The sequence below is a fragment of the Lissotriton vulgaris genome, chromosome 1_2, assembly GCF_964263255.1.
Source record: "Lissotriton vulgaris chromosome 1_2, aLisVul1.2, whole genome shotgun sequence".
Classification (NCBI taxonomy): domain Eukaryota; kingdom Metazoa; phylum Chordata; class Amphibia; order Caudata; family Salamandridae; genus Lissotriton; species Lissotriton vulgaris.
This window is the reverse complement of record NC_141686.1, coordinates 210,794,602-210,866,690: the sequence shown is the minus strand read 5'-3', so window position 1 is coordinate 210,866,690 and position 72,089 is coordinate 210,794,602. Positions and strand designations below refer to the sequence as shown.

Below are 72,089 nucleotides of genomic sequence, written 5' to 3'. Positions count from 1 at the left end.
TCCAGCCAAGTAAAGAGCAGCTGCGTGTCATCAGCATACCCTATAATCTTGGCCCTGTACTGTTCTGCTAGATAAACCAGGGGGGTGATGTAGATATTGAACAGTAGGGGACTAAGGGTAGATCCCTGTGGGACCCCGGTAAGAAGTGGTTTAGGCTCAGAGGCATAGGGTGGCATCCAGACCTGTTGTGTCCTGTCTGAAAGAAATGAGGACAGCCAGGCCAGGACATTGCCACCGATGCCAATTGCGGATAGTCTGGCAAGGAGGAGCTCGTAGGGGACAATATCGAACGTGGCAGAGAGGTCCAGCAAAATCAGGACCGCTCTGTCGCCCCCGTCCAGACACTCCCGAATCGACTCCGCCATCTCTACCAGAGCCGTCTCCGTGCTGTAAGCCGCCCTAAAGCCTGACTGGGCTGGACGTAGAGCATTGGAGGTCTCCACAAAGCTCTCCAATTGGCAAAAGGCCACTTTTATTGCATATTTTGGCCAATGCTGGCAAAAGGGAAATGGGACGATAGTTTCCGGGAACAGTAGCATCTAGCCCTGGTTTCTTCAGAAGCGGAAGAAGCTTAGCCTGCTTCCACTTTACGGGGACTTGTGCTAAGGATAGAGAAATATTCACTATCTGGGTGACATCACTGCAGACAATACTAGCCACTTCCGAAAGTACCCGGGCAGGGCAGGGGTCGGAGGGGGAACCCGATTTCAGGGACTGAAGAAGAGGCAGGACATCATCCTCTGTAACCAGCGAAAATTTTGTGAACTGCTGAGTTTCACAATGGCATGGCAAGATAGGGAGGCCATCCCCTGAGCTATCCGTCGGTAGCGCGGAAAGCAAATCCTGCTGAATTTTTACTATTTTATTTATGAAGAAGTTGGACAGATCCTCGCACCATTGCACGGAGGACGGGAGTATGGTAGTTTCAGCAACCGGGAAAACGAAACTTTTGACAATAGAGAAGATTTCTCTACTGGTATTTTCCGCTTTAGCAATTCTCCCTGCATAGTAGTTCCCTTTGGCTATTTTAATTGCGGCATAGTAGTTTTTTTGGGCTGAGCGCAAGGCGGCCTTTGCGTCTGAATTGTACCCACGCCTCCAAGTTCGCTCCAGCTTTTTACAGCCCAGTTTCAACTCCCTCAGCTCAGGAGAGAACCAGCGATGAGAAGGGATGTGCCGGGACCGAGATACAGTGACATGTCTAGTAGACGCATTAGCTGCCTGCAGCACCCACCCGTTAAAATCATTAAACGTCTCGTCCATCTCAGGGGTAAGCTTCGAGCTAGTTTTAGATAGCTCCTGGCCGAATGCAACCAAGTTGATCTTCTGGGGGTGGCTAACGGGTGGTACAAGAGCAGATCTACCTACATTTTCCACCTCCCATGAAAATCTAACAAGATCGTGATCCGACCATGTTATCTTTTCTAAGCTTAATGCCTTGATGGGAAAGTTAGTGCACACTAGATCTAAGAGATGACCTTTTACGTGAGTTGGAGAAATCACCCATTGTTTGAGCTGTGCCAAATCAAAAACTTCTCCCAGTCGGCGCGCTTCAGAAGAGTCAGTAGCATCTACATAAATGTTGAAGTGACCAACCAAAAGAAATTTAGGAAAGCTCAGGGCCCGAGGCACTATGCACTCCTCCAAAATATCAATAAAGTGGCTGGCGTAGCCCGGAGGTCTGTAGATCAGTGACCCCCCCAAAGTGAAGTGGGGACTAATAGTGAGGGAAAAATGGAGAGCTTCACCATCCACCCCTGCAACAGATTGCTCAGAGGCGAAGCGCCACCCTTCCTTAAAGATTACAGCTAATCCCCCCCCCCTCTACCTAAGGGCCTGTCAGCTCTAGCGATCTTAAAACCTCTGGGGACAGCAAGTTCAACAATCGGGGCACACAAGTCAGTGAGCCACGTCTCCGTGATAAAAAGGAGCTCAAGCTGGCCGTCCGCCAGTATATCAAAAATATCAGCTACATGTTTCACCACGGATCTGGCATTAATTAACCCGGCCCTGATTGTTGTGTGGCCTGTATTACCAGCAGGGCGTGGGGGTAGGGAGGGCTGAGGGAGGAAACCACAACTTGGACACTCCACCATAACGCAATCCCGTCCTGCCCGCAAGCAGATGCCTTCTCCAGGGGGCAAAGTCAACCCCAAAAGATCATCACAAGAGTATATGATCCTGTTGGGCCAAGATCGACCATGGGGAAGCCGGGCAGTATGGCTGGCCCTGGGCCCGTCTGAGGCATGGACGGGCACAGACAGGCCCTCCTTTGGCGCTCCTTCGGCGCGCAGATGGCGCGCCCGCTGCGCGAGACCGCTGCGCGTTCTATGTGGCATCGCTATTTGAGGCCCAAGCCCCTCCCCGAGCTGGACCTCTAACTCGAGTCCAGTAGGGGTCCGGGACTCACCAAAGATGGCGCCCGACCTGACCCTCCCCAGCAATCGGCACAGGCAAGCCGCAGTGGAACGGGGCACAGGGAGACCGGGAAGCAGCACTCAGGTAATTTAAAAAGCCTTACAGTTAATAAACAGCAACAATGCAATTATTAAATCAATTGGGTGTTTAAAAAGAGATTTTTTAAAAGGGCTAAACACCAATACTTCGCAGAGTAGGTGAGCAGAAGAGAATCACTCGCAGTCTGCTCGCCTTTCCCAAGCGATATCGCAAGGCGCTGCCACCACCTTGATCAAACGCACTGGGCCGCAGATTCCGATTCTATTTGAGGCCCAAGCCCCTCCCCGACGTGGACCGCTAACTCGAGTCCAGTAGGGGTCCGGGACTCACCAAAGATGGCGCCCGACCTGACCCTCCACAGCAATCGGCACAGGCAAGCCGCGGTGGAATGGGGCACAGGGAGACCGGGAAGCAGCACACATGTAATTTAAAAAGCCTTACAGTTAATAAACAGCAACAACGCAATTATTAAATCAATTGTGTGTTTAAAAAGAGATTTTTTAAAAGGGCTAACAAAACAATACTGCGCAGAGTAGGTGAGCAGAAGAGAATCACTCGCAGTCTGCTCGCCTTTCCCAAGCGATATCGCAAGGCGCTGCCACCACCTTGATCAAACGTTCACCCCAGTACAGAGATCCGGGCCTAAATCCATTGTGTTTTTGCTCACCATGTCATTCCAGTTTGAACCCAGCCATATGCAAATCAGTCTTGACCCTGTGCATCATGGGAACAATGTATAACATTGTTCTGCATTCTGTCCATCAATGGTTCTTTTTGCATTCATCATCCTGGCCGAATCCGGGCACTCCAGATCTTCTCCTGCTGCAACATTGGACTGCTATCAACCTAAAACAAGAAGGTGAACTTTGTGAAAGCATTGCCTGATTTTATATGCATTTTCTACTTTTCGCCATTGACATCAATGGTTCCAAATCATGCACAAAAAGGATATATGTTGCAAACTATGAAAAAGTGTAACTTTAAATGTACTTACTGTAAATCGATGTTTTTGGTGTTAACAATGACATAACAATCAATACTATTTTTATGAACTGGTCTCGGATCCATTTTTGAATGTGTATCTCATTTATTGCTTCTGCTAGTACAACATATGCTTACCACTGCCTTCACTACCAACAATAGATTGTAAGTATTATCTACTTTTGCCTCTGTGTACCAATAATGGACTCACTGGAATCTCTGCATAGTGTACTTCATTTTAGTATATTATATTGAAAGTCAGCTTCCTACAACCAGCTATTGATGAAACAGCAATTCCTGGCCTTTGCCATCAAAAAATACCTAAACCAAGGAGGGCACAACAAAAATTCAGACTTCTTTGGAAAATCAAGCCTCCTATTCTGACTGATGATTTCAAGACTATTGTACAATCACTAGTCCTTCTAAGTTTGACCATGACAAATCGCTTGCGACTGTCATACCTAATACACACATAAGCCTTCAAAGAACAGAACTCTATTTTGACTTCCGTTTGGTATCTGGCTCCAATAGATAGAACCTCATCTCCCCAATACTGATCACCCCACCACGACCCCAATAGAAACCAATAGAAGCCAAACACCAGTTCAAATTAGTGTGTGTTATCCACAAGGTTCAACAAAGAGGTGCAACAAACTATCTGGTCCATAGATTGATTATTTCAAGTGGAGCCTGCTGTTGGAAATTAGTACGTTAGTAGTAGCCAGAACTGGCACTTTCCGGTTGGTTGAAGCAGGCCTTAGCCAGGCAGAACCTACCACTACAGCCAGGGGTGGGTGATTACACTCACTGTAAAACCTGCACTCACACTTGGGTAGCTTGGAACGGAACAGTCAGTCTATGACAGAGGCAATGTGCCAAGCATTGGCACATCACTCTCACAAAATAAATAAACTGAGCATTTCACATGTGATGTATGGAGATAAAGTTTGTATTCAACACACACACTCTGACCCAATGGCCACCACCCACAGTGACCCCCTGCTCACCTGGACTAACAGCAACAACGACACCATCAAAATAATGAGCACCATCCACTCCAGCTCCCCGTCAGACCCGTGACCTCACCACATCTTCAACAAAGCCAGCGCCACCATCGCTCCCCAACTCGGCAAGGCCATCAACATCTACCTTCCAGGAAAGCTGGAAGCAGGCCGACATCAAGACCTTGCTCAAGAAACCCAAGGCAGACCTGCGGGACCTCAAGAACTTCCGGCCCGTCTCCCTACTTTTGTTCCCTGGGAAGGTTCATTGAGAAAACCGTCAACAAACAGTTGACCCTATACCTCGAGGAGAACAACATCCTGGACCCGTCCCAGTCCGGGTTCCGCAGCAACTACAGCACTGAAACAGCCCTCATCGCCGCCACCGATGACATCAGGGCCCTGCTGGGCAACGGCAAGACCGTGGCCCTCATCCTCCTTGACCTATCAGCCGCTTTTGACATTGTCTGCCACCGCACCCTAGGCACTAGCCTCCACGACGCAGGAATCCGAGGCAAAGCACTGGACTGGACCACCTCCTTCCTCTCTGGCAGAATTGTTTAACATATACATGGCCCCGCTCACCCACGTCGCCAGACTGCCCGACCTCAACACCATCTCCTACGCCGACGATGCACAGCTGATCCTCTCCCTCACCAAGGACCCTCACACTGCCAAAACCAACCTCCATGAAGGAATGACAGCCGTCGCAGAATGAATTAAGAACAGCGGTCTCAAGCTGAACTCGGACAAGATGGAGGTCCTCATCCTCGGCTCCACCCCCTAGCCTGGGACGACTCCTGGTGGCCGACCGCTTTGGGATCTGCACCAACACCCACCAACCATGCACGCAACCTGGGATTCATTTTCGATTCAACACTCTCCATGACCAAGTAAGTCAACGCCATCTCATCCTCCTGCTTCAACACCCTCTGCATGCTTCACAAGATCTACTGGTGGATCCTCACCGACACAAGAAAGGCGGTCACCCAGGCCCTCGTCTGCAGCAGGCTGGACTACGGAAACACCCTCTACGTGGGAGCCCCAGCCAAACTGCTGAAATGACTGCAACCCATACAGAACGCCTCTGCAAGCCTGATCCTCGACATCCCTCACCACAGACACATCACCCCCCACCTGAGAGGCCTGCACTGGCTCCCTGTCAACAAGAGGATCACCTTCAAGCCCCTCACCCACACTCACAAGGTACTCCACAACACCTGACCAGCATACCTTAAGAGACGACCTACCTTCTACACCTCGAACCGCCAGCTCTGCTCCTCCGATCATGCCCAGGCAACCGTCCATCGCATCCAAAGAGCTACCTCTGGTGGCAGCTCATTCTCCTACCTCGCAGCCAAGACCTGAAACACCCTCCCCATACTCCTACAGCAGACCGAATACCTACTAACCTTCAGGAGGCTACTCAAGACCTGGCTATTTGAGCAGTACCAACACCCCCTCCCCCCAGCGCCTTGAGACCCTTACAGGTGAGTAGCATACTCTACAAATGTCTTCATTGTTTGATTGATTGAATTGCCACAACAGGAACATCATGAATTTATGGGCATACATCAGACTTGGAAATATTATTAGCAGTACCAGACCCAACCGTGTTAAAATGACATTAGTAAAATGCACATGTGGGAAAGATCATACATTACTCCCAGCACCCTTATGTTATACGAAACAATATCAAAACTAGGCCAACCCTGGCAATTATTATAATTCAAAACCACAATGTTATAGATTACACCGCAGATCACAATGATCAGAGATGCATATACACAGATGATTGCAACACTTTTAAGGAGCACTGTGGGCCAAGGACACACCGGTAAAACCAATGTCAAACATAGTATTCATTTGGCAAGGAATCAATGTGTAAAGCAAGACTGCTGGTTAATGTGATCATTAACAGGTGTTCCTCATGCAGTCAGTACCACGCACTGACACATACTCATACTCAGCACCGACAAGTAGTGCCACAGATATCAGGCAGGTCCGTATGGAGTGCACTTGCACAAACACACACACACACACACCACTCTAATTTGGTGCAACTGATACCTGGCAGTGGCTTGTTTTTCGCTGCTCTCCTTACTGTTTTTTGTAACATTGATAATTATTATTCTTTCTTTTTTCAAATCACTTTACACTTGATACACCTCTATGAGCACTTTTCAAGCACCATATGGAGCGACCGGAATAGTATTTATTGAATCAATGCATCATTGATAGAAAAATATATAAAGTGAATTGATTTTGCAATTCTTTGTGTATTGGATTAGTTTTCTTTCTCTCATTAATCAATTTGTGTTTATTCAAAAAAAGGATTGGATGTCATATATTTGTCCATTTTCTGATTGCGAATAAGACCATTTGTTGCTTGTATTACTTTCAAGAGGTGGCATTCCTCAGCTAATAATGAAAAATCCACCTTTACCGCAAGAGAGGGTTTGTCACTGTGAATCTAATAATTGAAAATATTATGAGACTCTTCCACTGCAGCCACTACTGTAACCATCGCCCATTGTTAACCCATTGGAAGAGCAAACCTCATATTTAATGAAAACACATATGGCTATTCTTCCCTACCTGGGCAGAGAACACATGTGTACCGGCCCTGCCTTTCACCTACCACTTGCTTCACCCCTCAGGACTTATTCTAGGGGTGCTCTAGTGGTAGTCGATGGTCCCTTTGGGTTTGGCTAGGGCTTGGAAAGGCCACCCTGAGCATAACTGCAATTGTACAAACAGAGGCGTGCCATGGCAGGTTTAGGTGCCAATGTGCACACACAGGCCTGCAATGGCAGGCTTAACATGTTAAAAAAGCTATTGGTGCAAGGGCACACATAGCCGCCTGCAACAACAATGTTACACATGTAAAAAGATCAGGTAAGCACCACTTCATAACATGTGGAGGAATGACAAGCACACATTCACTCTGCATTTACAGTGAGAAAGTGCCCAGAGTACTAAGGCCACAAAAAGAGAATTAGCTACATCCCAGTGGTATCCCATGGGAAGAGTCAACCTTCTAGGCAGGGAAAAACCACATGGGGTTTCTTCACTACTTGGGCATGAAACACCTATGTGTACCTGTCCTGATTTTTGCTCGCCACCTGCTCTGCCCCTTAGGGCTTACCAAGGGGTGCTCTAGTGGTAGTGAAATGCCAGCTCATGGTTGGCTAATGAGTGACAAATGCCAACCTAAGCATACATGCTACTATGCACCCACAGGCCTGCAATGGCAGGCCTGCTACATGTTTGACAGGCTTTTCTGGTGGGTGGTGTAAAGAGGCATAAATCCAAGGTGAGTTTTGAGTACGTTATTGGTAGTCAGCAGGACAATGCCAACACTGACACAACCCTCACAAACTCCCTCCAATGGTTCATATTCCCCGATATCGAACCTCTTGCTTCCCAACCTTCCATGCATTTCTTGGCGCACGAAACCTCCGGACGCCAATAGAATGTACGGAAGACCCAACACATCTTTCCCCTTTACATTACAAAACAACAGCATCACACTGTGCAACGTAAGGAACAAAAGTGACCACAGTATATTTGAATAGGAAAAAGGAATCGCACAAAAATTATATGATAACAAAACACATCATACAAGCAGAGTCTTGGAACTTGGAAGGAAATTTGATAGGTATGGGTAACAGGGTACGATCCATGATGTTGGTCTCCTGACAATCTTCCACCCAAATCTAGTTCTTAGAATGGACGCCTATACCCATCTTAGACACATCAATCTTCATTTTGTTCCACCACTTGCCATCATCTAATTTAAGTGCAGTTTTATTGACACTCAAAACCGTTTTCAGGGCAGAAAACTTGGATTCCCCTTTGCGTAAGATCCTGGAACACTTCACTCTCACCATATCATCCACATTGACCTTCTACTGCTTGGAAACTTGTTCAACATGCATTTGATCGTATCTATTCTTTGCCTCAATTCGCCTTTTGCCAACCTCATCAGTTTTCCTCCTAGACAAAATGAACCCGCTATCCCCCATCCATCTTTTCAACAACTTGGAAGTAGGCACACACCCTCTTGGCAGAATGAAAGTGGACACCCCAGTGTCTTTAAAGGCAGTCATGACAACAGCCCACCGTAGTTTTCTAATTTCTACCTTACAATTCGGACCACTCGCTCTTGCATATTATGTTTTGTGACCCTGTAAAAGCTTTCAACAATGCCATTGCTTCTTGGTTTATTTAAAGATTTTTTGACATGCTTAATACCCTAAGAATGTAGAAATATTTCAGATTGGATAGAAATTAATTGAGGGCCGCTGCTGGTAAGCAGTTCCTCAGGCATGCAATCCCTCGCAAATATTGACTCATGGAATTTAATCACAGAGGTGGAATCAGATGCTTTACCCATTTGATTCCTGGCCAGCGATTATAATATTCCATGAGGACTATGCCACACTCAGGTGCACTGCCGGACAAGATCATAGGACCAATTATGTCAATAGCTAACTTAACCCATGGTTTGTTGTGGACTTCTAGGGCCTCCATAGGGCAGAAAGTAGTTACTTCTGACTTGTCACTAACCGCACATTCCAACATTCCATACAGTCCCTTACAAAATGTTCCACCTCGCGCCAGGATACTCTGTAGTAGCAGAGCGCGTAATAAAATATTTTATACATACATACATACATACATACACCTGCCTTACTAAAGCTGGCCACCAAAAAATCTCTCCTACCCTGCTGTTCATGGCATGCATGCCTATGAGGCCCTGGTGTGCTAGGGTAAGTACTTTGTTTGTCATAGTATCAGGCACCACTACCAGAGATGACCTAAACAACAATCCGTTCACAACTGATAACACTGCTCATTAATCTCATTTGACCATCCCTTGCTTATTGTTTTTAACACTTGCTTAAATTCATGATTACTCTCAGAAGCTTCTATCCACTCGCATACAGATATGGCATCTTCAGATTTACCTATTACACTGCATAACAGTTCAAAGTCATCCTACTCATCCTTCGCCTCCACAACGTCACTGCAACGAGGAGTTAAGCGGGATATAGAGATTTCTTTAGCCTGGCACATACTCAACCCTGAAATTATGTTCCAAGGTCTAAACTACCATATTGCGATTCTGGGGATCGCTTTTCCCCTACCCCTTGTGGTAATTAACTCTACCAAAGGTTTGTGGTCATGCAGATAGTGTTTAAAATGAGTGATACCCCACCGACATGCAAGAACTTTGCGCTCAATCATAGAATACGAGGACTAAGTGCCATGCAAACTCCTAGTGAAATCAATTACCTTGTCATCTCTATGCTGCATGAGCACAGCACCTAAACCCTTTTTTACTGGCATCAGTCATTATTATGGTTTGATCTTCCGTACTTAGGGCCCGATGAAGGTAAATTAGATTTACTGATTCATAAATACAGAATTTTACCGATTCGGTATTCATGAATCGGTAAATCTAATGTAGGTAATTTTTCGGTAAAAAATACCGAATCGGTAGGATTCGGTATTTACCGATTCTGTAATTACAGAATCGGTATTTGTCATTGATTCCTATGGGCGTTGAAGCCCATAGGATTCAATGGCAAATACCGATTCGGTAATTACAGAATCGGTAAAATTACCGAATTACCAAGGGGGACAGGGTGTCACTTTGACACCCTGTTGCACCCCTGTTGTCACATACATGCCCTAAGGGCATGTATGTGTGTCACAAGGCACAGGTGTTCATGCACATATGTGCATGTACACAGGTATTCGTTATTTACCATGCAATAGTGTTACATGGTAAATAACGAATCGGTAAGGGCCGGTGGCACTGTTTTCAGTGCCACCTACATATTGATTTACGGATTCGGTAAATTTACAGAATCGGTATTTTACCGAATCGGTAACTTTACCGATTCGGTAAATATACAGATTCTGTAAATTTTAAGGCCCCTACATCTCCATTTGCAAATATCGGTCGGTAACGGCCGAAATCGGACGTTACCGACCGGTATTTGCTGGCCTACATCTAGCCCTTAATGCTTTAAGGGGAATGGCATGTGCTACTTCCTTTTTGATCAATTCAAATTCTTTAGTGCATGCATCATTCCAACAAAACCGAACATTTTTCCTGAGAAGACATCTGATATTTTAAGTCCTGCTCGCACAATTGGGTGTAAACTGTGCATAAAACTCAATGAGCTCCAAGAACGATCCTTGTCACCAGGAGTGCTTCAATGACCTTAACTAGACTGTGTTTGGGCTGCACCCCTTCAGAAAGCAACATATACCCCAGATAGTCTTCACTGGTTACATTCAGTCTACACAGTCTACACTTGTCTATACTGTCTTAACAAGGACAACTCATGACACAATATGTTGTTGCGTTTATCCTGATCCTCACCAAAACATCATCCTGTAAGGCTATTATCCCAGGCATACCTTTGAACATGCTCTCTACCACTCTCTGAAAAACAGAAGAGGCAGAGGCGAGGCCAAAGGGCATGCACTCAAACTGGAAAAGACCGTCTGGGGTAATGGATGCAGTAAGATGCCTTGACTCTGTGTGCAATTCGTTTTGATGATATGCAGATGTCATCTGAGTATTGTTGGGTAGTCGATGCTGGTCTATTCATATGTTCTTGTTAAGGTTGCGCAAGTCTATGCACATGCGCAGCCGCTTCCGCTGCTTTCTTGGTTGTACGATGCTGTCTGGGGGTGCTGGTTTGGACTTAAGGTGTGCTTGGTGGCCGACACTTGCAGGAGGAACTGTGGAGAGTGACCTACATTGATAGGCACCAGTTGGGAGGTGACGAGGACCTGGCACTAAGCATGGGCGAATTTTGCGAATCTGGCGTTCACAAATTTTGCGAATTTGCGAACTCGCAATCCGCAAAATCTGCAAATTCGTGAGAATTTTTTGTGTTCGCAAGGGTTTCTGCCAGTTTGCGAGGGTTTGGTACCAGTTCGCAATCGCGAACTTACTAGTCGGCTCGCAACGGTCGCGACTAGGTTGTTTCTACGTCTGGTTCATCATCACAGGTTCCCAGCACCCTCTGTTTCACCACTGCCACCCTCTGTTTCACCCATGCCACCCTCTGTTACATCAATGCCACCCTCTGGTACATCATCACTGTAGATTATGGGGGGGAAAAGCAAGAACACCTGCCCTGCTTCAACTGACATGAATTAATTTGGGGTTGGTTTATTAATGTGTCACTGTTTTAAAATTCCAGGTCTGGCACCTGCTTCCTTATCAGTAATTTGCTTTCTGTTGCAGTGCAATTTTTTTTCCAGGACCTTTGTGGCCTACTTGTAGCTATTTTATGAGCCTGCAGTAAGGGTCAGAGGAGGGTCATACAATTGTTGCAACTAGCAACTGAACTCTGGAGGGGCCCCAGTCAGGAAGCACTACAGGGAATGGTTACTAATGATGAGGTTGAACTCTTGCACCTGCTGAGTGCTTTCAGTTTTGCAAAACTCGTTTTTCTGCAATTTCGCGGGATTGGCTCGAACTTGCGCGAGATCGGATTCGGAAGCCGCGAATTCGTGCGAATATGCGATTTGTGTTTTTTGCGGCGTGTTAGTTCGCAAGGTTTTGTGCGTTTTAGCGAGCAGCTTGTAGCGCAAGGCGCGAAGTTACCCTCGCGGTCGTTCAAGGGCGCGGCCTTCTTGTTTGCATGACGTATTTCCATTTCCGCCCGCGAAGTGTAATCTCGCAAAGTGTGCGGCTCACTTGTACAATTTCGGGTGTGTTCGCGAGGAAAATCTCGCGCGAACCTACCCGCGCGGTCGTGAACGGGCGCGGCCATCTTGTTTCTCATTCATTGCTATGGTTCTGGGCATGCTTTTTGTATCCTCTCTAAATCTTTTTTGATCTATTTTACTTATTATCTATCCCTCTATTTTTCTAGCCCTATATTTTTGTGTTTACTGCTACTTTTGGTTAATTTTAAACTACTTTTTTAAACTCTTTACTTTTCTTTTCTTCTCTTCCCTATTCTATTTTCTTTAATATTTAGCTTCCTTTCCGCCCAGACCATGGTGAAGGGAGCCGGGAAGCATCCCGAGAAGGGGAAGGGTCCCGCACACCGTGCCCGGCTCCCGTGCGGGTGTTTGAGGGGGGAGACAGTCGCACCCCGGGAGATCTTCAGCCCGGAGGAGGTGGCCGCACTCATTTTTTATGTTCAGCGCCGCCTCCCCAGGACCATCATGGCAGGCGGCAGGATCGCTACCGGGTACGGGATCCGGGAGCGGCGGAAGCGGTGGGAGAAGGTGTGCCGGGCCATGTACCATCACTCTCGGGTCCGGCGCACCTACAACCAGGCCACCCACCGCTGGACGGATGTCCTGGACCGTGAACGCGATCTGCTCGACCTGCTTGGCCTTGAGATCCCCGGGCTTGGTGAGTAGTAGTAGCTATTTCTTTACTACTCTGTTTTCTCCTGCTCCGTGTGTTATTATCTTGAAAATTTTTGTTTTTTACCAAGAGCAATAATGCTGCTGATTACATTGTAGGTAAATTATATTTCAAAATCTTCTGTGCATTTCAGGTGCACTGCTCTCCTTCTCAGTAGTGTTGCTACTATGCTTATTTGTTTTCGATTTTGTGTTCATTTCATTGGCGTGTGAAATTATGTATGAGTGAAGTTTAAAGAACTGCGTAATGCTAGACACTAAGGGGCAGATTTATGAGGCCGTTGCGCCTCTTTGTGCCGCAATTGCATCACTTTATTTGACACAACTGCGGTGCAAACAATGCGCCCTATTTACAACGTGACGCATCTAGGAGATGCGTCACGTTGTAAAGCACTGCGCCATAAGGAGGCATTCCTGCGCAGAGGGGGGGGCGTTCCTGCGCAGGAACGCCTCCTGAAAGTGGCTGAGTGAAATCTATGAGATTTCACTCAGTCACATTCAGGGCAATGCTGCGTGAAAACCCTGCGCCTGCTTGAAGCAGGCGTACGTCTTGATGCAGCCTTGTGTAGATGGGGTACCCCCGAACCTTGCTGGACCTGCGTCGCTCTTGCGACGCAACTCGAGCAATGCACCACATTTCCGGCACAGATGCGCCCCGCATCTGTGCCGTTTTTGCACCATGGGTGGCAGAGCTGTGGCGCACTGTGGCGCACGTTAACTGGCGCATCCCTGGGGATGTGCCAGTTAACATAAATCTGCCCCTAAAAATCAGATTTTTAATTACCGGCGCCTCCCTGCAAAGTAGCAGGGTTGCGCCAGTAATTGTGCGCCACGCCACCACCACCCATGGTGCGCTGTATTTACAATGCGGTGCACCATGGGCCCAAAACGTCACCAAAGCGTTACGCATCTGTGTCGTAAAGGCGGCGCAATGCTGGAGTTGCGTCGCAATGATGGAGCAGCTCCATCAATGCTCTGGGGTGCCCTATCTCCCCAATGCTGCGTCAAGCCGTACGTCTGCTTCAAGCAGGCACAGGGTTTGAGTCACGCATCATTGTCGTTAAAGTGAGTGATTGAAATCTTGTAGATTTCCCTCAGCCACATTTAGGATGCGTTCCTGCGCAGGAACACCCTCCCTTGCGCCGGAACGCCCCCTGATGGCGCAGGGCTTTACAACGTGATGCATCTCCCACATGCGTCACGTTGTTAATATACGCCGCACCATTGCGCCTCTTTTGTTCTGCCGCTGCGTCACAAAAGTCACGCAACAATGGAGCAAAAGAGCCGCAAGGGGCTTCTAAATCAGCCCATACAGACTCAAGTCCAGTCCTTCCTTTGTACACATGGCGATAAGAAGAAATAGTGGTGGTGGATTGATAGTTTGAGTATTTTAATGACTGGTTAATGTAGTAGGAAACTTTAGTGTTGTCGCTGATCTGCAATCACGATGGACTTTGTCTGTCACTTTGCGTGCTGCGGACTGCTGCCTGCCAATCCTAGGCAAACCTTTTTAGTACTTTGTTTAGTGAGTTACATAAGAATTTTCCAATTCAACGGTCCGCAAATCAAGCAATACTAATAACGTAGTAGACCACATGAGATCGGTCAATAATATATCCCGTGGAATAGTTGTCTATTTGCTATTTCGCCAAAATATTTTGTTATTGTTCTTTTGAAATGTTTGATTTGGTTGACAAATATCATCCATGTTTTCTGGTCTTTCTTTCTTTCATGTTGTACATCAGCTCCCCCCAGGGGCAAGAGGACACAGGAGGAGGAGGAGGAGGGTGCTGTTCAGGATGCAGGCCAGGATCGGGCAGGCGAGGGCTCCTTTGCTGGCCCCAGTAAGTTTTAATTTTAATATAGAGTACTTATTTTTTCCTAGCGTTCCTCATTCGATTTTTTCTAAATCGTCTTTGATCTTCTTGTAGACTGGATCTAAATTCTTATCCTGCCTCGACTATGACTCCCTGTGGTATTACTAGATTATTCTTATTAGTCTGTCTGTGTAGCTAACTAAGATTGCACATTTGGCAATTCCATTGGACTCCCATTCTAGTCAGCAATAGCTCTATGCACTGAGTGCAGTCCTCTGGGATTGTCCATAATGTCTTTTCAAGTCTCCTAAATGTTTATGCTTTGACAATTGCCAACAATAAAAAGGTGAATGACCACCAAGAAAGAATAAGATACTACTTTACTTTTGGTTTGGATAGTAGGACAATCCATTCTACTACTGTTGCAGGGACAAATCTGCACAAACAGAACTATGGACACTAAATAATGCATTGCTTAGCTTATCAATTATAATAGGTGCTGTTAGACTTTCCACATACCTCAGTGATAACAGACTTTGTAGATGAACCCCCAATCTCCTTACTGACTAGATAGTGTGGCAGAGTCATTTAGCTCTCAAAGTCACCGATGATTGATCCCCAATGATGTCAGAGGCACAGACTCATGCTTGCAAAAATTCCAAGTCTATTTAAATTTAGAAGCTTTATTAAAAGTAAACACATTTATTAAAATCAAGTTTGTCATAAAAGTAAACGTTTAACTGAAAATGGAAAAGTGCTTAGTACTGACGATAAATTTGGACACATTTCTTGTGGTCGAGCCGAGCTCTCACCTGGTTTGAACTTAATCCTGCTCGTGTTCCTAGAAGTCAAGCTTCTGTCTGTTAGGAGAAAAAGTGGTGCGTGTTAAAAACAAAAAGCAAGCATTCATCAGTTGTGCCAAAAAGTGCAGCAAGACAACAGCCTTCCCTGGAAAAAGGGACATTTTTACTTTAGAGTAGACAGTCACAAATTATTAAATTGTATTCTGTTTTTTTTTACATTTCTTTCTTCCTCCTAGACCAAATATTATATAGTGGTGAGTGGTGTATTCTAACATTATTAAATGTACTTTGTAGGTGGAACATCTGGAGGCGGGGCCAGCGCGGAGGTGGTGGCATTGGACGAGGGAACAACTCTGGGGAGGAGGTGGTGGAAGTGCCGGACAATCCTGTGAGGGATAACACGGTGGTGGCGGGCAGAGGTAAGCTATATATTACTTACTTATTGAGATTGAAGACTGCAGAGTGTGCTTTCTGCACGGGTGTATTATAATTCAACCAGGTAGTAGCCTCCTCTAAATGTACTTTGACTTAGCTGTGAAGTTTTTGGCGAGAAGAATCCCAATCAGATCTGAGATGAACTTGATGGATGGGATGAACGAAAAGCGAAAGAAGGGTGTAAGTAAGTGGGGAAGGACGAGAATTGTAATGATGACTGGCAAAGAAGAATGATATGTGTTTGCTTGGTCCCCGAGGTGGCTGAGAAGGAAAGAATATGGTATGGTGCATGGCTGGGTGAATGATGAAGCAAGGATGGGTGGAAGGAGAACAGCCTGGGTGGGTGAAACAGAAACTGTATGTGTGCATATACTTTGAATGGATGGATGCCTGGATCATGGTACTATCTGACTCTTAGATAGCATATGTGTATCTAGAGAGAGTAGACGGTCACTGGATGAACTAAGTGTTAGTTTGAAGAGCATGTAACACCGCACCCGCACGTCCGTTCCAGTGTAGGAAAGGCAAGGAAAAGAAGTTGTAATTTTGTCCAAATACTACCATGAATAGTAGCAGTAGTTTGTATTGCAACTGCAAGCACAGCTTATATCCGGTTATTACGGTGGACACTCCCTACCTCTCTTAATAACTTTAGTTTAGTAGTAGTACGTCATTCATGTGTGGGTGTATCACTGTTTACTCAATAATAAGCAAAGCACCTAAAGTCATCCCATATGTCATCAAATACATCCCATGTGAAGTGATAGATAATCAGATTATTTAGCTTCTTCATTTTTCTTTTCTAATACTCATTTGCACTATAGGGTGAAAGCTAAATTAATTAAGCAGTAGCCTTTTTAACAGAGTATTCTCAGTGCCACCCGTAATAGAAAAGTAAGAGCTTCACCACCTGCATGTACTGGACCGGTACACTAACGCAAGTCTGTCTCACTCATCATGGTGTGCGTCTGTTTTTCTCGGGTGCAAGTTCACTGCGCTGGCATTATGCCGGCTTGCATAAGATAACGTACCAATTTTCCTAAACAAGAGAGAAGAAGAAGAATAAGACTGGTGTACTGTCATAGTCGACTGTAATGGAAGTCCATAGTGCTCGTAGAATTTGTTCCTTAAACTCCCACTAATGTTAGAGCAAGGACGAAGAATTCGGAGGTTACATAGATACTGTCCTCAATAGTTATGTACTGTGCTTTCAATTTGCTACTTGTACTGTGACACAACTTTCTGCTCAATCATTTTGTGTTAATCTTAAGGAGCATTGGTTACAGACTATGTCTTTCTTTCTTCATATAGTTGCTCCTTCCAAATCCAACAGACCATCAAGGAGGAGGGAGCTGGCTCGAATGGCCCGGCAACGGAGGCTGGATGCCACTGTCGCTGAATATCGGCGGCTGGTGGCCCTGGAGGAGGAGGAGACGCAGTTTACCGGTACTACAACAACATCCACTGGGACAGCTACATCCTCCTCCGTGCCCAACAGCAGCTGCCCCCCACAGGATTTGCAAGGCACGACAGCGCCACTTATGCCTCAGAGTGTCCTACCTGGAGCAGGAGGTCCTAAGCTATAAGAACTTGGTGGAGGGCCTCCGCTTCGACCATGCCACCCTCCGCAAGGAGCATGATGCCCTGGCCGCTAAAGTCAACAGCACCCTGCCGTAGAGTCCCTTTCCCCTTTTTTAGAGACTTTTCGGGGGTGGGAATTGGAAGTTGGGTTTTTTTGGGACTTTTGAAGGACAATCGTTGGGGTTAGGGAGGGTCTTGCGGGAGATTATTTTGTTAGGGCTATAAAAATATACTTTTTGAACCTTTATCTGACCATACCTGTTTTTTACTGCCTTTGAGTCTGGTGGGTGGGGGTTTAACAGTAAGTTTGTTTTCCTGAATAGTCCTAGGACTTTAGTAGTACTACCGTCAATCTCTCGTCTCTCCTAATACTCCATTATACTACCTCCAACCAAACGCTTATCTTACCTGTAATTTAGGCCCAGGGCTGGCTCCACGGGAAATGGCGATTAAGGTTGGCAATCCAGGGCGGATGAAATTTCCTCTGCATTGCGGTGGTACTAGTGGTGGGACACAGTGGCAGTTGCATGCCTATGGAAAAAAAGAAAATGAAACCTGGTTTGTCCTTACTGTAGCATTACAACGGTACGATAGAGAATATAGCAGGTGACAGTACAATAGAACAGTGCCACAATGTAGCCTAACAAATGGTAAAGTATTGATAGTATAACTTATACTTGTGATGGATTTTTGACATTGGCTACTACTACAAGAAATAGTACTGAAGCTGAGTAAGTCTAGAATATATCCTCGGATTCCTTCACCAGCCTGTTGCTATGACCTTATCCTCCCCAGCAAGTGTGTGGAATTATTGATGTCATTTAGTCACACATCAAGCAAAACCACACAGCCCGGGGGAAGAGGGTTAGGGTTTGTAAAATGGATGGGAATGGGGGTTTCTTTTTGGGTAGGTTTTGTTGAGAGAAAAAAAAAGCACAGCATGGACAAACAATAATTGAACATAAAGAAATTTTTGGGTACAAAGCTAACCATAAATCTTTTACGTGACATAAAGGAAGTGCATGCACTACTGAATGCATTGTTACTGAAAAGTAAGTAGTACTTTCGACAACCGTGAATGACAGAATGCGACAGTACAGGGCTACATTAAATTAGGTTTAAAAAATAGCCGAAGTAAAACTTATAGAATGGCTGTAGGGATCAATTTAGAAGCAGAAAGAGATCTAAGAAATGCAGTCACACACACTCATAGAAGTAAACAATGGATACTGTATCTGTATTGTTGTAGTTGTCCTGTTGAATTTGGTAAGTAAGTTGCATGCAGCAAACAATTCCTCTTATTAGCGGCACTCCTCCATTCCAGCTGACGCTTCGTCCATCAATGTTGGTGACCAGAAGACACCCTGTCCACTGCCTGCCTGGCGGATGCAGAATTGCGGCTCGCTAATGTGAAGCCTGACTCCATCCTTTTTTCCCCATTGCACAGACTGAAACCCGGCCTGTAATTATTGAACGAAAAACAGGAAGTGATATAATATTACAACACCACTGATAAATAAATATAAGGTATGTACGCTGTGTAGTGCAAAAAGTCACACTTTGATTTTCATAATAGACAGTACAATATTTTTTAAAGTGCCTACTCTGTCTGAGTCACCTTTTGAAGGATAAATAAGTATGGGCAAATTAATTTCGCGGATCTTTCCCCTCAAGCTAGGTGTACTGTAAACTGTGTTTTAGAACAAAATTAGACCTTCCCAGCAGTGCTCCCACCCAGACCCTTACTAAAGCCAGTCGCAAAAATGTAGAAGACCCCCAATCAGATCTCAAAAAACGAGGCCTAGCAGAAAACTGGTGACAAAACGTACTTTGAAAGTAAAAGTAGGCCCAAATACCCCCTTACCCACCGTGGATTTTATTCAAACCACTTGCAAGCAAGCAAAAGTATCCATAGCCAGCATCGCTCCAAGACTCGAACCCCCCTCCACCCAAACACATGCAATAGAAATACTGCTAACCCTAACGAGCCCTAAGTTAAGAATAGTGGCAAAAGTACAGTTTGGCATAGTTAGTTCCCAGAGAGACTCTCGTGAGACGTGAGACGCGAGCTGTGTGGAGCTGTGTGGAGCGAACGAGCGAACGAGCGAGCTGCGGACAGGCAGACAGAGACTGCGGAGTTGCCGGAGCTGCCGGTTTGGGGAGTTTGTGGTCTGTGGAGTTGGTGGGCGAGTCCTGGTGCCAGCACTGGTGTCTCCAGCCCCACAACCGCCGTAACCGCAGTGGTGGAGATTTACCGGGTACCCGAATTTCCACATTTCCGCGAGCATCGCGAACACCTCCACTGTTCCAGCAGGTGGCGCTGCTGAGCCGTTCCTGACAGCCGCTCGAGGAGTAGTCGAGCAGTCGTGTGGTGGCCGCGGCCCTCACCAGTGGAGCAAAACGGCGAGGCTACCGGAGCTGTGACCCGAGTTTTAAGAGCAGGAGTGAGAGCAGAGGAGAACCGGGTGGAGAGCAGCTGGAGGCCCAGGTGGTTCCAACCCCCCGTGTTCACGACTGAAGCACGCCTGAAGCAGAGGTAGATCTTGTGATTGGCATGGGGTGTGGGGCTGGAGCTGGAGCTGTCAGGGAGCACTTTCATGATGAGATATTAATCACTAGTGGAAACATTTGCAGATATTTGAGCGGGAGAGCCCTTTGTGTGCCGTTCTTCCTTCTAAGGCTGCTTTCTTTACCTTCAGACCTTGCGGAACCCGCTTCGCGGGTCCCGCTTCGCCCGTGTGCCTGGGCACCTCGCTGTGCAAAGGACTTTCACCTCGGATCCTGTGGGCTGGAATTGGAAAGAGCAGGGCTGCGAGCGCCAGGTGAGGGACAGGGACTCCATTGCCCAGGAGTCCCTGCGCTGCCATCATCACCTGCACCTGGACGCTCTCCTTGTTTGCCCCGCCCCTTGAGCACCGACTGAAAGGTGCCTGCTAGCTCTTGGATCAGTGGGAGACATTTGCAGATATTTGAGCGGGAGAGCCCTTTGTGTGCCGTTCTTCCTTTTAAGGCTGCTTTCTTTACCTTCAGACCTCGCGGAACCCGCTTCACGGGTCCCGCTTCGCCCGAGTGCCTGGGCGCCTCGCTGTGCAAAGGACTTTCACCTCGGACCCTGTGGGCTGGAATTGGAAAGAGCAGGGCTGCGAGCGCCAGGTGAGGGACAGGGAATCCATTGCCCAGGAGTCCCTGCGCTGCCATCATCACCTGCACCTGGACGCTCTCCCTGTTTGCCCCGCCCCTTGAACACCTCCTTCTCTTATTAGGAGTAGTCTTTTCCGCTGCACGGGAGCGCGCCGGGAGAAGCCCGGGACAAGGGCGGGCCCTCTGAGGCACGAGAAGGCCAGGCTAGGCCAGTCCCCTAACTTCCCTACAAATTATATCCATTTCGTATTGCAATACTTTTGGTAATTATAAACTATATGCTCACAGCCTTCCTACTCCTCTCCTTTCCCAGTATCCAGACGGGGGTCAGTTGGCAGTGATATAAGTGCTGCCACTGAATGGCCCAGGTACCTGGGGAGGGAGTAGTGACTTTGAGAGGGTTTTCTTACCATTGCATCATCTAACGAAGCTTTGTGGGGAGGAATTAAGGTCGTTTTTGACTTTGGTTTCTATTGTCGTTGGGCATTGAGCTAAGAATAAGGGGGTTTTGAGATCCCACTAAGTGCTTGTTTTTCTTTTTTCTGATTTTTTTTTAATCTAAGGGGTAGTATTGTGTTTTGTGTACGTTAAACAGTACGTGTTCGTCATTATTGTTTTCAACTGTTTCCATTAAGTAAGATGAGGACAAAAAAATTAAGGTCTGGGAGAATTTTACTAGGAAGAACATGCTCTAAAACAAAATCGAACCCCCTTCGAAATAAGACTAGCCAAGCAATCCATTTGAAAGGCACTTGCCAGCTTTTTAACCTTTGGGAAAGGGGTAAGAATAAAGCCATAAAGGCGGATACCATATCTGAGGATACCAAGGCTCTTAAAGCAAATCATTCAGATATACTATCTAACTCCCTGGGAGTGGGGTCGGTAAACAGAAAGGTAAATGTGGATAATTGTTTTGGAGCTGCACGAGTAGAGCCTACACCATCTGAACATAGCTTTTCGTCTCCTCTGTTCTCCACAATGAAAAACAACATTGATTTAGTACCAGAAATAATTATAAAATCAAAGAATGAGATAGCACAAGATATCTTACAAAACGAGAAAATTCTCTATGATGAAAACGTCCCCTCATCGACTGTCTCACCATTAAGAGTTACTTTTAATAATGGCCTGTCTCCTATGGATCTAGATAAAGAATTATGTCAAAGATATATGGATACAGAGGTAGACAAAGCTCCGATCGATCTAAAAACACCGGTAACATCAACACAAGCAGGCCTCCATCTTTACAGTAGTACCCCCTCCAAGACCTCACATTCTAATTTTTCAATGAGTCCCAACCTAAATCTAACTGGGATAAATGCATTTCAATTGCAAGGGATGGACAAACCTATTTCGGCCTCTCTTTCAGCATTAGAACATTTATTGTCGTCTATTTTACAACTACTAGAAAAATTTGTGGGTGGTTCTGATTGTGTATTAGACACAGTGACCCAAATTTTGAAAGTTTTGTTGGGCAATCGCCATGAGAAGGACATTGTCCAGGATATAGTCCAAAAGGAGCAGACCTCTACTGCACGAGATGAGGTTGTTATAAAGGATCAGTTCCCTATATCCAAAGATGACTTAAAAATGGTAAAAGAGGAAGTTAATTCAAGTCCTATCCTTCCAATCCCCATCTTAAATAGCTCAATAGATATTGAATCAGAAATAAAGGTCTTGGGAAAGTCTCCACCAAAAACAGAGAATGATCTCTTTCCGATCTTCACAAGGCAACAAGGAGAGGGCGACAGGGAGGCAGTTGTTCTAGAAGAGAATAGTAATAAAGGGAAGCTAGTGAAAACTAAAAAGAATGGCAAGAACAAGAGGAAATTAATAAGACGGATAGAGAAAAATAGGCGAGGAAAATCCTTTTTTGAAAACATCTTAACTCCTCTATGAACAAAGTAGTATGCCATACACCCGAAGTGGTAGTTGAAAATGATGACAATTCTGAAAATATGGATATAATGGAAAATATCTCTTCTCCGCCCTCAGCTGTTCCTTTAACAGTTATTCCTTTTTCTTTCCCTCCCTTAACAACCGACATAAAAAGTCTTCTCCAACCAGTTATTGCTAATAGTGATTCAATTGGACTTACAAGTTCGATTCCTCAGGGACAGGAGCATAACCCCTCCGGACATGCAATGCCAATTCTCAATCCCTTAGTAACCTCTTTTGCTGGAGCAATCTCACGAGACATTATGTTAAAAGATATTAAGGAAAAATGCATTGACACCATGTGGTTAGAATTCTCCCCTCTTTTTGATGCTGGATGCATTTTGAATAGATCTCTTTTACTTAGATATTTTCAAGATTCGGCCAATCTGACATTGATACAATCTGCCGATCTAGACAGGGTACTAATATTAAAGTCTGAGATAGGGATGATAACTAGGGTGAAGTTCCAGTCTAAGTTAGTTGCAAACCTAATCTTGCAACGCTCTGAAGACCTTCAGAGCAGAGGGATAGATGTAATCCCTTTGATAGGATATACCAGACAAAATAAAGTCTCTAAACCTTTAATCCCTTCAAGGTCCCCTTTCTCTTTGTTGCAAGCAGCAACAGGTAGTACAAAACAGGCAGTTGATCTTGCGGATTTAAAAATATGTAAGTCTAAGGACCTTCGTTTAGTGTCCTATGTGAATCCGCCTCTGCTATCTTGCCAACCTGGTACCGGGGATGAAAGAGACCAATGAAATTGGTTACCGGGAATTCTAGCAGGAAAACCCCTAAACAATCAAACGTCCAATCCGCATTTTTAATGACACGTTATCTTTAATATCATGGAATGCAGCTGGTCTAAAAAACACCCCGGAAAAAATGCAATTTCTCTTGTCTCTTGAGGCAAATATAATATGCCTCCAGGAAACATGGTGCCCAGATAAAATTCAGGCAGGGAAAGATTATTTCGTGTTGGAAGGCAACGCCACCACCAACATGCCAGTGGGGGGATAGCTTGTCTTCTATCGAATCGCCTAAATTGGAATTATGCCCACTATATGGACCCTTGTAACCTCTTTCAAGTCATAACTCTATTTAGGTCTAGCAGCAATGAAGCTGTTAAACCCTTAGTTTTGATCAATGCCTACATTCCCCCGGAAGCAGGCTTTAATGTAACTTTGAAAAAGGTTTTTTCTTACGTTCAGAACATCAGGGAGAAAGATCCATTGACTGCCATAGTTATAGTTGGGGACTTAAATTGCAAAATCTCCAATCTAAGCATGAATTTATTCCGCGATAAATTTAAAGAAGAAACTCTCCATATACCTTCGGCATTATTCCCTGAAAATATTAAAACAAATAAACGTGGAAAGTTACTTCTAAATGAGTTGGCAGATATGGACGGGATCATTGAAAATGGGAGACTCCCCTCGGATTCCCCTGCCAACTTCATGCATAGATCCTATCAAGGCGAATCGATATTGGACTATGTAATAGTGGGGACTCACACATTTGAGCTATTGAAGGATCTTAGTATTATTGATACGCCGTTTAGTGATCACAAAATACTGTCTATTTCGGTGAACGTAAAGCCTCCTAAATGTGATAAGTGGTCTCTAAATAGCGAATGGGTAAATTTTGGCGTTAAATCAGGAAGGTGTCATTGGAATGCAAGAGCCCAACGAAATTTGGAGGGAATGCTCGATGCGGCAATAAATGATCTTCCTTCCTGGCATGGCTTGAAAATTGAAAATTTCTCTTTGTTTATGAAGGCAGTAATAGCGGTGGCTAAAAACTCTAATGAGAAAAAGTCTGCTAGAATATTTCCAAGCCCCCTGAGACTGCTTAATATAGAAATCAACAAATTAGTAAGAGCCCAATATTTAGCTAGATCTGTTGATACAGCACAAAAAATATCATAATTAAAAAGGAAAAGGAAAAGGCTATCATGCACAATACGTAAAGAAAAAGAGGATGTTATCTGGATAAAAATAGGAGAAGCCTCTATCACCGGGGAAATGAGGCAGTTCTGGTTCCTTATAGGCGAGGGATGTGGATTGAGAACAAGACCTTTACCCATTCCAATTGAGGAACAAATATGGATTGAATTTGTTTCCAATCTCTATGCAAGTAACAGCACCGTGGCCCCCCAAGTATGGCCAAGGGAGTCCAGTCTGCCCCTGGTACCATTCTCAGAAAAAGACATAGTCCTAGCCATCAGAGAAATGCGGCGTTCAGGGGCAATGGGCCCCGATGAATTGCCCATCTCTATACTAAAGCAAAGTGAGGCCAAATGGAGTAAATTACTCTGTCCTGTATTCAATATTTGCATATGGAAAGGCAAGGTTCTACCTTCCTGGAAGGGAAGTATCCTAGTTCCATTGTTTAAAAAGGGTGATCGTTTGTCCCCTCAAAACTACCGCCAAATTGCATTGTTGGATGCAATCGGCAAGGTCTTTACAAGATGTTTGCTGAAGCGTATAAATGATTGGGTGATTCATGCAAACATACTTCCACTTGAGCAGACCGGTTTTAGGAAGAACCATGGTACTATGGATAATTTAACAGCCCTCCAGGTAATAACTGATAAATACATAAGAGCCAGAAAAGGGACAGTCTATGTGGCATTCATAGATTTTTCCACAGCCTTTGATAAGGTCGATCGTCAATTGCTGTGGAAAAAACTATCTGCTCTCGGAATGCCACCTGGGCTTCTATACTTGATACAGGACTTACATGACAATACATGGTGTAGAGTACTATTGGGGGGAGAGAGGGGTTTATCCCAGCCCATCCCCTCTGCTAATGGTCTTAAACAGGGCTGCCTACTAGCTCCCCTTTTGTTTTCCCTTTATGTAAGCGACCTCCCCCGCACTATATCCCTCAGTGAAGGTATTGCTCCGCATTTAGGAGACACTTACATCTCTTGTTTAATGTATGCGGATGACATACTAGTTTTAGACCTTACCCCGAAAGGCCTTAATAACCGTCTGCATGCCTTACACTTATTCTCCGAAGCTCATTATCTGAAAATAAACATTTCTAAGAGCAAGGTAATGTGTTTGGAGGGGAAGAAAAAACTGAAATTAGGTCACTTTAGTTGGGAGCTGGGAGGTCAAGAATTAGAAAGGGTAAAAACATATGTATTCTTAGGAAAAATAGTTAGTAGCAACTTGAGTAATAAACCCCACATAGATAATAGTTCCCGCAAAGCAAAGTCACATGGAAATGGGCTAAGAGCCTTATATAAATCTACCGGTAAAAGACACTTTGTGCATCTTTTAGAGGCATTCCGGGCAAAAATCCCTGCGACTTTGCTTTACGGTATAGAACTTATTGAGTTAGGTGAATGGGGCTTTTTGGACACCATTGAGGGTTCCCTCTTGAGAGGCCTAACTTCTGTTAATAACAGTTGCACTGCAGCATCCCTCCGATTGGAATTTGGATTAAGAAGTAGCTGGGCACAGGGTTTGGCAGGAGTTATTCGCTGGGTCGCCTGTTTGTTTAAAGGAAATCCAGCCACATTAAGATCTCTTATTATAAAAGAGCTAATGGGCCCCCTAAAAGAGTATTCGTTACTCATAAAGAACTTTAGGAAGGCTATTATACTCTTGGATCTGGAGGAGGCAACCCTTTTCGACCTGTCGATGCATCAGCTAAAATCTACATTAAAACAGGCAACATGGAAGTTCAGTTTCGAAAGGGACTGCAACTCAACTATACTTAAGAAGGGGGTCACCCAAGTTGTCAATTCTTACCTGTTTAGACAATTACAACCATATGCCTCCTGGAATATGTCTCATGGTTTGCGCCGTTTTTGGCTACTTTTAAGGCAGGATCTCCTTCCGTTGAATAAACTGTTGGCCAAATGGTACGGCATATCCAGCATATGCAGTTTCTGTAATGCTTCAGTCCAAGACACTGTACATGTTCTGATAGTTTGTCCTGCCCTAATGGCCTATCGTCGCTTGTGGGTGAGACCAGTATGTATGCAATTGGGCATTTTATCGGCAAGCTCTCTTATTGATGCAATTTTTTCTCCTCCCAATGAAATTTTCTGCAATAGAATTTTTTACTTTTTTAAATGTTTTTTTAGAATTGTATTAAATAATTTTGCATGAAAATTTGTAAAACTATGTTAATACCAACTGTTCTATTAAGTTATTTCTTTCTCTATACTGCTCTTGTGTTATTTTATTATATGTGGATCTCTAAGGAGTTCCAAATCATATACTCAATAAAATTGAATTGAATTGAAAAATTGGCAAAGGCTTTCTTTAACTATGCCAAATCCCCCCTTTCCCACCATGGATTTTCTTCAAAGGACTTGCAACCAAAATTACACATTCTCACTAGTGCTCTAAGACCCCAGAACTCAGTTGCAAAAATCTAGAACACCCCGAAACACATGCAATCCTGCTGCTAGGGCTAACCCTAATGAACCCTAAGTTACAAAAAGTGCCAAAAGGCTTTTCCTTATGGATTTTGTCCCAACCACTTCTACCCGGTATTAGACCTTTCCAGGAATGCCCCAAGACCCGCCAACCCACCCGCCAAAAAGCACAACACCCCCAAACAGCCAAAAAGGAAAATCTCATACTTACAATATTTCTCGGCCTTCGGTCCAAACGCGCTGTGCAGCTAGGCCATAACTCCCGTTTTCCACCATGGATTTCTTGAAAAGCAAATGCAATCAAGATTAGACTGTCCCAGTAGTTCTCCCAGACCCCAAAACTCACCCACAAACACCCGGAACCCCCCCAAAGAGCACCTCAAAGGCAAGCAAGTCAGCAAAAACACAAAAAAAATTCCACCTCCGATTTGGTCCAAACCACATTAATCCGGTATTGGAGCTTCCCAGCAATGGCCCCAGAGCCGTCAACCCAGGAGAAAACTAGTAGAAGACCCCCAAACAGCCAAAAAGCAAAAGTGCAAAAATGGGGACTTAGTCATTTTTTTGCCAATTTCCCAAATCACTCCCCGCGCGCTCTGCAGCTAGGCCCTAACTCCCCTCTGCCACCATGGATTTGCTTCAAAACTCTTGCAAACTAAAGTATCCATAGCCAGCAGTGCCCCCGGACCCCGAAACCCACCCACAAACACCAGGAAGCCCCCCAAACAGGCCCCCGAAAACGCTACATTGAGCAAAATGTCAGAAATAGCAAAAAAAAATTCAGCGTGGATTTTGTCCCAACCACTTCTATCCGGTATTAGACCTTCCCAGGAATGCCCCAAGACCCGCCAACCCACCCGTCAAAAAGCACAACACCCCCAAACAGCCAAAAAGGAAAATCTCATACTTACAATATTTCTCGGCCTTCGGTCCAAACGCGCTGTGCAGCTACGCCATAACTCCCGTTTTCCACCACGGATTTCCTGAAAAGCAAATGCAATCAAGATTAGACTGTCCCAGCAGTGCTCCCAGACCCCAAAACTCACCCACAAACACCCGGAACCCCCCCAAAGAGCACCTCAAAGGCAAGCAAGTCAGCAAAAACACACAAAAAATTCCGCCTCCGATTTGGTCCAAACCACTTTTATCCGGTATTGGAGCTTCCCAGCAATGGCCCCAGAGCCGTCAACCTAGGAGGAAACTAATAGAGGACCCCTAAACAGCCAAAAAGCAAAAGTACAAAAATGGGGACTTAGTCATTTTTTTGCCAATTTCCCAAATCACTCCGCGCGCGCTCTGCAGCTAGGCCCTAACTCCCCTCTGCCACCATGGAATTGCTTCAAACCTCTTGCAAACTAAAGTATCCATAGCCAGCAGTGCTCCCAGACCCCGAAACCCACCCACAAACACCAGGAAGCCCCCCAAACAGGCCCCCGAAAACGCTACGTTGAGCAAAATGTCAGAAATAGCAAAAGAAAATTCAGCGTGGATTTTGTCCCAACCACTTCTATCCGGTATTAGACCTTCCCAGGAATGCCCCAAGACCCGCCAACTCACCCGCCAAAAAGCACAACACCCCCAAACAGCCAAAAAGGAAAATCTCATACTTACAATATTTCTCGGCCTTCGGTCCAAACGCGCTGTGCAGCTAGGCCATAACTCCCGTTTTCCACCATGGATTTCTTGAAAAGCAAATGCAATCAAGATTAGACTGTCCCAGTAGTGCTCCCAGACCCCAAAACTCACCCACAAACACCCGGAACCCCCCCAGAGAGCACCTCAAATGCAAGCAAGTCAGCAAAAACACACAAAAAATTCCGCCTCCGATTTGGTCCAAACCACTTTTATCCGGTATTGGAGCTTCCCAGCAATGGCCCCAGAGCCGTCAACTCACCCGCAAAGAAGTAGAACACCCCCACAAGTGCTGAGTCTTTCTTCATTGGGCGTAATCCAGCCCTCTGCTCTGATGGAAATAGGAGTCTGGAGGAGGAGGATAGAGGAGCATGTTCTTCTGAACTTGTGAACCTGAGGAATGCAGACTGCAGCACCTTCAAATCAATAAGCAAACAAGTGAAGACAGTTCTGCAGATGGGCTTGCTTTTGTGATTAGGTGATTAAAGTTTGAATTATATTAACTGTGCACAACAAAGAAAGACAGACACAGGAATAAAAGTGAATAAGGACGAAAAAGAAAGTTATTGATTCATTGTCTCATTTTCAGGGCTCGGTGTCAGGGTCCAGGAATAAGAATAAGGCTTCGTCATCATACTCTGCGAATTCAGGCAGGGTGAGCTCAGTGTCACCTAACAGAGAAGAAATTCCCTCATCTACGTTGCTGTCCACCTCGTCTTCATCCGACGTGCTTTCTCGTACTTTGTAATCTGGTGGTATGAGGTGCTGATTCATCTTGATCATTGTTAACCTCTCCACATTTTTGGACGAGAGGCGGCTCCGTTTGGGAGTTACAATGCCACCAGCAGCACTGAAAACACGTTCAGAAGACACACTTGCGAGTGGGAAGACAAGTAGTTTAAAGCCAGGTTGGAGAGCTGTGGCCACAATTCTTTTTTCCCATGCCAATAAGCCAATGGGTCAGCATTAACATAGACCTCTGTTGAGTCCTTCAGATAGTCCTGCACCATCGACTCAAGGTTCTCCTCCAAGGTTCCTCCACTTTGCTTAGCTGTTGCTGTGACCTTTTGAGAACCAAACCCAAGCAGAGCTAGCCAATCCTCTTCAGCCTCCAATGTTACTGTTGTGTCTGGTGCAGATGATCTGATGTACTGCCTTTTCCTTCAATGAGCTGCCATTCTATTTCAAACCTCTTGGCTGACAAGACTAGCCAACGTTTGTACTGTGTAACATCTTCATCATCAAAAGGAAAGAATGCCCGGCCTGCCAGCGCCTTTTTGTAGCGTGGATCCAGAATAGTAGCACAAATGTTATGCTGTTCTGAGTGGATCATTTTAAGACGTTCATCACCTTGTAGGCGATCTAATAATTTCTCCGCCAAAACAAAAGGGTCTTGTTTTTTTTCATTTTTTTGAAACACAGAAGACACCGCCTTCAGTTGGTGCTCCAGCATGTACAACAATGGGATAGCTTTTCCCAAATTACAGTCCTCCTTGCTGACTGCACGCGTGAAGAACTCAAAAGGACGAAGCATGTCTGTCAGGCTTTTAACTATTTCCCATTGCGCGGCATCCATCCTCAGGTCCTTGTGAACTGTACCCTGTTTTAAGAAATAGTGATCGAGTACCGTATACTGCTCATACAGACGCTCAAGCTTGTAGAAGGTTGAGTTCCAACGTGTTGCCACCTCCTGGATGAGTGCTTTCACTGGCATTCGACGTTCATGTAGCAGGCTCCTCAGATGCTTCCGGGCCTTAAAATAATGGCTGAAATGGTTGCACATTTTTCGGCAGGTGTCCACTACCTCGTACGGTGGACTGTCTTTATCACTCAAGAATTTTTTAACAACCAGGTTTATACAGTGCGCCAAACACGGCACTCTAAAATAGTGACCCAGCTCCATGGCCTTAACTACATTGGTGCCATTATCCGTGGAAACATAACCAATCTGGCGTTTTTTGGGGGACAGCCAGTCAAGGACCTTTGTGTTAAACTCATCCAAAATGTTTTGTGCTGTGTGACGTTTCTCCAAACCAAACATGGCTAGTGTTGCATGTTTCCGAGCAGCTTTAAAAACTTGGTCCGGGTCAACACCTGCGTTTAGCTTTGCTTTAACCCCTGAAAAAGAGACCCAGTGTGCAGTGATGCACATGTAATCAGCGCCTGCGCCACTGGTCCACATGTCTGTTGTCAGATGTATAGTGTGAACAGCACTCTTCTGCAAAGCTGCCCCAATCACCTCCAGCACATCTTCATGTAGTGCTGGAACCGCAACTCTGGCAAAATAGAACCGGCTAGGAACCTTCCATTTAGGGCAGATCGCTGCCACTAATTCTAGAAAACCAACCCTTTCTACAAAAGAAAAAGGGAGAAGGTCCAGAGCTAGCATTTTAGCCAGCTTAGTGTTATTAAAACGCGTCAGTGGGTGGTTGCGTTCATATTGCACTTCTGTAAACAACATCTTTTTAATGTTGCCTTGGACCAAGCATTTACGGGGTGATGATGATGATATCTTCGACCCAGTTACGCTCGCTGATGAACTTTTTTGCATTGGTGTCTCACTCTCTCCCACACTCTTAGTGTGGCTCACATGGGGTGTGCTGCTGACAGGGGTACTGGGTGTAAGTGAAGTGTTTGACACGTCTTCTTCCTCCTCGTCATCATCAGATGAAACATCATTACGTGCAATTCGGGCTGCCTTGATCGCCTGTAAGTGCGCAAACCATTTGACAGCGTGCTTTCTTTCAAGATGACCTCTCTGGCCTCCGGTACCATAGTTGGAACCAAACTTACCAAGACTAACTACCAACTTACAAATGGCAAGGTTTTCCTTTTTTGGGCAAACACTAAAGAAGTCCCAAACTGCGGACTTGAAATGTCTTTGGGGGCCGGAGGAGGCGGCGATACTGGTGGTGGTGGTCCTGCTGCTAATGCCAGATGAAGTGGAGGATGTGGATTGCCGAACTTCAGTACGTTTTGCACTTTCACCACCACTAATTGAGGTCGAGGTGGATGGAGGTCCCTTCTGGCGAGTAAGAAATATGGAAGCGGTAGGTGCTGGTGTACTAGTGAACTCCAATGATTGTGGTGTTTCTTCCATTGCCTCCTCGTCGACAACATCATCACGCTCAGCAGCTTCTCGGGCTAGGGTCAAAATGTCTTTTTGCTGCACGCCCGCTGGGGCTGCAGTGACCTTCATGATGACTGCGTCGTCGTCGTGAGAGTCTTCATCAGCAGGAGTATCCGCCACTTCTTGTTGAGCCTCATCACACTCCATAACTATGAGTCTTTCGACAACCTTCATTTTACGCTTAACTACCTTTGTCAGATCATGGTGTGCCTCACTCTCAGACGGCAGTGATGGTTCCCAATTTAGATCTGTATCATCAGAAGGAGGTGGGCTTGAAGAAGATGTAGACCTCACCCTTGATCTCTTCCTTGCTCGGGGTGTGGAAGACAATGAATGATCATCAGGAGGAGTGGCTTCCTCAAATGATACCTCGCCTTGATTGTCGATTTCCTGATGTGCCCCTACTTCGGGAGGAACAACTATTGTGGGCACTTGTGAGCCTCCATGCACCTCTGCTTGCGCATCTCCTTGCGCTGCCTCTCCTCCCACATGTACTTGGGCTTGTACTTGAACATGTGGTTGTTGTTGCGGCTGTGGTTGTTCAACACTCGTCAGATGAGTTACAACAACCTGTGTTGATTGAGGGACATTGCTGCTACTTTCTTGCGATGAGCCAACATCACAGGTCAATGGTGATTGAACAACTAGACTAAGTGCCTCTGCAGCACTCAAGGGCTTGGACTTAAGTTGGCGTGGTGGAGGCACTGAGCCCCATGGAGCGGGGGTGCTGCTCCCAGCTTGGTCCCCAGCAGATACCGCTGCTGCTGTAGGCGTACTTTTTTTTACTCCCAAAAAACGTGGCGGGCGGCACACCAGTCTCCTTGGTAACTTGCTTCTTCTGCTCCTTACTGGTAACTTTCTTGCTAGAGGAGATACGGGGAACTTTTTTTGGGGCCATCTTCTCCAGAGCAGGTCAGAACAGCAGGCCGCAGTTGCACGAGCTGCAGAGTTGTCTGTGGCCAGACGTGACGTCGCGTGGCGTTATGCTGCACACACACACCGCTGCAGGACTTCTTCCTGGCACTGGTGGTTCTCTTGAGTCTTGTGCACCTAAAAGCAATGGAAGACAGAGGAACATCAGTTCAGTTATACACCGCAAAAAAATCGAAAAAACACAGAAAAATCAGCACAATCCCATTGGAGTTCTGGACTTTTTGGTTCCGTCCAGAGGTGTCAGGGTACAACACCCAAAGACCCCGGAGTTCCACCTGCCTTGGTGCACAAATGAACAGAAACACTGGCTTCTCGATGGTGGCGTCAAAGACCAAAGGTTTATTACTGCAGGGACACAGAAGTCACAGAATCTACACACGGGCAGAGACTAGGAGCCTGTTCGATTTGTACAAAGTGGGTTGCTCCTTATATACGAAATTTTAAGCTGGGGGCGAATTCTTTACATGTAATACATTCCCAAAACCTTTGTGTCTAAAACAATAAATATTTGGTGTTACACAGGAACCGTCGATAATATCTGAGGCCAAACATTGCGAAGAGAGGGGTTCCCACTAGTTTGTCACAATTCCCTGTCAATATTGCATTCAGGACCCGGACCGCCTCATCGTAAAGTTCGTTACCTCCCCCTAATAAAGATTCAGAAAGAAAGAAACAGAGCCAGGTGTGGAAGATAGAAAAGCGGGATAAGGGATGTTTGTGGGTTGTAAATGGGCAAGGCTACCGGCTTCGGCCGCCTAATCATGATCAGATACAATGGACACGAAGACCAGTTTGGCAGGGCTGGCCTCGGGCAGAGGAGGCAGCCTTTGTCGAGTCATGCAGCTACAGCGTGATCTGGTTTAAGGTGCACGTGTCATGTAAGAGGTGAATCTCCGGCTAAGGCTACGTGTCCTTAATCAAAGTGGAGTGAATGAAGTGATCCGAGGCTATTGCATATGTGAGGGCAAGGAAACACAAAATGGCGGCCATGGTCTAAGATGGATGCCGTGGGTATATCAGAAATATGTCAATGGAAGGAGTGCTCTTGCTCGTAGCGTAGCGAAAACACTAGGATATACTAAATGGATCATTTGCGGTTCACTGATACCAATATTAGGTATTTCCGACAAACTTAAAAACACGGGTTCAAGTCGTCACAGAATCGTCACGGAACCTCAGACCCTCCTTTTGCCCTTACATAGGCAATTACTCAGTCTATGTCAGAATCTAGTTCTATGCTCATCAGGTCAGTGACATGTTGTTGTATCATCATCCTTTCTCGTGTCTTTTCTCCAAACGCAGGTGGTTTTCTGAGACAAGTCGCAGCACAAAGACTACACAGAGCAGGACCACACTGGATAATCAGACAACATGAGAATAGGAATACTAGGATGACACCAATGACCATTAGAACCTTCCATCCCCACGCTGAGATCAGAGTCCAAAACCACTCCATGAAGGACCAGTTTCCCTTGTCTACATGTATGGAGTCTGAAATCTTGTGCAACTTAGAGATCGCCTCATAGACTGTTGGAGCATTATTAGGAATAAAGACACAGCAGCTCGATTGGATCATTCTGCATACCCCACCTCGATCTGCAAGTATAACGTCTAGAACCATACGGTTCTGCAACGTCATGAGCCTATCCGCCTGAAGCTCAGCTGTCAGATTGCTAAGGGCACCAGCAGTTTCAGTAATAGTAGATTCAACTACCCGTGTTAGCTGACGTATGTTTCTACTATTGGCCATAGGTCCCCAGAACGGAAGGAAGCCTTTGAAGAAGTCTCCGGCTTCCTGACCAGCGGTATCTTCCTTGCTGAAGACACCTCTCGCTACTCTTGTTCTGTGGTAATCAGGTGAAGCAGTGTATGTCGGAGGCAATAATCGAGCAATATAACATGATCCTGAGAAGTCGGCAGGCAACCATGTATAAGCTCTGTCTCGACAAATGAAATAGGTACCCCTAGCAGTAAGAAAGGCAGGGGAAGAGTTAGCCGGAAACACATAAGTCTCTACGCACTCACTCCTCCCTAGCTGAGCTCTCGGATTTCTCCCATTACCTTGCAAACAGACCTGACCTCGGTGAGGTACGACCCAGATTGGAGTTGAGCTTTTACGCTTGCTTTCTCCTAAACTAAGGCGATACTCTGAAGTATTCCAACTTAAATATACTCGCAATTCGTCTCTAGGGTATGATGGAGTATTATTGACGTCCTTGACCATGTCAATAATTCCCTGGACTAAAGCTTTGTTAGCAGAGTTATATTTAGTGGAACGTGGTGGACGTGGAGGATAGGTTTCAAGGGCATAAGCAAAGATGGTTTGGAAGGCCTGAAATGATCCATTATAGCTGTAAGGCAAAACCAGATATGGAATACCTTTATCCATAGTGTGAGGTATCAAGCCACACACCCAGCAGTCTGTAGTGTTAACTACCAGTTGGTGTTGGTGCAAGAGCTGTACAAAAGTGTTGTTGGTGAATTCTGAGCGTCTGGCTTGCTCATGTTCCGGAAACGAGTGAAAAGAGTGTATAGAGGAAACAGTAGAAATAGCAGGGTCAAGGGGAGGTACTGTAGAAACTGGAACAAAAATCAAATTTATGCTAAAGACGATTCCACCCACCAACGTTATCAAAATAATCAAGAATGTAATGGCACATTGCATCAAAAAGCATTTGCTATGAAGAATTCTGTAAAGTCTGTTTCTGCGAACATAAATCACATTTTCTCGTTGCAGCGCAGGAAGCTCCATCTTCTACAATCCGCTCGCGACCACTGATGATGTGTACGTAGATGAAAATGCCTCTATCAGCCCTGGGAGTTCCCAGAACTAACAGAAAGATCGACCTTGTGTCAGACCCCTGCAAATTCAAACTAGGCACACAGCCACGACCCTACGGCTACCCAGACGGCAAGGCAATTTTAAAAACAATAAACAATAGCAAACTTCCTGGCTGAAGGTAAAAGTTCAATATATCAAAAATCACAATATGCAGTTGCCTGCTTTATTTGTCCTTTTTATGGCTTCTAAGGTTGTATCTCTTCTTCGCTGGTACTGTCTGATCGGAAAATAGTGTATTACTAGCAGTTGTTGCAGTGTTTAAGTTCGCAGATAGCAAAGTTTCTTCTGATGCCGGAGTCAAATGTTCAGTGTTCAAAGGAGTCTTTTCAGGAGGAGAGTCAGGTTTCAAAGTGTCAGTAATCAAATCGGCATCGCTGAAAGGGATAAATTTCGGAGTTATTTCAGATTCGGAGGCACCAATTCCCTTCTTCACCCAGTTGTCGTAGGGCAGCGGCAAAGGAACACGCTTTACGTGAGAGGCGTGAATCCAATGCTTACGGCCAGCGACACGTACGGCTGTCCTCGTTGCCAGTAGGACCTGGAAGGGGCCGATGTAGCGAGGTTGAAGATTCTTTGTCCTCGCAAAATTTCTGACCACCACGTGGTCGCCGGGTTTCAGCTGATGCCCTGGACTCTCCGGAGGTTTTGGCAAAGCATCGAAGACCTGTTGATGAATAAGACTCAATTTAGCAGTCAAGTCGTAAAGGTAGTCTATCAACATAGGATATTCAATGGAGCACAATTGTTTAGGCCTTGGCACACCCCAGATATTTGCCGGGCGGCCAAACACAATCTCATATGGAGAAAGCCCTATTCTAGAATGCACTGTTGCTCTCGTTGATAACAAGGCCAAAGGAAGTGCATCTGGCCAGGCTAAACCTGTGGATGCTTGTATTTTGGCTATCTTAAGCTTCAGAGTGCCATTATAACCCTCGACTAAACCAGCAGACTGGGGATGGTTTGCACTGTGGAATTTTTGTTTCACTCCTAGACCAGCACACACACTCTGCATAACTTTCCCTATGAACTCACTTCCGTTATCTGACCATACAATCCGTGGCATTCCAAACCTAGGGAAAAATTCCTTGAGAAGAATTTTGGCAGTTGATAGGGCAGTGTTGTCTTTTAGTGGGTATGCTTCTATCCACCTGGAAAAAGCACAAACTACCACCAGGACGTACTTTAAATTGTTGCAGCGTTCCATGTGAATGAAGTCTAACTGAATCACTTCGAAGGGGCAGGAAGGAGGAGCGAAATGGCCAGCTGGAGTTGGAGTTCCCTTGCCAGGATTATGCATCAAGCACACCATGCAGTTTTTCACCACTCTCTCTGCACACTTACTGATTCCCTCATTCTTCCAGACCGGAGCTAACATCTTACATATCCCTTTAGAACTTATGTGCGCAACTCCATGTGCCATCGTCACTACTGCAAGTACATATGCATCAGGCAACATCCAACGCTGCTGTTCTGTCAAATCAATCCAACATCCATTTGAGTCCAATTTGCCCGTACTTTCTCTCCATACACGTTTCTCTTCCTCAGTCGCTTCTTTCTGAATCTCTTTCACACTTTCCATAGTGTCCTCACACATTCCAGACTCAGCAATCCATCTTGCAGACGTAGCAACGTACATTCTACTCATCGTGTCTCTAGCTGTCTGCTTAGCAGTTTCATCAGCAAAGGCATTCCCACGACCAACATCATCCGTGATTGCTTTATGAGCACTGCACTTCACAATCGCAACTTCAGTCGGCAAGGTTAGAGATTCCAACAAGTCGTTAACTAGCTGACCATGTTGGATCTTAGTCCCATGGGACGTAATGAAACCTCTTTCTCTCCACAACCGGCCAAAACTATGGGCCACGCCAAATGCGTACTGACTATCTGTAAACACATTCACTCTCTTTCCCTTAGCTAAAACACACGCTCTCGTTAGAGCTATTAATTCTGCAGCTTGGGCAGAATTCTGACTCACTCTCGCAGTCTCCACAATCGTCTTCAAAGTCGTTACCGCATAAGCAGCAGTCACATCACCATTCTCCAATTTAAAACATGACCCGTCCACATACAGCGTACCATCTGGGTTGGATAGAGGAGTATCTTTTAAATCGATACGTCCTTTTGTCTCTTCCTCCGTTTTGAAATAACAGTCATGTGGCTCAGAATCACTCGACTCTTGATCAGTCGGCAACAATGTTGCTGGATTCAATACATTGCATCTTTTGATCTGAATATGACTCGCTAATAATGTCAGCTCGTAACCAGATAATCTCGCACTAGTAAGGTGTTGTGTCTTCGTTCGGTTCATGAGTGTATCCACTGCATGAGGAACCATGATCACTAACATATTGTTCATCACCAAACCAGCAGATTGTCGAATGGAAGCTGCAGCTGCCGCTGTAGCCCTCAAACAACTAGGTAACGCTCTGGCTACCGGATCTAATGTTGATGAAAAATACGCACAAGGGCGTTGTTTATCACCAAATTTCTGTGTCAGAACACTCAACGCGCAACCTTCTCTTTCGTGAACGTAGAGCGTGAATGGCTTGCTGTAATCAGGTGTACCCAATACAGGAGCTGAACACAATGCTTTTCGCAATTCAGTAAAACTCTCTTGACATTCATCAGACCATGGCACCGGACTCGGAACATTTTTCCCAGTCAAAGCTACCAACGGTTTTGCTAACAGAGAAAAATTTGGGATCCACTGCCTACAGTAAGAGGTAATACCTAGGAAGGCACGTACTTCTCTCTGTGTGCGTGGAACACTCATCTGCGTAATTGCTTTTATTCTTTCTGGGGTCAACTTTCTTCCCTCCTTTGACAAGAGATGACCTAGGTAGGTCACTTCTTGGCAGCAGTATTGCATTTTTGAAGGTGACACCTTATGATTCAAATTAGACAAATGATGCAATAGGGAAATTGTAGCTGCTTTGCAAGTTTCCTTGTCATCTGCAGCCACTAAAAGATCGTCTACATACTGCACTAGAGCCGAACCTGGAGGAAGGACAAAAGAATCTAACTGATTTTTTAAAGCTTGACTGTAAATGGATGGACTTTCACAATAGCCTTGTGGAGCGCGTTTAAATCTGAAACTGCGACCTCCTAGACAGAAGCCGAAAATATCCCTACTTTCTTCGGCTATCGGAATGCTAAAGAAAGCATTCTTTAGGTCTATAACTGAGAACCATGTAGCTGTAGCAGGTATCAATGTTAACAAGGCAGTAATGTCTGGCACTACAGGAAACTGCGGAATTACAATCTTATTAACTTCTCTAAGGTCTATGACAAACCTATAAACTGGAGGTTTTGTAGGGTCAGTTCGCTTCAGAATCGGTAATACAGGACTGTTACAGACATTTCCTCTAGTTTCTTCAACCACACCCTTCTTAATCAAGTCTTGCACAATCAATAAAAGTGCACGCTCACCTTCACTCGATATTTTATACTGGGGAATTCTTGGAAATTTCACGTTTGCTTTCAAAGTTACCACATATGGTGGAATTTCTAGGAGACCTACATCATTAGGACCAGTCGCCCAAAGAGAATCAGGGAGTGAACGTAGCTCCGGCGGGAGTGCGTCCATTGACAGGTACATCGGAGAGGTGATATTTTTACCCAGTGTAAGCTGTACCCCTTCCGGAGAACAGTACAATGTCGCATATAGTCGTTTTAACAAATCTAAACCAAGCAGATTTTCATTACAACCTGTCGTCAAAATCAGGGGTGCTTTCAATTGGCACGGTCCAACAGAAATAGACAAAGGACCAGATATCGGGTTGTACACAGGGGCGCCTGAAAAACCTACGGAAACATTTGTTGAGCCAGACAAAGGTGCGCCAGGGAGTTTCGCATGCATGATAGAACTTTTTGCGGCACCAGTATCCAACAGAAACGGTTCGACCACACCTGATGTTGCTACTGCGACATAAGGCCCACTCTGATCCACTGGAACTGATACTACTCCCTCTCTCTGTCCATGGCTGTCCTAGTACCCATTTTGTTGAAAACCCTCTTCTACTTCACAATAATCTTCAACAAGATATTGCTGAGATCTATTTTGCTGAACAGATTGTCCATTTCGCTGATCAAAGTGATTGGAGGGACGATCATTCGTTTGTGGAGGCATAGCACCTCGTCCTCGACCTCTAGAATTCTGCACAAAACCACCACGACCTCTTTGAGCTGCTGCTGCATTATTCTGCGCTAAGATCGGACATTCATTTTTATAGTGACCCTCTTTCTTGCAGTACGCGCATTGATTCCACTGATATTGAGGTCTTGATGTATTATAATCTGTCCTTTGGTATGAGTTTTGCTGCGTATTAGTCTGGTTCGTGCGAGGCGGATACGCCTGCTGCAAAAGAACTTTAGTTTTTAAATCTTTCGTTTTCTTTTCTGATTTTTCCTTTTCCTCTTTATCCCTATTTTCGTAGTACTGCGCAGTCGCAAGAATTTGCGCTGTCGTAGATACAGCCCACGCACTTTCTGAGTCTTTTAATTTATTGCATAATTCAGGTAACAAATTATGCACAAATTTATCGACAAACAATCTTTGTCCTCCTTCTGTACTCATGTCCTGACCACTATGATCCACAAAAGTCTCTTCGAACCTCGTGAAGAAGTCCGAGACACTTTCGTCTTTCTTTTGCTTACATGCTGACAACTTGTCCCAATTAACACGCAATGCTGGCATCAGAGTCTTCATTAGATCAATTATTCTACCTGGCAGATTAGCGATCAAAGGTTCAGGTTTCGCACCACCTATTTGTTGACCATCTGCTGCAGTGATAGCTGCCCAATCACCACCTAAAGCAGCCTGATGATCTTCTCTACGAATTTTAGCCCACACTGGTTGCGGAACTACATTACCAAACAACATATCAATGTCGGCTAAGTTCATTATACAAGCCTCAACTGTCTGTGTTAATTCTTTGTAATATCCGGCTGGATTCTTACGCGGATCTGGCAAGGCCTGTTTCACTGCTAACACTTCTGCTCGCTTCCATGGAATGTGTATCCACACTCGTTGGAACTGCGCTGGAGCACCTGCAATACCAGCATTATCATCACGTGCCACTGCTTCGCGCCAGATCGGAGGAACTTCCCTCATAGGATATTGGCGACTTAGCTTCATTTTACCTTTCTCTAAATCTCTTGGTGAACGAAGAGATGGTTCATTCCTAAAACTTAAAATGAGTTCCATCGCTTGTTTTATTTTCTCACCCACTATCATTCCAGCAGCAAACTCCTTTTGAACCCTAATTAAATCTTCCAAATCTGATTCGACATCGTCTTCTTCTATCTCTTCACGTAACAACGAGCACATCTCATCAAAGACGTATCGCTGCGTTGGTTCTCCCCACTGCATAAATGTGTCTAGCACATCTCTCGTACTATATCTTCTACCCTTCGAAATCCATCTGAGAGCCGTGGAGTCTAAAACTCCCCGTTCTTCAGTACTCGGAAGCTGACTCCGTCTCTGTACAGAGTCAGGAGTAGGAGTCTTAATCAAAGTTTTATATATAGGAGACAGCATATTAGTAACTGAATCAGTGATTCTTCGACGAACAGAAAGTGGAGTTAGTACGCTCGCAGACATAGAGAATGCAGTAGAGGTAGGAATAGATGAGGAAGCAGTAGGAGTATCGAGGAAAATAGTTTCTGGAGCAGTAGGTACAGAGGTAGGTATAGTGGCTGGCAGTGTAGGAAGAGGAGGAGCTGTAGGAACATTCACATTCATCACAGGAAGTACAGGAACTTGATTCTGAGGAATAGGAGCAGGAGCACCAGGTTGTCCAGCAACCGGCAATTGAACATTCGGGACGAGTGGAGTCGTAGCACCTTGTGCATACGGTGGAGGTGACCGTAACAGATAAGATAGCAGAGGATCGTTTTCGGAGTCCTCCAGTATCTTAGCCATTTTCGATGGCAAGGCAGGATAGCACTTGTCAATCGCTAAGTTATGTTCTCTAATGGCTACATCTATGGCCTTCTCACACTCGTTAGCTTGCAACTGTTTAGTCGCTTGCTCTAGAGTTAACTCTTCTTGTTCTTTCTGCTCTTTCTTCAACCTTCTCATTTCTCTCTGTTTGGATTCTTTCCGCCAATAACGGAAGGAATCAAACATTGCCGGCCGGGCTTTCTTCTTAAACAATTTCGCTTCCAAATTGTCGAGAATCTCTTGCTCAAAACTACCATGCAGTGGCCAACTAAGGACACCATCCTTCTTACAATAGCGAACCCATATCTCATTATAAGTTATAGGACCCACGCCATACTTACAATATAAATCATATAGGGGAGTCCCAATCGGAGGAACCAGACAAGAGTCCTCCAATCGTGAGTCACTGTTGCAACTAAAACAAGACAACATTTTCCGACTTACCATTTTCAGTCCGGAACACAAAACAAACAAAACACGGAACAAATATGTGCACTCGAACCAAGAACTTAGGCCTACCAAAACGAACTGATGTATCGATACCCAAAACTAAACCAAATAGATTATCGTAACTAGAACAACCAGTGATAATCTGACAAAATCAAACCAAACCAAGAACCGATCAAGGATTTTTAACAATCCTCACAAAAAGTAACCAGCTAGCTATCACTAAATACTTAACTGAGTCACTGAAGACGTCACCAAGGAGAAACCCGTCACGTTTCGCCGTACTAAGGACTGCACCACTTCGGGTCCAAGACAGGGCGACGGTCAAGGCAACGGCCCACTGCAGCCGTCCTGAACGGGAAACCCTCGTGGAAGAGAACTTCGGGCCACTTTTGCGATATGCCGGGATCGATGAAGTGGGGCGCCTCCCTCAGGAATCTTCACACGAAGCTTCTCGAACTCTTCAGGCTTTTGGACCGGTACCGAATGACGTCGCCCCACGTTGGGCGCCAATTGGAGTTCTGGACTTTTTGGTTCCGTCCAGAGGTGTCAGGGTACAACACCCAAAGACCCCGGAGTTCCACCTGCCTTGGTGCACAAATGAACAGAAACACGGGCTTCTCGATGGTGGCGTCAAAGACCAAAGGTTTATTACTGCAGGGACACAGAAGTCACAGAATCTACACACGGGCAGAGACTAGGAGCCTGTTCGATTTGTACAAAGTGGGTTGCTCCTTATATACGAAATTTTAAGCTGGGGGCGAATTCTTTACATGTAATACATTCCCAAAACCTTTGTGTCTAAAACAATAAATATTTGGTGTTACACAGGAACCGTCGATAATATCTGAGGCCAAACATTGCGAAGAGAGGGGTTCCCACTAGTTTGTCACAATTCCCTGTCAATATTGCATTCAGGACCCGGACCGCCTCATCGTAAAGTTCGTTACCTCCCCCTAATAAAGATTCAGAAAGAAAGAAACAGAGCCAGGTGTGGAAGATAGAAAAGGGGGATAAGGGATGTTTGTGGGTTGTAAATGGGCAAGGCTACCGGCTTCGGCCGCCTAATCATGATCAGATACAATGGACACGAAGACCAGTTTGGCAGGGCTGGCCTCGGGCAGAGGAGGCAGCCTTTGTCGAGTCATGCAGCTACAGCGTGATCTGGTTTAAGGTGCACGTGTCATGTAAGAGGTGAATCTCCGGCTAAGGCTACGTGTCCTTAATCAAAGTGGAGTGAATGAAGTGATCCGAGGCTATTGCATATGTGAGGGCAAGGAAACACAAAATGGCGGCCATGGTCTAAGATGGATGCCGTGGGTATATCAGAAATATGTCAATGGAAGGAGTGCTCTTGCTCGTAGCGTAGCGAAAACACTAGGATATACTAAATGGATCATTTGCGGTTCACTGATACCAATATTAGGTATTTCCGACAAACTTAAAAACACGGGTTCAAGTCGTCACAGAATCGTCACGGAACCTCACCATGCCCTCCATGATGTTTAAATTCAAGACACCCCACAGAAAGACTAGGCACATGCACCACTCACTACCCCTGGTGAAAAGGCCACAACAACAGCCCAAAAAAATGAAAATCACAGAAAAATCAGCACAATCCCAAGCCCTCCATGATGTTTAAATTCAAGACACCCCACAGAAAGACTAGGCCTATGCACCACTCAGTACCCCTGGGCATAAAGGTTGAAAGCTAGGCAAAATGGTTGCAGACCTAACAACACTGCCTGCATTCAAAATGGCCCCCTCCCTCCCAGCACAGGCCTAGGGCCTGTAGCAGCACTCAAAATGGCCCCCACCCACATGGCCTGTCCCCATGAACACCCCAAAAAATCGAAAAACACAGAAAAATCAACACAATCCCATGCCATCCAGGCCCTCCATGATGTTTAAATTCAAGACACCCCACAGAAACACTAGGCACATGCACCACTCACTATCCCTGGTGAAAAGGCCACAACAACAGCCCAAAAAAACGAAAATCACAGAAAAATCATCACAATCCCAAGCCCTCTATGATGTTTAAATTCAAGACACCCCACAGAAAGACTAGGCCTATGCACCACTCAGTACCCTTGGGCATAAAGGTTGAAAGCTAGGCAAAATGGTTGCAGACCTAACAACACTGCCTGCATTCAAAATGGCCCCCTCCCTCCCAGCACATGGCCAGGGCCTGTAGCAGCACTCAAAATGGCCCCCAGCCACATGGCCTGTCCCCATGAACACCCCAAAAAAATCGAAAAACACAGAAAAATCTTCACAATCCCATGCCATCCAGGCCCCCCATGATGTTTAAATTCAAGACACCCCACAGAAAGACTAGGCACATGCACCACTCACTAGCCCTGGTGAAAAGGCCACAACAACAGCCCAAGAAAATGAAAATCATCGAAAAATAAGCACAATCCCAAACCCTCCATGATGTTTAAATTCAAGACACCCCACAGAAAGACTAGGCCTATGCACCACTCAGTACCCCTGGGCATAAAGGTTGAAAGCTAGGCAAAATGGTTGTAGACCTAACAACACTGCCTGCATTCAAAATGGCCCCCTCCCTCCCAGCACATGGCCAGGGCCTGTTGCAGCACTCAAAATGGCCCCCAGCCACATGGCCTGTCCCCATGAACACCCCAAAAAATCGAAAAACACAGAAAAATCAGCACAATCCCATGACATCCAGGCCCTCCATGATGTTTAAATTCAAGACACCCCACAGAAAGACTAGGCACATGCACCACTCACTAGCCCTGGTGAAAAGGCCACAACAACAGCCCAAAAAAACGAAAATCACAGAAAAATCAGCACAATCCCAAGCCATCCAGGCCCTCCATGATGTTTTTATTAAAGAGACCCCACAGAAAGACTCAGTCCACCCACCACTGAGTACCCCTGGGCAAAAGGCCCCAACAACAGCCCAAAAATCGAAAATTACAAAATATTAGTTGCTGCAACTGTACTGCCCCAAACAAACTTACTTGTGAAATTTCTAATCCAAAAGTGATCCAAAGAAAGTCAAAAAGGCCTCAAATCCAAATATCCAGCAGCATCCACAAAAAGTAATCCTTCCAGCTCCAGATCCAAATGAAAAGTGACCAGGAGATGGACAAAGCACTGGGAGGAGCCTGCTGGACAGGAACAGGAAGTTGGAGACTGTGGGGCACTTCCTTCCTCCCAACCCCCACCCCAAAATAGACTCCTTGCAAAAAAAGTGCAGGCAAATGTCAATCTGAGGATTTATTCAGATAAAAATCATAATTTTCAGAAGGTTTATGCTGCTTGCTGGTGGATTTCTTGTGCAGAATTGCAAATTTTGTATTTTCGCGAGTGCGAGATTGTTGCTGCCCGCCGCTCGTACGGGTTCGCGATTGCGAACTCTCGCAATACGTGATCAAGGCGTACTCGCGTTGACAAACTCTCGCTGAGCAAGGTGGCGAGCACGATGACGTAATCGCGGTCGCCAAACTCCCGCGGGATCTCGCAGCAAGATCCAAAATGGCGCAGCACTCGCAAAATATCGAGAAAAACAACTCGGCAAACGCTGAATGACGGTAAGTGAACGCCGCGCGCCGCAAAATTGTATCACCAAGAAAAAAAAATCCGCTGCGTGCGAATTTGTGGATTTTCGCTAAATTCGCGAGCGTTCGCGGATTGCGAATTTACCGAAAATCCACAAAATCCGCGAGCGGAACGGATTTTCCGCCCACGCTTTCCTGGCACCCTCTACCCTGCGGTGGGTGCTCAGCGGCAGATGCTCCCAATGGGTTAGCGGCCTTTGGGGGGCATAGAATGCCACTTTAGAACCTGTTCAGGAGGAGGGGTCTGCGACATAGGTGGTCGGGGGGACCCGCTGGACACGGCCTTGTTGGAGGAAACAGCCAGCTGTGCATTACGGGCCTCAGCGGAAACTAGGGGGGATCATGGCAGGCGACCCTCGCTGTAGGCACTCAGGCCGCTGGGTGACAGCGGATGCGGCGGCTATGCCTTGGGGCGATGGACAGCCAGTGACACTGCAGTAACACTACTCGAAGGAGCAGGGACACAAGTGATTGGCGTGACTGAACCAGCAGGGGGCTGCCGGTTTGCTTGGTCTGTGGTATACAGCTGACATAACAGGGGGAGAGTGGTGGAAGTGAGCCATTGGACATCCAACACAGGTGTCACTGATCGTCGACCAAATTCTTAAAGACATTATTGATACCAGGGCGGCTCTCCAGATGGACATTGCGCAGGTGGCGCAGACACTGGGTCTCTTTCGAGTGAATCACGCAACGCTTGTTGATAGAGTGAAGCAGACAGAGGTCACCATGGAGGCCATTGAGCCCACCCATCAGGCACTGGAGGTTAGGATGATGGATGTTCAATACCGCTTGCAAACCCTAATGCGGAGGGTCGAAGATGCCGAAGGGAGGAATTGAAGGAATAACTTCCACGTGATGGGGGTGCCGGAAGGAGTGGAAGGGTCCAATATGGTGGATTACCTGGAAGACTGTCTGAGAACGGAGGTTGCCCCTTAAGGCCTCTCCCCCTTCTATACCCTGGAAAGAGCACATAGGGTCCCTGCTCGGCCGCTGGCACCTGGAAGGCCGTCCAGACCTGTGCTGGCAAGACTACTTCATTATAAAGACCAAGATCTCCTGCTGCGTAACACTAGATCTATGGGCCCCTACAAAGTGGGCAACAATACAGTGACATTGTTCCCAGACTGCACAATGGATGTACAGCGCCGCCGTGCTTAATTTTTGCAGGTCAAGAGGCCGCTCCATGACGAGGGCCTCCAATACTCGTTAATGTTTCCTGCACGCCTACGAATAGCTATGGATGGTAAGTCCACGACAGCCCTGAGGAAGCTTGGACTTGGCTTGAGTCGTACAAAGCGGGCATGGGTGTAGCGGGGCACAATGTGAGTGAGCTGGCAGAGGGTCCAGCTCTGCGTCAATCGCGGCGCACCCGAAGACATCGTCCTCCCACCCGATAGCCCACAGAAACACAAACGGAAACAGAACAAACTGCTGCTTTGAAAGCCGTTACGGCCATCTCTCAGGAGGGAGGAACATCATCGTTGGCAGCTACGGACTCGGAAATAGGGCTCACTGGGATCAGACACAGATAACTCGACAACAGGTAATGGCAAATTGCCGCAGGTGACACCTGGGACAGCGGACAAACTAGTAGATGCCTAAAGTCTCTTCGGTTTATTTGTGTGGGCACAATGCTGGAGAGGGGATTTGTTTTGTTCTTAACTGTTTCTCATTACTTATGAGGTGGCCGATTGACGAGTGTTGGTGTGGTCAGCGGGAATAGCAGAGTATGTGATAAAGGTGGTTCCTATATTTTACTGTGCCTCATGGGAGGCTGCCTGACTATCTTTTGGGGTAAGGCGCAGGATGATGGCAGAATAGAAGGTCGATCCTCTACGGCTCTGGGCTGCCTCCCCCTATTTTTTGTTTAGGTGTGATCCCTCGATATTTCCTACGGAGTCATTTAGGACATTAGTTTGGATGGGTACTAGATTTGTAGCGCCTGTTCTGGGGTGGGGTGGTTGGGCAAGGTATGGGGTTTTGTTTGGAAATGTTAGAGCCTCTGGTGTGTTCAACAGCTGTGATCAATTGTTATTGAGGTATTGATTTCAGCATGGGGTCGTTACTTGATTTAAAATGCATTACTTTGGTACAGCGCCATAAGGTGCATGCCTACTTAGTGCGCAGGGGGGTTCACATAGCCTTCCTCCAGGAAGCACACATTATTCAGACTGAGGGGTTGGCATTGAAGCGCAGATGGAGAGGACAATTATTTTATACAACCTACTCGGCCTTTGCTAGGGGGGCTTTGATATGGGTTAGGGCGGGTGTCCCATTCCAGCTGACACAACAGTTAATGGATCCAGAAGGGAGGTTTGTGGCGGTGGCCGGTCGCCTTAATGGCGTTCATGTGACACTCTGTAGTATATACGCCCCTAATGTGGATCAGATTTCTTTCTTTAATCATTTATCAGGAAGGTTAGCACTGTACCTAACTGGTATCACATTGATGGGAGGAGACTTCAATTCTATTGTAGAAACCGAGATGGATTGGTCCGATCCACCGCTGCCCGATGCCCCCATACATAGGGTCCCTAAGGCTAGGCGTACATGGCAAGACAGCTGGGGGTTGGTGGAAACATGGCGCGCACACCACTTAGAGGAGCAGGATTATTCTTACTACTCCGGCCTGCATGAATTGCATGTAAGGCTTGATGCGATACTATGCATCCCTGACATTCGCTCTAAGGTACAACATTGTGAATATCTCACCAGAACGCTTTTGAATCATAACCCCTTATTAGTGAAGATAGGGGGGGTCCAGGAGAGATCAGTACTACCAACCTGGTGGCTAAGGCCAGAGATGCTGGAGGACCCTGTCTTCCAAGAAGCCATTGGGACAGATATCACTCACTACTTTGACGAGAATGAGGGTATAGCGTCAACAGTGGTGTTGGAGTGGGATGCTTTTATGCTTGTATGGTGGTAATGCAAGGCCTATGTATTGCCAACGCGGTGGGGGTTAGAAAGATGCTATTGACCGATATAGAGTCGGCTGAGCAGTGGTTGCGAACGGCTGAGAGGGCTAGCCCAGAAAACCCGGGAGCACAAGGGGAGGTTTCGGACTCTGGAGAGGCGGTAGCGACGCAGGTGGAGAGATTGCGCTGCTTTGATCATCGAACATATCCGGCGAGGGAGCACGCGGAGGGGGATAAGGCGAGTACGTTGTTGGCATAGCTGGCTAACTGAAACCCCTGGGGATCACCTATTTTGGGTCTGACAGCTCCAACAGGAGACTTGGTATATACACAGTAGGGGAATATTGGGTTGTTTCTGGAGTACTATACTGATCTCTACCGCAGAAAATTGCGACATGATAAGACAACCGTAGGGGAGTTCTTGTTGGATTTGCCATTACTCCAGTTGGAGAAAGAACAAGCAGATCTGCTTTGGCATCAGAGATCACACTGGGTGAAATTAGGGGGGCAATTAAGCATATGGCGCAGAAGAAAGCACCGGGGGTGGATGGGTTACCCATAGAATTTTATTCAGTGTACATTGATTGTTTAGCTCCACGTTTACTGGCCGTGTTCTAGGAGGCACAAAGGGTGGGGATGTTAGCAATAACCACACGGGAGGCTATTATTATCCCACAGCTGAAACCTTGAAGGGACCGAACTGATAAGACAGCATATCACCCAATGTTAACCACTGACCATAAAATCCTGAGTAGGATTCTCGCAACCCAGCTCCTCCCACACATGACGCATCTGGTCCATCAAGATCATGTGGGATTTATTCCTAAACGGAATATGTCTACCAACGTGCAATGCCTACTTTGCATTTTGTGGGGGTCTTCGGCTCTGTACCATTTGCGATGGTCCTTTCGGTTGATATTGAAAAGGCTTTCGATAGTTTGGAATGACCATACCTGTTCCAGGTTATGCGAGTGATGGGACTGGGGGAGGCTTTTGTGGGTTGGACTGAGATCCTATATAGATCCGCGACAGCTTGGGTTCAGACGGGGTTGACGATCTCCTCTTCTAGTTCGGTTGGGCGGGGTACACAACAGGTTTGCCCGCTCTCTCCCCTGCTGTTTGCCTTAGTAATCGAGCTGCAGGCAGCACAAGCCAGGTCAGTGAAGTGTTATACTGGGCTAGAATTATGCACGGACATGCAGTGTATCTCACTCTACGCCGATGACTTACTCATGTTCCTGGCCAATACGGGAGGGGCTCTGAGGGCGGGACATCATTACTGTGTACATTTGGAGCAGCCTCCGGGCTGCGGGTGAACTGGGCGAAGACTTATCTATTCCCTGTGGATGTATTGATGCCGGGCCCCACCCAGGTGGTGGGTATAAGATGGGAGCCACGCTGCTTACCCTACCTTGGCACTAACATTTATCGTACACAGCAGGACCTGCTGGAGGGTAATATAGGCAGAGCTCTCTGAGGCATTAAGGGTAGCTTGATGTTTTGGAGCACGCTGCCGTTATCAGTGGCGGATCGGGTAGCACTCCTAAAGATGGTGGTGCCACGGTTGTAATACTACTTTGGGACGCTGCTGATCTGGATACCGGGCTCCTTCTTTAAAGTGCTCCGTGCTCTGGTAGGCGGTTTCTTGTGGGTAAGGGGTAGACGGCGGGTGGCTCTGACCACAATGATGCGACTCCGCATTAAGGGCGGTTGGGCGGTACCAGACTTCGAACTATATTATTTGGTGGCTCAGCTGCAATGGTTTACCCAGACAGTGGCGAGGGAATTCAGAGAACCGGATGGCCCGGTGGATCAGTGGATTCCGGGGCATGTACTGTCCTTTATTGTGCTTCATCAAAAATTACATCTTGGACCTTTAACCCATGAAGAGCTGACGTTGAGGCTATGCTGGAATCAGAGTCAGAGTAGAGGTGGGATAGCTCGGCCATACGCCCCCAAGATCCCTTTGGGTATGTGCACTGCTCTCCCTCATGAAGGGGACTGGACTGCGCTGGCTGCATGGGAGGAGTTGGGAGTACAAGTATTGGGAGATCTGTATGAGGATGGTGTGCTATTGTCCTACCAAGTGTTGCAGGATAGGTACGGCCTTCCCAGGGGCGACTTCCTATTGCACTCAGCCCTCATGTCTGCAATTCAACATCACTGGGGAGGGGGACTAGCGGAACTACAGACATCCTTGTCATGCCAATATGTGGTGATGGCAGCTGGGACCTTTAAAGCCCTAACGTGTCTATATAGACAGATGTTGACAGAGGGGATGCATCCTCTGAGCCAATTGCAACAGAAGTGGGAGGCGGATCTAGGTAAGGAGATCCCTGAGACAACATGGGCTAAGGTGGTTGAGAGAGCATGGAAGAGCACGTGCAATGCTAGGTTTCAGCTGATTCATTTCTATGTATTGCATAGAGCGTATCTAACTCCGGCCAAGATAAATAGATATTTTGGATTGGATACATCTCATTCCCCACGTTGCATTTGGTGGGTGCGGAGTTTCCCCACATGATGTGGAGTTGTCCGCAACCGAGAACATATTGGGAAGAAGTGGTTGATACGTTCTGTTCGGCTACTGACAGGCAGATATAACCGGACATGGGTATGTGTATATTGCACTGGTTTCCCCATACATCTAGGACAAAAGTTACGAGTAAGTTCTTGGACTTAGGGTTGTTGCTAGCTAAAAGAGAATTGACGATGTGTTGGAAATCCAGGTGCGGGCCCACTGTTGCGCGCTGGAAGGCGGAAATAATTAAATGGGAAACTAGTGAGAGTACGGATCATTTCCAGATAGCTAAGAGGTCCAACAATGACAGGGCACTAGAAACGGCAAAGGCGTGGGAGGCATTGGTGGTGTTACTGCAAGTGCCAGACACAGAGTCCGACGGAGAGTCGGGGTCGGAAATGCCGATGGACACACCCCAAGTGAGTGGATTATAGTGGGCTCCTGACACTTCCAAGTGGCGATGATTTAGAATGAGTAGCATGATTCATCAGACCGCACAGACCAGAGAGGGAAGAATTGCATTAATCGTAACTATCACATGGTGTGGTTTTCTTTATTAGTATGTAACAGGAGGGCAAATCAGTGGCAGGGGTTAGGGAGTGTTAGAAGGGGAGACTGACTTATAGTTATATTGAGGCATTATCTGGTCGGATTACTGAAACGAGTGCTGAGGATGGGCAGGAAGCATGCATTGAACTGAACAATGAAGCGCTCCATGGACACACCGAAATGTGGAGACGGATGTGGGTGAGCAGAATGGTAGAACCATTGGGGGTGTAAATGAAATGGCTAAATGATATACCAACTGATGATGTAATGCCCTGTATTGAATCATACTACTGTAATGCATTTTGCCAAATGTTCATAGTTGGGAGAAAATCAATAAAAACATATTACAAAAAAAATAAAATTACAGCAGGCAACACAGCAGTGCCCACTCCAGTGCAGTAAATCTACTGGACCTCTAAACCTCGCTGCCCTATTATGTGCTAGGGATTTATAGTAAGTTTGAATCAATCTTGTCTTATTATTTTCTTGAGACTTGCAGGGTCTGTCATTGTCAATTGTAATTATACTTAACCATCATATAACTTTAAAGCAGAGCACAGGCCTTGGGTCTAGTAGGCAGAGCCCTTGATGTAATCAGAGTCAGTTAAATAAGTAGCAGTAAAAAATGGGGTTTATCAAGGCAAAAAGGAGGACTTTTTCACACCTGCAAACTCCAAAACACAGAATGTTTCTAACTTTATAGTTTGCCCTACACAAAATCTTTTAAATCAATGCATAATGGGCAGTACCTATGAGACCTGAAATCTAAACCTCCGGCCTTTAATGCTAACCCCGCACAACCAATCTTCAGGAAGATATTAAACCCTGCTCTTCTACTGCTACTTCAGACATGTCACTTTTTAGAAGAGTGACCCCAGATATTGAGGATCGACTATATAGAAAATGTGACTTTTTGGGTCACTTCACTGTTGCTACAAATGTGCAACAAACTCCACTTGTGTTCCTACGATGAAGCCCATTGACCCATTTATCACCCTATTCTGTATATGAATGGAGGTTTTCACCTACTGGGTGTGAATTGTCTCCTACCTCCACATTAGACACCTATTCTCCTCTTGATTATATGTATACCTTTAATTCAATAATGTATACCTTTAATTCAATGATCATACTAATGCTTAAATAGTAATTATATCAAAAAAATGTTGACTATTAGACATAAGACAATACCCTGTTGTACTGCTGCTATCAAAACAATTGACCGCTGTGCTTCTTTACATAATATACATTGTACAATGACGCAGAAAATGTTATAGGCAGACTCATAGGGCATTGCTTCACTTCCTCACGGTCAGAGAAAAGACAAGCCTCTCACTCCCTAATATGTAAAGCAATTCCCTTTCATCACTGCAAAGATTCACTGACCTTTTGCTTCCAAGCTTGAACCACTTGAGAATTAAATTATTTGATTGTAGTACTACTGTTCTGTACACTCAGGGAAACAAGGGCAGCATAGTAAATCATAACAGAGCTCATTTTTGTGTGTGATGCTTGTATTAGTATGTTGGGATTTAACTTGTTAAATAGCTAATATTTTATTTTAGAGTATTTTGTTCATCCCTCACGTACATTTCTCATGAAAGTCTTAGATCCCGATTCACAGAATGAACTTAAGACTCAATCCTAAACTTACTACTATGTTGGTATTCACAGAATGCACTAACTACTTTTGGCATTCACAGAATGAACTTACTACTTTTGGTATTCACAGAAGTTAGGATTTTGTTTTAAGTTTATCTTAAGTCTGTCTTAAGTTTCTCTTAAGACAAATTTAAGACAAAATCCTAACTTCTGTGAATATGAAAAGTAGTAAGTTTATTCTGTGAATGCAGAAAGTAGTAAATGCATTCTGTGAATAACAAAATAGTAGTAAGTTTAGGATTGAGTCTTAAGTTCATTCTGTGAATCGGGCCCTTTGGGTCTTATTATGAGGACTGCAGTCCATAGGCCTGCTGTATTCGTGGTGACGGTCCAACCATCACCACACTACGTCTCTGCCCACAGCAGGAATGTTGTGTTCGGACCACCACAGGACCCCTGTGTCCACCAGGGATCCAGGATCCTGTGTAGTGGTGCGACATTCGAGAGCACTAATAGTCTGGCGGTGCCACTGCAACACCAGTGAGCATATTAGGAGTTACCTGCCCAGGGCTCATTTCATGGCACTGAGTACACCATGAAAAGGGTAGCAGAGAGGTAAGGAAGGGGGCCCTAGCAGGGCACATGGTGCTTCTCGCTCTGGGGGTGCAAACAGGGGGACACATGTTGTGCCCCCCTGGAATTGCACCCTCGTTTCTGCTTGGTGTGGCGTGCATGAGATGGTGCATGCCGCACCATGCAGGAACTACAGTCAGTGCTCTCTCACTCTGCATGTTAGACTCTCCTAAAAGCCGAACAGGCCACCGTCATGAGACCGCCGCAGCACCACCCGCCCCCATGGATTCCACTCATAATACAGCAGACATTCGCGCCACATGATTGGCGGTCCTCTTGCGGACAGCATTGTGGTAGTACTGCAGGAGGACTACCAAACTCTTAAGTAGGCCCTAAATGTGGATGGAAGCAAAACATTTGACTGTTTTCTCTACATAAATGCTGTGATGGTATATGCAGTATTCATTGTCTCATGTTTGTTAATCTGTTTCATTATTGTTAGGCCACTGCAGATAAAGTGTCTCATTACATCTACATCTTCTTCTTATCTTTCTTCATCATCCAGACCAATGAATGAAATGAACAGGACCTCAGTGACAGAATTCATCTTACTCGGTCTCACAGAAGACCCAACACTTCAGCTCCCCCTCTTTGTCTTCTTTCTTCTTGTCTATGTCATCACAGTACTGAGCAACATCAGTATGATCACTTTGATTAGGATATCTGCTAATCTTCACACTCCCATGTACTTCCTGCTCTCTCACATGTCCTTTGTAGATTTCTGCTACTCCACTGTCATCACACCCAATATGTTGGCAAATGTCCTATCAAGCAAAAAAACGATTTCATTTTCTGGATGCATGACACAAATGCTTTTATTTGGAGCCATGGGGAGTGTGGAGGTTTTCATACTAGCAGGCATGTCCTATGACCGGTTTGTTGCTATATGCAATCCATTGCTTTATACAGCTATTATGACCCAAAAAAAATGTGCATACCTTGTGGGTGGAGCTTATGTAACAGGCTTCGCTCATTCTCTGCTTCACCTCCTTTGTCTGCTAAAGTTGTCTTTCTGTGACTCTAATATAATCGCTCACTTCTTTTGTGATGTGCCACCACTCCTGAAGCTCTCCTGCTCTGACATCTCTCTTAATGTTACACTACTAATTTTTGTGACAGGAGGCCTCATTTTAGGTCCTCTAGCCTTGGTGCTTATCTCTTATGCTTACATTATTCACACCATACTGAAGGTCAAATCTTCTGAAAGCAGATGGAAAGCATTTTCTACTTGCTGTTCCCACTTTTTATGCGTCATTTTATGCTTTGGTACTCTTATATTTATGTACTTAAGACCTCAGTCAAAATATGCTATGCAGCAGGACCAGGTGGCATCTGTGTTTTACGCAGTGATAATTCCAATGCTGAACCCTCTGATTTATAGCCTGAGGAATAAGGATGTCAAGGAGGCCTTGAGAAAATTAAGGCCCCAAACATAAGCACATAGGGGCTGATTCACAGAACTAACTTAAGGATTTTGGGCCAGATGTAGGTAAGTATATTTTACTGATTCATAAATACCGAATTTTACCGATTCGGTATTTATGAATCGGTAAAATAGAAGGGGGTAGATGTAGGTGAATTCGGTAATTGAATGACTGATTCTGTAACAATCGGTATTTACCGAATCGGTAAATACCGATTTGGTAATGCCCATTGATTCCTATGGGCATTGAAGCCCATAGGAATCAATGGGCATTACCGAATTGGTATTTACCGATTCGGTAAATACCGATTCCAGCAAGTGTGCAGGGGGTGTCACTTTGACACCCTCTAGCACCATAAATACTGGCATGTGTGCCATGTGGCAGACAGGCATGTCTGTCTGTCACATGGCATAGTTGTGCATGCACACATGTGCATGCACACCTGGATTCGGTATTTTACCACCCAATTCAATTGGGTGGTAAAATACCGAATCTGTAGGCCCATTGGGACTCAGAAGAGTCCCACCTACATCAGGAAGGGACCGAATCGGTAAAAGTACCGATTCGGTATTTTACCGATTCGGTAAATTTACCGATTCGGTAAATTTACCGAATCTGTAAAATATTCCCCCTACATGCCAATTACTAAATACCGGTCGGTAACGGCCGAAATCGGCCGTTACTGACCGGTATTTCGGCTCCTACATCTGGCCCCATGTCTTAAGACAGACTTAAGACAGACTTAAAATCCTAACTTCTATGAATACCAAAAGTAGTAAGTTTAGGATTTTGTCTTAAGTTAGTTATGTGAATCGGGCCCATACATTCTACTCTTAAGTGCTTTTGGAAATGTGCATCACATTGCATGTGAATATAGGCGAAAATGCAGTAGGCCTACTTCTGGAATATGTGTTTATCAGAACAAATCTGACAGCTTCAAGGACATGTTCACATAACATTTGTATATGCTGATTGCTAAAATAATGTTATAGCATATAAAAGAAACAAAACATATGCTAAAGTGTATATGAGTAGGAATAGTGATTTTTGTTGCCTGAAGCTAAGTCTTAGCTAATCATTAAGAATATGACTTCACAAAATCATCTGGAGAAAAGCATTACAATAATGATTTTGAAATTATGTTTGTATTTTCTAGACTATTCCAATATGTTCTGAAGGCAAACAGATGAAGAATTGTTATGTTAAAATAAAAGAAAAAGAGTGGTTTTCACAAATTGCTGTTTATGTACCATCACATCGACCTTTCATATCCTTGGAATACATAGAAATGTCCAGTGAACAGGTTTTCAAAAAATTCAGGGACACCCACTGGATGCTCACACTCATGTTTAGATAGACAGCAGTGGGTGAAATTAATGTTTCTGACATGTGAGAAGAGCATCTTCAGTATAAAATTCACTCCCTCACAAAATAGGTACAGCACACTATCAGCAGTACACGTGCCTCTCACATGATCAGGATTATCAGTGCAAGTTTGCCCCTCTAACAGAACAGAGACACTATATGCATTAGTTAATAAACTTTCCAACTCACAGAAACATATCATCCCTTACACTACAGGTACTGTTAGACATTAGCAGTGCAGGTTCATGGAACAGATACACAAGTGGAAGATTTCTTCCTTCCAGATCAGACACAGAGACATAAAAGCAGTGAACTGTATGATATTAGAGCAGCAGTGTAGGTTTCCTATTGTCACAGATCATTTGAGGCTGAGGAAGCATCAGGCAGTGCGTAACTTCTAAAATATTAAGTGCCAGGGCTCTGCCCAGGAGGCCACTGCAGCTTGCACCACCCATCTCCCTTGTCATTGCTGCCAAAACATACTACTAACCATCTCTCTCGCATGTAAATGCGACAGTTCAGATTATTCCAGGTCCCCAAAACTAAAGGAATGACGGGAACCATGTATTAGCAATTTTTTGTATGTATATTGTTTTCCTAAACACCTGTTATTCTGCTCATCTCTAATTTACATGAGCAGCGCTGCCATGTGGCAGACTGCCCTAAGTGTGGTGTTCACAATTAGGTGCCTGTGCCGAGCACCAGAAACCAATTAAAGGCCGGTGAACAGCACCGGAAATCGCCGGCTCAAATTAAGCACTGTGAAACCTCCTCTCTCCAACAACAGACACAGTATCATCTGCATCAGCTGTACAAACAACCTTGCCTTTACGATGTTGATGTTTCAGTATGGTTGCTGGTAAGTGCTCGGATGGTTTACTGAGTTATCTGTTAAGCATGGATAGTGTAGTTAATAATCATATGCTATGTTATGGTATGTTATGTTACATGTGGGAGAAAACGGCTGCATTGATACATGAGTAGATAGATCAAGACGTGGGTGATAATGTGAGTCAGTAGACAATTGTGTGAGCGAGATGATGAATGGCTCATGAGTTTGTTTTGATGAATGCTGAATTTGTGTGAATAGATGGATGAGTAGATACATGAATATGCATTTGGATGGAGGATGCATGTAAAAGAAAAATGCCTATTGATTTATGGGTATGTTTCAAGGATGGGTGACATTAGTTTGTGTGTATTGGTTGATTAAAGGTCACTTTATGTATGTGGTATTAGTACATGTCTATGGATGTCTGTATGTATGTATGGTTCTTGTGTGAGTGTGAATGCGTGCCAAATAGATGCATAAGTTGATGGATGTGCATAATGATATTGATGATGCTGCATTTGGAGCTTTTCCCTTGTTCACAACTTGACCTGTAAAAAGGGTGCATTGACCTTAATGGGTATTTTAATTTACCTAAATGAGTGTTGATGTCAATGTACACACCGAAACGTGTATATATAAAAACAAAATCGAATCACTGTTGTCGAAAGCCCCCGATATGACCTCTCCATCTCCCCCAGTCAGAAATATGTGGTTAGGCAGACCTTGCAACCTATGCCAGAGGCCACTCATTGATAGATCACTAGAGGGGTTGGCACGTAACCAGGAGGACAAACACACAAACAGGAAAAACCCAGATTAGTCCCATAGATAGGCAGCAACACCACAATTATACTGGTAGATTGGACCTAATAAAACACATATGACTGGAGGGGCACACATTCCAAAAACACCATAAAGTTAGACGACACATGAAGTTAGTAACACTCAGCCAATCAGGGAACAGTACCGACAACACACAGAGTGATCCGACGCTCCCATGTTGGACATCTGCACACTTAACTTAGGAAGAGGTGTGGCGCCGCGGCTAGAGCGACTGACTCCGGAATCTGGGGATCACGGTTCGATCCCTGGCACAGGCGGAAGAATAGCCCAACACAATGTGACTCTGGGCAATAGCTTGCTTAATCTTCCCGACGGCCCCCAGCGCCTAGAGACCCTTACGGGTGATTGTGCACTTTACAAATGTGGATTAATATTATTATTAATATTATTATTATGATTATAATTATTATTATTATTATTTACACATTGGCCTTCATTGTGTCCACCAAAGTCAAGACACACCTGCATTTGTCTTTAGGTGGAAGTTATTTATGGTTCGTGACTAGGCCAAACTCAAAATCTCATGAAGTGAACAGATGCACTCCGATGATTAAATATGTTCCAAATCCTCAGATTTCCGAGAACTCATTGTCAAGATCTGGCGTGCAGCTTTTTGTGTGCTCTGTTTGCCTGCACCGTGATAAAATACATGGTTTCACGCCCCCACAACAACACACAGCCATGTACATAATACCACACAATCAACCAATTGCTCATCAGAGTCCATTTTAATCCATTTGTTAATCCATATTACTTTTAAAAACTTTTCAATAATTTCTCCAATCACGTCAGTGGTGTCATGATTCCATTTTTTCAAATGCTGAAGAAATGCCCATCCAGTCACGAGGCTGGGTGGGAAAGGAGACTGTTTTTGCTATAACCTTTAATGAATCAGTGAGTTAGAAGCTTTTTGCAAACATAGTCAAGTGGATTTTTGTCTTAACATTCTAGGTACCCCTGCTGCAGAGGGGAAGACATCATTTAAAACCAACTTCAGTTCATGAATCACCGTGTATCAAGTGCTGAAGCACCAAGTAGTGAGAGGGTTGTGGAATTCTGATGATGTGCATAGGTCAAATCACTGTGATCATTAACCCAAGAGGCTAGAGCTTTAACAGGGACAAGAAAGTGAAGATGGGGGGTCTCCAAAAGGGGTATAGACATAATAGGTTAATTGTAAATCCTTTCCAGAGATTAAATTAAAACATGAATGCTAAAATCGTGAACTTTACAAAGAGTACCACCTGGCCGCTATTTGCCTCTCAGTGTCTTTTATGCTCCAAGCATATAACACAACAGTAGGCATTCACCTACTAGAAGCCAGGCCTATTGTATTTGGCAATGCTTGTTAACAGTATCAAATAAATGAGTATCACGAAAGATTTTTTGGGTCAAACATTAAGAATGAAAATATTTCAATTGCAAAACATTGAGACAGAATTAAACATTGTTAAGGTCAGTGGAGGAGGGTGTGTTATTCAGAACGTCTCAGTCACTTCCCATTTTATTCATGCTACTTTCCTCTTCCATCTCACTCTGTTAGACACTTACTCCTTTTTTGCTCCCCACATCTTTCTAAAATCCTCTCTCTGCATATCTCAAAGATTATGTTCCTGGTCACTTTGCATTGCCACTGTCTTTTTCTGTAACGATTCAGTTCATCTCCTCCACTTCTCCATCCCCCAACATACAACCCGTCAACTCACCTTAAAGCACTACCATTGATTTTCTTTTGAAGCTGTCAGCTTTTTGACAGCTGTGTACCTCCCTCACACACTTTCCCATAAAATCACATTTACAATTTACACATGTGTCTCTATTGCACTGCATGGTCTGCAGAAAGGCCAAATATTGCTTGTGCCTGATGTCTGAACACATTTATGGCCCATTGAGACATTCACACTTTCTTCAGTCTCATCTCCAGGGCTCTCACTCGTTCCCCATCGTGAACACCCATCTACAACACAAACTCGCCCAGACACCTGGAAGGGACTCACTTCACTTTAAAAAGTCAAATATGGCATGAGAAAGCTAGAGGAGCACGACATATTTTGGAAACAAGTACTCTTAGAGAATGCAGAATGAATTGAGAAATGAAAGGAAAACAGAGACGGCTTCATTGTTATGGAATACCTCAAGGCTTTCTAGTGTCATAGTTTGGAATTCAAGCATTGTTTGTTTCATACAAAGGACTTTAATTGAGGGTACAACAATGACCCACAACCACAACAACAGTACCTGATGAATTTGGCTGCCCTATAACTGCAGTAACTGCGATCAAGAGACGGCATGCCCTACCCAGTACTTTTTGCAAGAGGGTATTGTACCACTGTTGTGAATCTTGAAGCTGAAACACAGGACAATACCCTTAGAAATGAAGGTGCATGGAGCAAGGGACCATTGCTTGCCCCAGATATCAGCAAGCTAGCATAGAAGCCCAAAAATGACATCATAAAAGATACTGGCCCAACTTTAGTTGGTTCTCAGCATATGTTGGACCAATTTGTTATCTTGACACCCAAATGGAAACCAATTTGATGCACCTTCCCCATCCACACTCTAGAATAAATTAGCGTTATACGGGAAGCATCTATTTCAGCACAGGCATTACATCGTAATGTCTTTACAACGCAGTCAGTACCACGACTGGGATGTTACCATGAGTTCCATTACAATTCAAGTCCTTACAATAACTTGCTTTAGGGATGCGGTGTTGGACTTGTGTTGGATTTTAAGTCCAACACCCTCCCTCCTGATACACCGAATAGAGTTGGAATAGTAATCTAAACTATTCTAAAGTCCAGCGCTTCTCTAAAGTAAGTTGTTGTAATGAATTGCGTGGTAATAGAACTTGTGGTAACGGCACAGTTGTGGTCCTGACTGCGCTGTTAAGTCATGCATGGTTTTGGCATGCTTGGTAACAAATGCTATTCGGGTGATACTTGTTGAGGCCTACTGCATTCTGAAGGCATATCATAAAATGTTTCCTGTTTTCATCATTAAACATTTAGTTTTCCATTGACGACCAATGGAGAGTGAGTCATGGCTCAGGGACAGTTGGTAGACTGACACTGCACTTTCCCAATGAAGGAAGGCTGGTTCTCTACATACAATTTCAAAGTAAACTGCTTTGGAGGGATGTTTGCCATCATGCTATATGCAAGCCACATAGGTTAATCACCCTAGGAACATTTGCAACCCTTCACAGATTGCCACATGGGTTCTTCCTCCTCTAGCAACCAAATAGCGACCCGCCCACACTATCTGTGTCACCTGAACGATATCCCTTGTAAGAGGCTGCTGTATTGCCCCTCCCCATGAATTCAGTGATCAGGATAGACCTTCCTCCCCTCTACTCCTTGTGATATCTCTCTACAATATTTTGCTCTTGAAGAAACTGTGGCACAAGAGAGGTCCTTTGCCTCTCCAAAGACATCACCAGATGGTAGTTCCGTGGCACCAACAATGCTTTCTAAAACTGAACATAACCCAGTGGCATCTGTCAGGGCGAGGGTGAATTGACAATCTTATATGACGCCTCTACATTTTCCATTCTAATAATTGTTCAATGAATATTCAACAATAGTTTCATTTAACCTCTCTTTATGAAGGTGGTGGATTAGCCAAGGCGACCACAACCGCAACATCATGAAGTGCCTCTAGATATCATCCGCAATGCAATCACCTCAATTGGGCTAAACGACTTGCCACAGACATGAAACTACTGGGTCTAATCCAAGACATAAACATCATTGAGGCAGATATGTGGTATATTCATTCAAAAGTGGAATGAACAGAAAAATGACTTACCATAATGGAGGACAGGTTGGAGCAAGTTGAGGGAATGGTCCTAGAATTATGGTACCTCTAACAAAAACTAGTCGATTTAGGAGACTTCACACAAAATAATAATGTTGAAATGTACTGATGTGAATGACTTCCTGAAAGAACTTCTCACTGGTCTGTCATTCTCTCCTGAGTTAAAAATTCAAAAAGTGCAGAGAATCAGATCATGACTCTCACCCAATAAAGAATGTGCCAAGCCCTGACCATCATAGCCTTTCCTTTGACACGCACAAACATTTAAGATCGACAGCAATGCAGGGTTAATTGACAAAGCCTTCATCATCTGCACAGATGGAACCGACATATCGGGTCTTCAACGTTGACGCTTATTCCATCCCAAATACTTTTTTGGCGAGTGCATGGATATAACACATTTCAATATGATATTTTTATTGGTGCTTAGGTCAATGTATCTCCTTGGGTCACGGAGGGAAATTCTACAAAAATGTTTCTTTGTAGACTTTAGATGTTTTTCAAAGCTTATATTTGGTTAGAACATTCCCATGGCCACAACTATTTTTATGGATGGATGATGGCTTTGATAAATATTACAGATAGTGCTAAACTTGCAAAGTACAAAACCTGCACAGGAAGTTATAAATGATCAGATGTTTCTCTATGAAGCGAACACATTGCAGGCAGACAGCACAACTAACTAGCTACCCTTTAGGGAAGATAGCATTCTCTGGAGCAGCAGGCGCATAACCAAGGAATTGCACTCTATGCTGAGGCATGACAATAATTAAAGGTGTACACAGAATATAACTCTGTTGCAATTGGGTTTCGCCCATTCAGTGCATCTGTTTTTTTGTGTGCTTTTTTGAGCACGCGGTTTTGGACTTTTTACTGTCAAGTCAAGTCAGAAATTTATATAGCGCGCTACATACCCAGAGTGTCTCAAGGCGCTTGAGGAAGGGATGGGAATTACTTGTCGAATATCCAGGTTTTAAGTTGCTTTCTGAATGTTAGGTGGTTCTGAGTGAGGCGTAGGTGAGTGGGGAGTGAGTTCCAGGTTTTAGCTGCGAGGTAGGAGAAGGATCTACCTCCCATGGTGGTTTTATTGATGCGAGGAATGGTAGCAAGGGCTTGGTTGGAAGATCGTAGCTGGCGAGGGGGGGTATAGAAGGAAAGTCTTTTGTTGAGGCATTCGGGTCCAAGTTCGTAGAGTGCTTTGTGAGCGTGGGTTAGGAGGCGGAAAGTAATCCTCTTGTTGACGGGGAGCCAGTGGAGGTTTTTCAGGTGGTTGGAGATATGGTCTTTGCGCGGGATGTCTAGTATGAGTCTGGCTGATGCGTTCTGGATGCGTTGGAGTTTTTTCTGGAGTTTTGCGGTGATACCGGCGTATAGGGTGTTTCCGTAGTCCAGGCGGCTTGTGACCAGTGCATGGGTAACTGTTTTTCTGGTTTCAGTGGGGATCCAGCGAAATGTTTTTTTGAGCATGCGGAGGATGTTGAAACATGAAGACCAGACTGCGTTGACTTGTCTGTTCATAGAGAGTGATGAGTCCAGGATGATGCCCAGGTTCCGTGCGTGGTCCGTCGGGATGGGTGCTTTTCCAAGGGCCTCTGGCCACCAAGAGTCGTCCCAGGCGGAGGGGGAGGTGCCTAAGATAAGGACTTCTGTTTTGTCTGAGTTCAGTTTCAGACGGCTGTGCTTCATCCACTCTGCTACTTCTTTCATACCTTCATGTAGGTTGGTTTTGGCGGTGTTGGGGTCTTTGGTGAGTGATAGGATCAGTTGGGTGTCATCTGCGTAGGAGATGATGTTGAGGTTGTGTTGGCGAGCGATGGTCGCGAGGGGGCTCATGTATACGTTGAAGAGGGTGGGGCTGAGTGAGGAGCCTTGTGGTACGCCGCAGATGACTTCAGTGGCCTCGGACTTGAATGGTGGGAGGCAGACTCTCTGGGTTCTACCGGTGAGGAATGAGGTGATCCATTCCAGTGCTTTTCCTTGGATTCCGATGTTTTTGAGGCGCTGTAGAAGAGTTCTATGGCAGACTGTGTCAGAGGCTGCGGAAAGGTCTAGGAGGATGAGGGCGACTGTGTCTCCATTGTCCAGTAGAGTTCGAATGTCGTCTGTTGCTGCGATGAGTTTGCCCGGGAATGGAAGGAGCGAGATGGGGCGGTAGTTTTTGAGTTCGGTGGGGTCCGCTGTGGGTTTTTTCAGAAGGGCGCTGAGTTCGGCGTGTTTCCAGCTTTCCGGGAAGGTGGCGGAGTTGAGGGAGCAGTTGATGACGTCTCGGAGGTGTGGTGCTATGATGGAGTCTGCTTTGTTGAAGATGTGGGGAGGGCATGGGTCTGTGGGGGATCCTGAGTGAATGGAGTTCATCAGACGGATGGTGTCCTCGGTAGAAATTAGGTTCCAGTCGTTAAGGATGTTCGAGGGGGGAGAAGGTCCTGCAGAGGGTTGGGTGGGTTGGTCTCCGGGTCGGTTGTCGAAGCTGTTATGGATGTCTGCGATTTTGTTGTGGAAGAAGGAAGCTAGGGAGTCGCAGAGGGCTTGGGAAGGGGTGATGTCGTTGGAGTTGGCTGATGGGTTGGTGAATTCTTTGACGATGTTGAATAGTTCCTTGCTGTTGTGGGCGTTGTTGTCTAGTCGGTCTTTGAATGCGGCTTTCTTGGCAGTCCGGATCAGTTGGTGGTGTATGCGGGTGGCGTTTTTGAAAGCGTCCCTGGTGCTGGTGTTTGGGTCTTTTTTCCAGGTCTTCTCGAGGGAGCGGCAGAGTTTCTTCGATTTCTTAAGATCATCGTTGAACCAGGAGGCGTTTTTGCTGCCAAGTTTGATTTGACGTTTTTTTGGCGGTGCTAGGATGTCTGCGCTGTTGGATACATAAACAAAAGAGGAGGGAGAAGGAGGTTAAACCAGACCAGGTCGTCCTCCAGTCTGTGTACGAAATACAGGAACCCTATGTCAAGGGTCCAGAGACCTGGTAGGTGTTTGTATGGTCACTGCTTATTAAGTCAGTGTGTACCAAAGATGTGTAAAAAAGAAAAATTTCTTTTTAGAGTCCCCTCACTCACCGGGGTTGCCCCACGGTGACATGCTTCATCATTGGGGCCATCCCAGTTCTCTACGAAAAGGGGCGTGCTGCGACAAGGCGACTACGCAGGAGCACTAGTTTTGTGAGATGACTATGTGTGGTGCATGTGTAATGATGATGGAGTGGGTGTGGAATTAAAATATACCGTGCTAGTGGGCCTCAACAATTTATTTCGCTCCTAGTGTGGTATAAAAAATTAAAAAGGGGTAACACTGTCTTCTAACTTTTACTGGGTTAGATCAGTGTCAAAGGTCAACATGTTTCAAGCTCCCCTAAGCTTTTCTTCAGGACCATACAGGGTCCAGCCCTGTATTGCCACTCCTGTTTTTCAAAATGAAAAGTATTGCTAAAAAATACTTATTTACAGTGAACGCTGTTGTCAATAAACATGCGTGTTGTTATACATACGTTTTGTATTTCACTTCGATTTCTGTAAAATAGAATAACAGTTGTTATTTGATGGACTACCCCTTCCAAGAAGGGGAACAACTCACATGCATCTCATTCTAGCTAGGGCGTGAGTGTGCCCTTGACATCATATTGATGCGTGCTGGTTGTCATACCGGTGTCGAAAAATAAATCACTGTGAATAAAGTGGTTTAGTGGTTTCACACATAAAACACATAGACTAAAGGTGACTATTGACAAAACACACACAACATATACACACGAAAATAATATGGCAGATGGTTATATTTACATAAATGAGTATAGAATTACACCCCATGGTCTTAGGCAAGGGCAGGAACGCCTCGTGGAAACATTGCTGAAAAGGATTATCAAAGTTTACAGTTAGAAGGCCCTTTCCCCAGTTGCCACTCGAAAATGCCGGTTTCCTTGCAGTCTATCGCAACTAATACACTTACTTCCTATCGGCAGACCCGCTCGGTACTACCTGGTGTCTCCTCGCCGGACCGCATACTGATTTGAACTCGGGCTCGCGGTGTATTTAAACGCGCGTGCTTCCGGGTTGCCGGGAGACTAGAGCGCTCACCTTGGGCGGCCATCTTGATGGTATGTAATCGCGGTTAGCGCGAATATTACCAAAAGGACGAGATTTCTACCGAATAAGGCTGGGTTGCAAGATAAGGAATAATTTACAGTGATACTGTTGACTGGGGCGTTATAAAACACTAATTTAGAACACAGGTATTTGTTCTCGGTTGGGTGAAGTTTTTCACAAAGGGCTAGGCTTTTTTCAAGAAAAACGGGTTTTGTTTACATTTGAAGGTGGGAAGGTTGGTAGCTATCTTTTCAGGGAAGTCTGTGCTTGATCTTTATTAAAAAGTGTTCAAGGTGAAACCACTAAACCACTTTATTCACAGTGATTTATTTTTCGACACCGGTATGACAACCAGCACGCATCAATATGATGTCAAGGGCACACTCACGCCCTAGCTAGAATGAGATGCATGTGAGTTGTTCCCCTTCTTGGAAGGGGTAGTCCATCAAATAACAACTGTTATTCTATTTTACAGAAATCGAAGTGAAATACAAAACGTATGTATAACAACACGCATGTTTATTGACAACAGCGTTCACTGTAAATAAGTATTTTTTAGCAATACTTTTCATTTTGAAAAACAGGAGTGGCAATACAGGGCTGGACCCTGTATGGTCCTGAAGAAAAGCTTAGGGGAGCTTGAAACATGTTGACCTTTGACACTGATCTAACCCAGTAAAAGTTAGAAGACAGTGTTACCCCTTTTTAATTTTTTATACCACACTAGGAGCGAAATAAATTGTTGAGGCCCACTAGCACGGTATATTTTAATTCCACACCCACTCCATCATCATTACACATGCACCACACATAGTCATCTCACAAAACTAGTGCTCCTGCGTAGTCGCCTTGTCGCAGCACGCCCCTTTTCGTAGAGAACTGGGATGGCCCCAATGATGAAGCATGTCACCGTGGGGCAACCCCGGTGAGTGAGGGGACTCTAAAAAGAAATTTTTCTTTTTTACACATCTTTGGTACACACTGACTTAATAAGCAGTGACCATACAAACACCTACCAGGTCTCTGGACCCTTGACATAGGGTTCCTGTATTTCGTGCGCTGTTGGATAGCCATTGGGTGAGGTTAATCGCTGCTTGGTCGGGGTTTGAGGAGTGGGCAGGGGGGTTTTGAAGAAGCGATGATGAGATCTGGTCGATGGTGATTTTGTTCCAGTTTCTTCGTAGAGTAGGTTGGGGTTGGTTGCGAGTGGTGGTTTTATTGTAGAAAAAGTGTACGCAGCTGTGGTCCGTCCACTGGAGGGTAGTGGTGTGACTGAAGGAGACATGTTTGCTGGAGGTAAAGATGGGGTCAAGTGTGTGACCTGCGATGTGGGTGGGCGTCGAGACAAGTTGTTTGAGTCCGAGGTTGGCGAGATTGTCCCGAAGGGAGGTGGTGTTGCAGTCGTTGCTCTTTTCCAAGTGAAAGTTGAGGTCTCCTAGTAGGATGTATTCCTCGGAGGGGAGAGCGTGTGGGGTGATGAAGTCAGTGATAACGTCGCTGAATTTTGCACGCGGTCCTTGAGGCCTGTATAGGAGGGTGCCTCTGAGTGTGGTCTTAGGGTCGGTGTGGATCTGGAAGTGAAGGTGTTCGGCGCTAGCGAGGTTGACGTCTGAGCTGGTAGAGATGCGGATGGAGTTCTTATGGACGATAGCGATGCCTCCTCCTGTTTGGTCAGTGCGATCCTTACGGATGATCTTGTATCCTTCCGGGATGGCAATGGTGATGTCAGGGGCTGATGAGGCGTTCATCCATGTTTCTGTCAGGAAGGCGACGTCAGGAGAGATGGTGTCTAGTAGATGCCAAAGTTCTATGGCGTGTCTGTGGATTGAGCGGGTGTTGAGCAGGATGCATTTTAGGTGGTTGGAGTCAGATATCTGATTTGTGTCCGTGGATGATGAGTAGATGTCGCTGCCGTCGAACTTGCAGGATTTGCAGGAGAAGGGACCATGGGTGTGTCCAGGAGTGGCTTGGACGCAGTGGGGGAGTCGGCCGGGGTTAAGGGCTAGGAGGGTGGTGGCATCGTATGTAATGCGGGGGAGTTGGGTGGGGCAAGGACCAGGGGGTCTGGCGCTGGGCGCGGTCCAGGCGCGGATGGGCGTAGACGGGCTTACCTTTGGCGCACCTTCGGCGCGACTGGAGCGCGATCGCTGCGCGTGAACGCTGCGCGGGAATGCATCTGTCATATATGGGTAGTGGGAAGGGGAGGGGCGAGGGAGGATCCGATGGGAGGCGGTTGCCTGGTGGAGGGGGCGGTCTCAGGGCAACAACAACAACACAGCAAATGGTGGCGGAAATAACAACACGCAAGCAGATCGAGTATGAGGAAACTTGGAGCGTAATTGATTAAACACGATCCCAACAGTGAACAAATGCAGCTTTCAGGCACAAGGGTTACACAACATTAAAATTTGCATGTACAGTAGCGCACAATCAGGCAGGCACGTTCGAGCGCTAAGCGAGGGCAGCAGCGCTATGTCAAGTAAATGTGGAAGTGAGGAGAGCAGCGTTAGGAAGGCTCAGCAGCGCAATGACAACGATACCAGGCAGCTCTGGAAAGGAGTCAGCGAGGGCAGGAGGGACCCCTGGTAATCACAGGGCAAAATGAATACATGAGTTTACTACCAGTTTTCTGATGCAGCAGTGGTATGGGGCATTTGGCTGGTTACATGTCAACACATGTACACACACATGTGTGGACTTTGTGTGTGAGACTACTGTTGGGCACAGCCTGGTAACTGCCTGGTGGGGAGGGGATGCTGCTTGATTAGATATTGAACTGGGGTAGGCCTTGTATTGTTAGTATACACTAATAGGGATTGCCAGCGTGATTCTTTGTTTGGTCTGTATTGCTGCCTTATTATACACATAGGGAGAGAAATTCCTTAGAGTGGAGTGTTGCTTCTGTTTGGATCACAGAAACCAGAGACATATCAAATTAGGGTGTAACCTGTTCAGTAAAATCAATTCTGGAAGTTCTGTAAAGATATCGGTACAAATTATTAGTGATCCGGAATTGTTGTGTTTCTCTGGCTCAGCTCAGACCAGGTCTTTTTTCACCCTGCTGTGCCCAGGTAATTACATTTCTCTCCAGCAGCAGGAACAAAGGGAGCAATTGACAGCACTTCACTCACCTCCTATTGAGAAATGGGTGAGGGGAATGATTCGCATAAATCAATCAGCTTTTACACAGTACCAGGAATGGTGCCCAGCCCACTGAACAAGGGAGGAAGGCGTGACGGCTGGAGCCAACACAGGAGCAGGTGTCCCATTGAAAAGATAGTGGGAAGGGATACAGGTTACACATATTTTTCACACCCCCACAATAAATATGCTAGGATCAACTATATATTCACAACAAGCATAATTTCTGGCCAAGCAACAATTATTAGACACCCTAAATTAATCTCTGACCACAATGCCCTCACTCTTACATTTGAACTGACCTGCCCCGGCAGAAAACGCTCCGCCTGGACATTTGACAGGAAACCTTTGGTCAATAGGGACTATATAAATTTTATTTTACTCCAGAAAAGACTCCAACGCATGCAAAATGCCTCCACATGCCTCATCCTCAGAATCCCCCTCCACAGCCTCATCACCATCCACCTGAGAAACCTGCAGTGGCACCCGATCAACAGTAGGATCACCTTCAAGCTCCTCACCCATGCCCACAAAGCACTTCACAACGCCGGGCCAGCATACCTCAATGAACGACTCACCTTCTACACCCCGTACCGCCAGCTTCGCTCCGCTGACCTCGCCCTTGCCACCATCCCACACATCTGCCGAATGTCTACCGGCGGCAGATCATTCTCCCACCTCGCCACCAAGACCTGGAACACCCTCCCCATCCCCTTGCGACAGACCCATAATCTGCTGACCTTCAGGAGACTCCTCAAGACCAGGCTGTTCGATCAGTTGCTGTTTCACCCCCCCACCTCTCCAGTGCCTTGAGACCCTCACGGATGAGTAGCGCACTCTATAAATGCTCTGATTGATTGATTGAACTCCAAGGGTTAGTTGAATGACCACCTGTGTAGCTATATGGACAAACATCAAGGTGCAAAAGGCCTTTTTCTTGCTGTGCCCAGCTAACCAGTAGCAACAATGAGAATTGACCCAGCTGGTGGCCTCAGCTGGAGTGAATTTGGGCCCCTAAGTTTTGCCCCTGAGGTCCTGGAAGCCATCAAATTGACCAGAATTTTCTTCTCAAGAAACACTGAAAAGTTAGGACTCACGAATCCTATGTCTTTCAAGACCGTCTTCCAAGACCCTTAGAGTATCAACTGAACCTTGGAGTAAAGGTGTCACTTTCAAAGCAAGTTTGTTGAATTGATCCTCGTGGTTGCCCATACGTTGGTGGGAAGGGAACTCCATTGTATCAGTGATGGAGTTCCCTCACCACTAACATAGTCGTCCACCCACCTAATTTAATTTCCGGTGGACCATCAGTGTGGTCACGGCACAGACTACTCTGCCTTCACCATGGCCAATCTTTCGCGCGCACTCTGGGGAATTAGTGAAATGGCTACATTTCCACCTGCCCAGTTTGATGGATACATGCAGCCATTTTTGACTGTTACTCACCAACAGGCAAAATCTGGTAGTCAGAGACAGTACAATCGTAATAATGCTCCTCCAGTCATGGGAGTTGAATCCCTTGATGGGGAAACATTCCTTTTTTCATTACAAAGAGAAAATCCTGTTTCGATATTTTCTTTCTGCAAAGAAAAAAGACATACTCCGTGGTAAAGGGCTGCACCCTGCTTGCGCAGCCACATAATGCAGAGTAAAATGCACTGGCATGAAAGTCTCTGAACAGAGCATCCCTATATTTGGCATTCACCCCCTGCTGCAAAATCAATTATTAAGCAATGAAATTCCCTTATCTTCATTCCTAAGAATTTTAATAGCTTTCACACCATCATTATTCAACACTCACACAACCCCAGTGAGGTGCTTAAAGAACTGTATGCCAAATGTACTAAGTACTGGTCACAAAACTGGTTGAAATTTTAAACTAGTATTTTTGCAACTAGTAGAGAATGTAATGACTTGACTCATGTACTAACAGGTTGGTTAATAAAATTCTTATTTTGTGTAAGTTGCTATCTGATTTACCTCATGAATAATCCTGAAGTGAGTTGCAAACTGCAGCTCTTTCTGATTTTTGTCTATCACTGGGAAAATTGTGTGCTAAGGAGAGCGTACCATCATGCCTGTGATTGCCTTTAAATAAAGGGCCTCATTCATGAAAAGTGATGCATGGCTGCGTGAAAACAGGGATGCGTCACTATTCATTGCGCCCTCTTTCTGACATGCTGGATGCGTCGTATTTATAATATGACGCATCATGTCGCAAGGAGTTACAAATACGTCAGTATTTCTGACGTATCTGTATGGCGCAAAAGTGACACATTGTGAAAGGGCTTGCGTCAGTCTTACGCCTGCTGTGAGGCAGGCGTCAGAAATTGACGCATTTGTGTCCTAGAAGTGGCACAGTGAAATCTCATAGATTTCACTGCGTCACTTCTACTACCCTTTCTTGCGTCAATATGCCCCCCTTGCATACATTATACCTGGCGCAGGTATAATGTGGCAAAGGGGTTTACAAAGTGACGCATCTACTTAGATGCATCACTTTGTAAATATGGCGCAAACAAGGCACATTTTTTATGCCACTGGTGCAGCGTAAAAGTGACGCACAGCCTCATAAATGATGCCCAAAGTATTTTTACAGGAAACTGAGTTCAGATATTGGGGTCCATATTTAAAAAAGGTTTTAAATAGCCCCAGCGCCATGGAGGAGATGCAAGAGCGACCCAAACCAAAACGAGTAAAGGCACTATGGTGTAACGGTTCCTGCACTGGTGGCAGCAGTGTGTGCGGTAGCACATGCAAAGGGCAGGAACGTACTATATAATGGTAAACTCAGTGCATTCCTGCCCTCTCCCTTTCACGCAGTGCAGTGAAGCAAGGTGGCTTGCTGTGTTGGTGAAATGCTTATGAATTTGGGCCTGG

The 72,089-nt window shown here is 45.5% G+C and overlaps 1 protein-coding gene across 1 annotated transcript; it reads left to right on the top strand.

Moving 5' to 3' along the window:
- The first annotated feature begins 54,224 nt into the window (after positions 1-54,224).
- On the top strand, positions 54,225-55,151 carry LOC147735000 (olfactory receptor 5J3-like). The gene has a single exon (XM_086952553.1). It carries the CDS (start codon positions 54,225-54,227, stop codon positions 55,149-55,151), a length of 927 nt encoding a protein of 308 aa, XP_086808679.1.
- Positions 55,152-72,089: the final 16,938 nt, after the last annotated feature.

Coding starts and splice junctions, on each gene's coding strand:
- LOC147735000 (XM_086952553.1), top strand. CDS start 54,225: ATGAATGAAATGAACAGGACCTCAGTGACAGAATTCATCTTACTCGGT.